The 72089-nt window shown below is 40.1% G+C and overlaps 1 protein-coding gene across 1 annotated transcript; it reads left to right on the forward strand.

Annotated features, from left to right (window-relative positions):
* The first annotated feature begins 21647 nt into the window (after positions 1-21647).
* On the forward strand, positions 21648-25919 carry LOC148016653 (peroxidase 46-like). Its single transcript, XM_087664150.1, has 4 exons — positions 21648-22003; positions 22107-22295; positions 22685-22850; positions 25106-25919. Exons 1-4 carry the CDS (start codon positions 21767-21769, stop codon positions 25522-25524), a joined length of 1011 nt encoding a protein of 336 aa, XP_087520276.1. The 5' UTR covers positions 21648-21766; the 3' UTR covers positions 25525-25919.
* The last annotated feature ends 46170 nt before the right edge of the window (positions 25920-72089 follow it).

Below are 72089 nucleotides of genomic sequence, written 5' to 3' on the forward strand. Positions count from 1 at the left end.
ATGGAGAGAAAAGAATATATGTTTGTAGCTATGTGTCTTCATGGAAGTTATTATATCCGTGGTCATACTCTATCTTAAATGAAATAGGCAAGGAAAGAGTTAAATGCTCCATTTGTACTGCATTTAGCATGCCCAATCCTTTCGGAGGAAAACCCTACCCTTCTCCGGTTCGATTTCCTAATTCTAACCTACGCTAAATGCAACAAAAATGGAAGGCAGAAAACTGAAATAAATTCTCCATGTTTTCCAATCATCAAATAACCAAAATATCCCAAAATACTTACTTGTTTTGAAGATCAAAAACACCCAAATTTCCTACCTATCTCAAGCTCCATTTCGGGGATGAATCCCCTACTTTGATGCTCGATATGAGGCGCGCAAGTTCTCAAGCTTGAATCCGTTGGTCCTGGCAACGGAACCAAAATGTAGTGGGAACTCACGCTCAACCGCCAAGACCCACGGACCTCTTATTGCTTCAAGGGTTTCAAGTGAGCTCTAATGGCTATCTCTCACCTAGACGATCCTACGAGTGTAGTGAGCTTACCTTGATGCCGATGTGAGTAGCCTCCTCCCTCGCACACCTCGGTAGCTCCACGATTCTTGATGCTAGCTCAAGCATCCTCAAGCCTCCTCCATATCCAAGCTCCATCCTCCATAGCCGCGCGCGCGAGAAAAAAGAAGAGAAGAGGAGATGGTGAAGAGCTTCACCCTCTTGATCCCTCACTCCCACACACTCACTCCCTCACACTCTCACACTCCCTCTCTCAAGAGCACACACAAGTAAGAAGAAGAAGAGAGCTCTTGTTAGCCACACACCAAAGAATGAGCTTCCATTCACTTTTTGAACTTTATATACAAGCCCTAAAATCCCATGGGCACCCATCCCCTTTTTTACATGACCGGCCATTGTGGCAAGGTCCTTTTTCCATTTCTCTCTTCTAGCCTTATGCGTCTAGCCTATACCCGTCTAATATTTTACAATTGGCACAGGAGGGAGCCTGGCGCTCTTTTACAAGAGTTTTTCAAGTTCTTTGAGGTGCCTTTCATTTAAAATTGCACCTTTGGTCTCGGCTTAGCTTTTAGAAGTCGCCTGCGTATCTTTGCTCTTCTTCCATGCTTTTTTCACTTTTTCCTTTATTTTCCGCCATTTTCCGCCATCTCGACTTGGGGTTAAGAGAAATTTTACGTGAGGTGAATTCGTCACTCCAGCAACTAGGTTACAAAGAAGGAATGTCAAAGTCAACATTCAATAGAATTTGGAATAAAGAGTATCCGCACATGGCATTGAGCAAGTCTAGTCAATTTTCCAAGTGCACCATTTGTAGCTCTTTAAAATCTCAACTCGAAGCCACAAAGGATATCTAGAAGAGACAAAGAATATCCACAAATAGACAACTTCATATAATCCAGCAACCGAGTTGTAGGAACCTCTACTACACATGGTGTAGGTGCTCAGAGGTTCAACCAAAAAAATATGTGTGCATCATTCATGATAAACTGGATCAAAAGAAGACTGCAATCCCTAGATTGACTCAAGTTCCAAAAGAGTTGGATTCAGCATGGCAACTCCAAGTATCACTTATTGGAGCAATCACTCATAATCATGGAGAAGGTCACTATGGGCACTTTGTGCTAAATGGTTTATGGCCTTCTGATCCTAATCTCACAATTGGATCTCTTGCATTTTGTTAGCGTAACTTAGAGAGAGCAGATAGCCATGAGCTTGGGGATCTAGCGATTAGTGGTCTAACAAGGGGTAAAAATTCATTGTTTAATGCTTTGAATTGTAGAAATGCACTAGATTACCATATAGCTCATGATGGGAAACAACAACTGCAACCACCCAATAAACATCCTTATAGTGCTAAGTTGTATATAAATGGCTGCTCATCAAATGGAGAGGATATGGCGATTGATATCAACAAAGATCAACAACAACAACAAAGTACTTCCTCTACCTAGGAGCACTCATTTCGTAAGCTCCCAGAAATTTTGTTACTACAAATGGACAATTGTACATCCGAGAATAAGAATAAATATGTATTCACATATCTCTCACTTCTTGTTGCAAGGGGGGTTTTCAAAACTGTGCATCTTGGTTTTTTGATGGTGGGTCATACACATGAGGATGTAGATGCAATGTTTGGTCGATATTTAGCAGCCTTGAAAACAGATTCAGTATACACATTCCCACATTTGATGGAGGTACTATGAACATCTATATCATCAATGCCAGCCCCATTTTTAATTCCATGAGTTCCCAACTTTAAGAATTTTGTAAATGGATACCTTTGTGATGGACTCAATGCCCTTGTTGGCCACTCAATGCCACTCCAATTTTGCTTTTTAATGCAAGAAACTAGTCCAGTCATGCAATATAAAGTGCATCCAAAAATAGCTGATTGGATGCCTAAGGATGGGTAATAGAGTTATGGAAGAAGGATGCTCAATGTAGATCACTAGTTTTCCGAGTGGATGTCCTAAATTGTTGGCAATGGCTAGTTTTTTTAGGGATCACGAGTTAGTTATACCATGAATAAAGGTTCATATGAGGTTTTGGGAGAACACAAGAAAGGGTCATGATATCCCTTTGTACTTCAAATGCTATCGACTATTGGGATAATGTTATTAAAGAGATTGAGAACCCTGTTAGTCAAGCAAAGAAAAATTTTGCATCATATGCAGACTTTTGGCCAAGGATATGTCAAATAGATGTTTTTAGCATCACATCAAAAAATGGAGACTCCAAAAAAGATGAAAAATAGTTAGGATTTGAGCAATGGAATGAACATTATTGTGGATCATGTTCTTTAAAACCAAAGGAAGAATTCAAGCCGTATATTGATGTGTAGCATGGAGACTTCCTCCTACTACATCCAAATGACAGCAACATCTATCCCATTTGGCTTGCGGTTTGCTGAGTCAAATGTTGAGGTGGATAGGACATCACCAACTACCAAAAAGTTTTCATCTATTATTGGGCATCATGTGCAAAAAGGAAGGGTATGACTGATGCAAAGGTTTATCATGATTACTTCTCAACCATATTACCCCTTCCTGGACTCATAAAACTAGACAAACTTACTATTACAAATGTTACCCTTGGAAATTTTAATTTTTCCATAACATGGGATTTTTCCCATTTTACATAAAACACTCTTAGTTACTGTTGTAATGCATTTTGTAATATGAGGTGTTACATGTTTACTTCTAGCAATTAAGTGGACTTGTCACTGTGGATATCTAGTCGTATGCAAATGAAAAAAATCTCTTTTACATACAAATCCTGCATGTATCAGAATCCAGATGTTGAGATGAAGGAAACCAAGTTGCACATCTAACATCACCCCATATCCTTTTATCGTCTAGGCCTTAGTAACTATTTCATAGATCTATATTGAAAAAATGACTCATGAGCATTGTGTAACATGCTCCTTGGGCATCTAGGCTCTACATCATGTTGGCAACTAGAGAATAAGAGATATGATCAATCTGTAAGTGATCTGAATGCTTTTGATAATCTATCTTTAATTATTTTCTCTTATGATGTCTATTTGTAAGTGTGGGTCTATGCATGTCAATGCTTGCATTTTCAAAACCTTCGTCTCTAATTCTTCCATAATACCTCAAAGTCTCCTTGCCATACTTTTAAACACGTCCTTTGTTGTATGCAGATCAATCCATGGTGCAATAAAATCATAGGTTTTTTTTGCTATCTGAGCACCAAAATCAAATATATCTTTCGACTCTTACGCTCTATTTGCTTGTGACCTACTTGGACTTGGGAAATATTAGCATTGAAATCATTGTAATAGCTTCCCTTCTTACCTACATTTAGTGATTAAAACTTACAAGTAAATCTCTTACTATTTTTTTCATTTCAAAGGACAAGAAAATGTTATAAGTATTCCTTTTTCATGTACTATTATCATTTATGCTTGTTCAATGTAAGGCACTAAAGTGTTACTATATATATTTATTTATTTATTTATATATATATAATTTTGTAAATATCATAATAGTTTGCTGCTTTGTATAATTTGAAATAAAAACCTTGTATCAATAGCTTTGAGTTGTGTGGTTACAAGTTCTATTTATATGTGAGAAATGAGTCATGTATACAAGTGTTGCATTTGTATAACTTGCACATATCTAGTTAGTAGACTTATGAATAAATCCACATTAATTTAAGGTTTGATTTAAATTTCATTCAGGGATGGGAAGGCCAAGGAAGGACAAGCGCCAACGATTGCTTGAGCAGTTAGGCATCACACTTCCAATTGTGCAGCCTATAGAAAATGAGAATGGAGATGCCTGTATTTTAAATGGAGAGAAAAGAATATATGTTTGTAGCTATGTGTCTTCATGGAAGTTATTATATCCGTGGTCATACTCTATCTTAAATGAAATAGGCAAGGAAAGAGTTAAATGCTCCATTTGTACTGCATTTAGCATGCCCAATCCTTTCGGAGGAAAACCCTACCCTTCTCCGGTTCGATTTCCTAATTCTAACCTACGCTAAATGCAACAAAAATGGAAGGCAGAAAACTGAAATAAATTCTCCATGTTTTCCAATCATCAAATAACCAAAATATCCCAAAATACTTACTTGTTTTGAAGATCAAAAACACCCAAATTTCCTACCTATCTCAAGCTCCATTTCGGGGATGAATCCCCTACTTTGATGCTCGATATGAGGCGCGCAAGTTCTCAAGCTTGAATCCGTTGGTCCTGGCAACGGAACCAAAATGTAGTGGGAGCTCACGCTCAACCGCCAAGACCCACGGACCGCTTATTGCTTCAAGGGTTTCAAGTGAGCTCTAATGGCTATCTCTCACCTAGACGATCCTACGAGTGTAGTGAGCTTACCTTGATGCCGATGTGAGTAGCCTCCTCCCTCGCACACCTCGGTAGCTCCACGATTCTTGATGCTAGCTCAAGCATCCTCAAGCCTCCTCCATATCCAAGCTCCATCCTCCATAGCCGCGCGCGCGAGAAAAAAGAAGAGAAGAGGAGATGGTGAAGAGCTTCACCCTCTTGATCCCTCACTCCCACACACTCACTCCCTCACACTCTCACACTCCCTCTCTCAAGAGCACACACAAGTAAGAAGAAGAAGAGAGCTCTTGTTAGCCACACACCAAAGAATGAGCTTCCATTCACTTTTTGAACTTTATATACAAGCCCTAAAATCCCATGGGCACCCATCCCCTTTTTTACATGACCGGCCATTGTGGCAAGGTCCTTTTTCCATTTCTCTCTTCTAGCCTTATGCGTCTAGCCTATACCCGTCTAATATTTTACAATTGGCACAGGAGGGAGCCTGGCGCTCTTTTACAAGAGTTTTTCAAGTTCTTTGAGGTGCCTTTCATTTAAAATTGCACCTTTGGTCTCGGCTTAGCTTTTAGAAGTCGCCTGCGTATCTTTGCTCTTCTTCCATGCTTTTTTCACTTTTTCCTTTATTTTCCGCCATTTTCCGCCATCTCGACTTGGGGTTAAGAGACATTTTACGTGAGGTGAATTCGTCACTCCAGCAACTAGGTTACAAAGAAGGAATGTCAAAGTCAACATTCAATAGAATTTGGAATAAAGAGTATCCGCACATGGCATTGAGCAAGTCTAGTCAATTTTCCAAGTGCACCATTTGTAGCTCTTTAAAATCTCAACTCGAAGCCACAAAGGATATCTAGAAGAGACAAAGAATATCCACAAATAGACAACTTCATATAATCCAGCAACCGAGTTGTAGGAACCTCTACTACACATGGTGTAGGTGCTCAGAGGTTCAACCAAAAAAATATGTGTGCATCATTCATGATAAACTGGATCAAAAGAAGACTGCAATCCCTAGATTGACTCAAGTTCCAAAAGAGTTGGATTCAGCATGGCAACTCCAAGTATCACTTATTGGAGCAATCACTCATAATCATGGAGAAGGTCACTATGGGCACTTTGTGCTAAATGGTTTATGGCCTTCTGATCCTAATCTCACAATTGGATCTCTTGCATTTTGTTAGCGTAACTTAGAGAGAGCAGATAGCCATGAGCTTGGGGATCTAGCGATTAGTGGTCTAACAAGGGGTAAAAATTCCTTGTTTAATGCTTTGAATTGTAGAAATGCACTAGATTACCATATAGCTCATGATGGGAAACGACAACTGCAACCACCCAATAAACATCCTTATAGTGCTAAGTTGTATATAAATGGCTCCTCATCAAATGGAGAGGATATGGCGATTGATATCAACAAAGATCAACAACAACAACAAAGTACTTCCTCTACCTAGGAGCACTCATTTCGTAAGCTCCCAGAAATTTTGTTACTACAAATGGACAATTGTACATCCGAGAATAAGAATAAATATGTATTCACATATCTCTCACTTCTTGTTGCAAGGGGGGTTTTCAAAACTGTGCATCTTGGTTTTTTGATGGTGGGTCATACACATGAGGATGTAGATGCAGTGTTTGGTCGATATTTAGCAGCCTTGAAAACAGATTCAGTATACACATTCCCACATTTGATGGAGGTACTATGAACATCTATATCATCAATGCCAGCCCCATTTTTAATTCCATGAGTTCCCAACTTTAAGAATTTTGTAAATGGATACCTTTGTGATGGACTCGATGCCCTTGTTGGCCACTCAATGCCACTCCAATTTTGCTTTTTAATGCAAGAAACTAGTCCAGTCATGCAATATAAAGTGCATCCAAAAATAGCTGATTGGATTCCTAAGGATGGGTAATAGAGTTATGGAAGAAGGATGCTCAATGTAGATCACTAGTTTTCCGAGTGGATGTCCTAAATTGTTGGCAATGGCTAGTTTTTTTAGGGATCACGAGTTAGTTATACCATGAATAAAGGTTCATATGAGGTTTTGGGAGAACACAAGAAAGGGTCATGATATCCCTTTGTACTTCAAATGCTATCGACTATTGGGATAATGTTATTAAAGAGATTGAGAACCTTGTTAGTCAAGCAAAGAAAAATTTTGCATCATATGCAGACTTTTGGCCAAGGATATGTCAAATAGATGTTTTTAGCATCACATCAAAAAATGGAGACTCCAAAAAAGATGAAAAATAGTTAGGATTTGAGCAATGGAATGAACATTATTGTGGATCATGTTCTTTAAAACCAAAGGAAGAATTCAAGCCGTATATTGATGTGTAGCATGGAGACTTCCTCCTACTACATCCAAATGACAGCAACATCTATCCCATTTGGCTTGCGGTTTGCTGAGTCAAATGTCGAGGTGGATAGGACATCACCAACTACCAAAAAGTTTTCATCTATTATTGGGCATCATGTGCAAAAAGGAAGGGTATGACTGATGCAAAGGTTTATCATGATTACTTCTCAACCATATTACCCCTTCCTGGACTCATAAAACTAGACAAACTTACTATTACAAATGTTACCCTTGGAAATTTTAATTTTTCCATAACATGGGATTTTTCCCATTTTACATAAAACACTCTTAGTTACTGTTGTAATGCATTTTGTAATATGAGGTGTTACATGTTTACTTCTAGCAATTAAGTGGACTTGTCACTGTGGATATCTAGTCGTATGCAAATGAAAAAAATCTCTTTTACATACAAATCCTGCATGTATCAGAATCCAGATGTTGAGATGAAGGAAACCAAGTTGCACATCTAACATCACCCCATATCCTTTTATCGTCTAGGCCTTAGTAACTATTTCATAGATCTATATTGAAAAAAATGACTCATGAGCATTGTGTAACATGCTCCTTGGGCATCTAGGCTCTACATCATGTTGGCAACTAGAGAATAAGAGATATGATCAATCTGTAAGTGATCTGAATGCTTTTGATAATCTATCTTTAATTATTTTCTCTTATGATGTCTATTTATAAGTGTGGGTCTATGCATGTCAATGCTTGCATTTTCAAAACCTTCATCTCTAATTCTTCCATAATACCTCAAAGTCTCCTTGCCATACTTTTAAACACGTCCTTTGTTGTATGCAGATCAATCCATGGTGCAATAAAATCATAGGTTTTTTTTTTGCTATCTGAGCACCAAAATCAAAGATATCTTTCGACTCTTACGCTCTATTTGCTTGTGACCTACTTGGACTTGGGAAATATTAGCATTGAAATCATTGTAATAGCTTCCCTTCTTACCTACATTTAGTGATTAAAACTTACAAGTAAATCTCTTACTATTTTTTTCATTTCAAAGGACAAGAAAATGTTATAAGTATTCCTTTTTCATGTACTATTATCATTTATGCTTGTTCAATGTAAGGCACTAAAGTGTTACTATATATATATATTTATTTATTTATATATATATAATTTTGTAAATATCATAATAGTTTGCTGCTTTGTATAATTTGAAATAAAAACCTTGTATCAATAGCTTTGAGTTGTGTGGTTACAAGTTCTATTTATATGTGAGAAATGAGTCATGTATACAAGTGTTGCATTTGTATAACTTGCACATATCTAGTTAGTAGACTTATGAATAAATCCACATTAATTTAAGGTTTGATTTAAATTTCATTCAGGGATGGGAAGGCCAAGGAAGGACAAGCGCCAACGATTGCTTGAGCAGTTAGGCATCACACTTCCAATTGTGCAGCCTATAGAAAATGAGAATGGAGATGCCTGTATTTTAAATGGAGAGAAAAGAATATATGTTTGTAGCTATGTGTCTTCATGGAAGTTATTATATCCGTGGTCATACTCTATCTTAAATGAAATAGGCAAGGAAAGAGTTAAATGCTCCATTTGTACTGCATTTAGCATGCCCAATCCTTTCGGAGGAAAACCCTACCCTTCTCCGGTTCGATTTCCTAATTCTAACCTACGCTAAATGCAACAAAAATGGAAGGCAGAAAACTGAAATAAATTCTCCATGTTTTCCAATCATCAAATAACCAAAATATCCCAAAATACTTACTTGTTTTGAAGATCAAAAACACCCAAATTTCCTACCTATCTCAAGCTCCATTTCGGGGATGAATCCCCTACTTTGATGCTCGATATGAGGCGCGCAAGTTCTCAAGCTTGAATCCGTTGGTCCTGGCAACGGAACCAAAATGTAGTGGGAGCTCACGCTCAACCGCCAAGACCCACGGACCGCTTATTGCTTCAAGGGTTTCAAGTGAGCTCTAATGGCTATCTCTCACCTAGACGATCCTACGAGTGTAGTGAGCTTACCTTGATGCCGATGTGAGTAGCCTCCTCCCTCGCACACCTCGGTAGCTCCACGATTCTTGATGCTAGCTCAAGCATCCTCAAGCCTCCTCCATATCCAAGCTCCATCCTCCATAGCCGCGCGCGCGAGAAAAAAGAAGAGAAGAGGAGATGGTGAAGAGCTTCACCCTCTTGATCCCTCACTCCCACACACTCACTCCCTCACACTCTCACACTCCCTCTCTCAAGAGCACACACAAGTAAGAAGAAGAAGAGAGCTCTTGTTAGCCACACACCAAAGAATGAGCTTCCATTCACTTTTTGAACTTTATATACAAGCCCTAAAATCCCATGGGCACCCATCCCCTTTTTTACATGACCGGCCATTGTGGCAAGGTCCTTTTTCCATTTCTCTCTTCTAGCCTTATGCGTCTAGCCTATACCCGTCTAATATTTTACAATTGGCACAGGAGGGAGCCTGGCGCTCTTTTACAAGAGTTTTTCAAGTTCTTTGAGGTGCCTTTCATTTAAAATTGCACCTTTGGTCTCGGCTTAGCTTTTAGAAGTCGCCTGCGTATCTTTGCTCTTCTTCCATGCTTTTTTCACTTTTTCCTTTATTTTCCGCCATCTCGACTTGGGGTTAAGAGACATTTTACGTGAGGTGAATTCGTCACTCCAGCAACTAGGTTACAAAGAAGGAATGTCAAAGTCAACATTCAATAGAATTTGGAATAAAGAGTATCCGCACATGGCATTGAGCAAGTCTAGTCAATTTTCCAAGTGCACCATTTGTAGCTCTTTAAAATCTCAACTCGAAGCCACAAAGGATATCTAGAAGAGACAAAGAATATCCACAAATAGACAACTTCATATAATCCAGCAACCGAGTTGTAGGAACCTCTACTACACATGGTGTAGGTGCTCAGAGGTTCAACCAAAAAAATATGTGTGCATCATTCATGATAAACTGGATCAAAAGAAGACTGCAATCCCTAGATTGACTCAAGTTCCAAAAGAGTTGGATTCAGCATGGCAACTCCAAGTATCACTTATTGGAGCAATCACTCATAATCATAATCATGGAGAAGGTCACTATGGGCACTTTGTGCTAAATGGTTTATGGCCTTCTAATCCTAATCTCACAATTGGATCTCTTGCATTTTGTTTGCATAACTTAGAGAGAGCAGATAGCCATGAGCTTGGGGATCTAGCGATTAGTGGTCTAACAAGGGGTAAAAATTCCTTGTTTAATGCTTTGAATTGTAGAAATGCACTAGATTACCATATAGCTCATGATGGCAAACGACAACTGCAACCACCCAATAAACATCCTTATAGTGCTAAGTTGTATATAAATGGCTGCTCATCAAATGGAGAGGATATGGCGATTGATATCAACAAAGATCAACAACAACAACAAAGTACTTCCTCTACCTAGGAGCACTCATTTCGTAAGCTCCCAGAAATTTTGTTACTACAAATGGACAATTGTACATCCGAGAATAAGAGTAAATATGTATTCACATATCTCTCACTTCTTGTTGCAAGGGGGGTTTCAAAACTGTGCATCTTGGTTTTTTGATGGTGGGTCATACACATGAGGATGTAGATGCAATGTTTGGTCGATATTTAGCAGCCTTGAAAACAGATTCAGTATACACATTCCCACATTTGATGGAGGTACTATGAACATCTATATCATCAATGCCAGCCCCATTTTTAATTCCATGAGTTCCCAACTTTAAGAATTTTGTAAATGGATACCTTTGTGATGGACTCGATGCCCTTGTTGGCCACTCAATGCCACTCCAATTTTGCTTTTTAATGCAAGAAACTAGTCCAGTCATGCAATATAAAGTGCATCCAAAAATAGCTGATTGGATTCCTAAGGATGGGTAATAGAGTTATGGAAGAAGGATGCTCAATGTAGATCACTAGTTTTCCGAGTGGATGTCCTAAATTGTTGGCAATGGCTAGTTTTTTTAGGGATCACGAGTTAGTTATACCATGAATAAAGGTTCATATGAGGTTTTGGGAGAACACAAGAAAGGGTCATGATATCCCTTTGTACTTCAAATGCTATCGACTATTGGGATAATGTTATTAAAGCGATTGAGAACCCTGTTAGTCAAGCAAAGAAAAATTTTGCATCATATGCAGACTTTTGGCCAAGGATATGTCAAATAGATGTTTTTAGCATCACATCAAAAAATGGAGACTCCAAAAAAGATGAAAAATAGTTAGGATTTGAGCAATGGAATGAACATTATTGTGGATCATGTTCTTTAAAACCAAAGGAAGAATTCAAGCCGTATATTGATGTGTAGCATGGAGACTTCCTCCTACTACATCCAAATGACAGCAACATCTATCCCATTTGGCTTGCGGTTTGCTGAGTCAAATGTTGAGGTGGATAGGACATCACCAACTACCAAAAAGTTTTCATCTATTATTGGGCATCATGTGCAAAAAGGAAGGGTATGACTGATGCAAAGGTTTATCATGATTACTTCTCAACCATATTACCCCTTCCTGGACTCATAAAACTAGACAAACTTACTATTACAAATGTTACCCTTGGAAATTTTAATTTTTCCATAACATGGGATTTTTCCCATTTTACATAAAACACTCTTAGTTACTGTTGTAATGCATTTAGTAATATGAGGTGTTACATGTTTACTTCTAGCAATTAAGTGGACTTGTCACTGTGGATATCTAGTCGTATGCAAATGAAAAAAATCTCTTTTACATACAAATCCTGCATGTATCAGAATCCAGATGTTGAGATGAAGGAAACCAAGTTGCACATCTAACATCACCCCATATCCTTTTATCGTCTAGGCCTTAGTAACTATTTCATAGATCTATATTGAAAAAATGACTCATGAGCATTGTGTAACATGCTCCTTGGGCATCTAGGCTCTACATCATGTTGGCAACTAGAGAATAAGAGATATGATCAATCTGTAAGTGATCTGAATGCTTTTGATAATCTATCTTTAATTATTTTCTCTTATGATGTCTATTTATAAGTGTGGGTCTATGCATGTCAATGCTTGCATTTTCAAAACCTTCATCTCTAATTCTTCCATAATACCTCAAAGTCTCCTTGCCATACTTTTAAACACGTCCTTTGTTGTATGCAGATCAATCCATGGTGCAATAAAATCATAGGTTTTTTTTTTGCTATCTGAGCACCAAAATCAAAGATATCTTTCGACTCTTACGCTCTATTTGCTTGTGACCTACTTGGACTTGGGAAATATTAGCATTGAAATCATTGTAATAGCTTCCCTTCTTACCTACATTTAGTGATTAAAACTTACAAGTAAATCTCTTACTATTTTTTTCATTTCAAAGGACAAGAAAATGTTATAAGTATTCCTTTTTCATGTACTATTATCATTTATGCTTGTTCAATGTAAGGCACTAAAGTGTTACTATATATATATATATATTTATTTATATATATATAATTTTGTAAATATCATAATAGTTTGCTGCTTTGTATAATTTGAAATAAAAACCTTGTATCAATAGCTTTGAGTTGTGTGGTTACAAGTTCTATTTATATGTAAGAAATGAGTCATGTATACAAGTGTTGCATTTGTATAACTTGCACATATCTAGTTAGTAGACTTATGAATAAATCCACATTAATTTAAGGTTTGATTTAAATTTCATTCAGGGATGGGAAGGCCAAGGAAGGACAAGCGCCAACGATTGCTTGAGCAGTTAGGCATCACACTTCCAATTGTGCAGCCTATAGAAAATGAGAATGGAGATGCCTGTATTTTAAATGGAGAGAAAAGAATATATGTTTGTAGCTATGTGTCTTCATGGAAGTTATTATATCCGTGGTCATACTCTATCTTAAATGAAATAGGCATGGAAAGAGTTAAATGCTCCATTTGTACTGCATTTAGCATGCCCAATCCTTTCGGAGGAAAACCCTACCCTTCTCCGGTTCGATTTCCTAATTCTAACCTACACTAAATGCAACAAAAATCGAAGGCAGAAAACTGAAATAAATTCTCCATGTTTTCCAATCATCAAATAACCAAAATATCCCAAAATACTTACTTGTTTTGAAGATCAAAAACACCCAAATTTCCTACCTATCTCAAGCTCCATTTCGGGGATGAATCCCCTACTTCGATGCTCGATATGAGGCGCGCAAGTTCTCAAGCTTGAATCTGTTGGTCCTGGCAACGGAACCAAAATGTAGTGGGAGCTCACGCTCAACCGCCAAGACCCACGGACCGCTTATTGCTTCAAGCGTTTCAAGTGAGCTCTAATGGCTATCTCTCACCTAGACGATCCTACGAGTGTAGTGAGCTTACCTTGATGCCGATGTGAGTAGCCTCCTCCCTCGCACACCTCGGTAGCTCCACGATTCTTGATGCTAGCTCAAGCATCCTCAAGCCTCCTCCATCTCCAAGCTCCATCCTCCATAGCCGCGCACGCGAGAATAAAGAAGAGAAGACGAGATGGTGAAGAGCTTCACCCTCTTGATCCCTCACTCCCACACACTCACTCCCTCACACTCTCACACTCCCTCTCTCAAGAGCACACACAAGTAAGAAGAAGAAGAGAGCTCTTGTTAGCCACACACCAAAGAATGAGCTTCCATTCACTTTTTGAACTTTATATACAAGCCCTAAAATCCCATGGGCACCCATCCCCTTTTTTACATGACCGGCCATTGTGGCAAGGTCCTTTTTCCATTTCTCTCTTCTAGCCTTATGCGTCTAGCCTATACCCATCTAATATTCTACAATTGGCACAGGAGGGAGCCTGGCGCTCTTTTACAAGAGTTTTTCAAGTTCTTTGAGGCGCCTTTCATTTAAAATTGCACCTTTGGTCTCGGCTTAGCTTTTAGAAGTCGCCTGCGTATCTTTGCTCTTCTTCCATGCTTTTTTCGCTTTTTCCTTCATTTTTCGCCATTTTCCGCCATCTCGACTTGGGGTTAACAGACATTTTACGTGAGGTGAATTCGTCACTACAGCAACTAGGTTACAAAGAAGGAATGTCAAAGTCAACATTCAATAGAATTTGGAATAAAGAGTATCCGCACATGGCATTGAGCAAGTCTAGTCAATTTTCCAAGTGCACCATTTGTAGCTCTTTAAAATCCCAACTCGAAGCCACAAAGGATATCTAGAAGAGACAAAGAATATCCACAAATAGACAACTTCATATAATCCAGCAACCGAGTTGTAGGAACCTCTACTACACATGGTGTAGGTACTCAGAGGTTCAACCAAAAAAATATGTGTGCATCATTCATGATAAAATGGATCAAAAGAAGACTGCAATCCCTAGATTGACTCAAGTTCCAAAAGAGTTGGATTCAGCATGGCAACTCCAAGTATCACTTATTGGAGCAATCACTCATAATCATGGAGAAGGTCACTATGGGCACTTTGTGCTAAATGGTTTATGGCCTTCTGATCCTAATCTCACAATTGGATCTCTTGCATTTTGTTTGCATAACTTAGAGAGAGCAGATAGCCATGAGCTTGGGGATCTAGCGATTAGTGGTCTAACAAGGGGTAAAAATTCCTTGTTTAATGCTTTGAATTGTAGAAATGCACTAGATTACCATATAGCTCATGATGGCAAACGACAACTGCAACCACCCAATAAACATCCTTATAGTGCTAAGTTGTATATAAATGGCTGCTCATCAAATGGAGAGGATATGGCGATTGATATCAACAAAGATCAACAACAACAACAAAGTACTTCCTCTACCTAGGAGCACTCATTTCGTAAGCTCCCAGAAATTTTGTTACTACAAATGGACAATTGTACATCCGAGAATAAGAATAAATATGTATTCACATATCTCTCACTTCTTGTTGCAAGGGGGGGTTTCAAAACTGTGCATCTTGGTTTTTTTATGGTGGGTCATACACATGAGGATGTAGATGCAATGTTTGGTCGATATTTAGCAGCCTTGAAAACAGATTCAGTATACACATTCCCACATTTGATGGAGGTACTATGAACATCTATATCATCAATGCCAGCCCCATTTTTAATTCCATGAGTTCCCAACTTTAAGAATTTTGTAAATGGATACCTTTGTGATGGACTCGATGCCCTTGTTGGCCACTCAATGCCACTCCAATTTTGCTTTTTAATGCAAGAAACTAGTCCAGTCATGCAATATAAAGTGCATCCAAAAATAGTTGATTGGATGCCTAAGGATGGGTAATAGAGTTATGGAAGAAGGATGCTCAATGTAGATCACTAGTTTTCCGAGTGGATGTCCTAAATTGTTGGCAATGGCTAGTTTTTTTAGGGATCACGAGTTAGTTATACCATGAATAAAGGTTCATATGAGGTTTTGGGAGAACACAAGAAAGGGTCATGATATCCCTTTGTACTTCAAATGCTATCGACTATTGGGATAATGTTATTAAAGAGATTGAGAACCCTGTTAGTCAAGCAAAGAAAAATTTTGCATCATATGCAGACTTTTGGCCAAGGATATGTCAAATAGATGTTTTTAGCATCACATCAAGAAATGGAGACTCCAAAAAAGATGAAAAATAGTTAGGATTTGAGCAATGGAATGAACATTATTGTGGATCATGTTCTTTAAAACCAAAGGAAGAATTCAAGCCGTATATTGATGTGTAGCATGGAGACTTCCTCCTACTACATCCAAATGACAGCAACATCTATCCCATTTGGCTTGCGGTTTGCTGAGTCAAATGTTGAGGTGGATAGTACATCACCAACTACCAAAAAGTTTTCATCTATTATTGGGCATCATGTGCAAAAAGGAAGGGTATGACTGATGCAAAGGTTTATCATGATTACTTCTCAACCATATTACCCCTTCCTGGACTCATAAAACTAGACAAACTTACTATTACAAATGTTAACCTTGGAAATTTTAATTTTTCCATAACATGGGATTTTTCCCATTTTACATAAAACACTCTTAGTTATTGTTGTACTGCATTTTGTAATATGAGGTGTTACATGTTTACTTCTAGCAATTAAGTGGACTTGTCACTGTGGATATCTAGTCGTATGCAAATGAAAAAAATCTCTTTTACATACAAATCCTGCATGTATCAGAATCCAGATGTTGAGATGAAGGAAACCAAGTTGCACATCTAACATCACCCCATATCCTTTTATCGTCTAGGCCTTAGTAACTATTTCATAGATCTATATTGAAAAAATGACTCATGAGCATTGTGTAACATGCTCCTTGGGCATCTAGGCTCTACATCATGTTGGCAACTAGAGAATAAGAGATATGATCAATCTGTAAGTGATCTGAATGCTTTTGATAATCTATCTTTAATTATTTTCTCTTATGATGTCTATTTGTAAGTGTGGGTCTATGCATGTCAATGCTTGCATTTTCAAAACCTTCGTCTCTAATTCTTCCATAATACCTCAAAGTCTCCTTGCCATACTTTTAAACACGTCCTTTGTTGTATGCAGATCAATCCATGGTGCAATAAAATCATAGGTTTTTTTTGCTATCTGAGCACCAAAATCAAATATATCTTTCGACTCTTACGCTCTATTTGCTTGTGACCTACTTGGACTTGGGAAATATTAGCATTGAAATCATTGTAATAGCTTCCCTTCTTACCTACATTTAGTGATTAAAACTTACAAGTAAATCTCTTACTATTTTTTTCATTTCAAAGGACAAGAAAATGTTATAAGTATTCATTTTTCATGTACTATTATCATTTATACTTGTTCAATGTAAGGCACTAAAGTGTTACTTTATATATATATATATATATATATATATATATAATTTTGTAAATATCATAATAGTTTGCTGCTTTGTATAATTTGAAATAAAAACCTTGTATCAATAGCTTTGAGTTGTGTGGTTACAAGTTCTATTTATATGTAAGAAATGAGTCATGTATACAAGTATTGCATTTGTATAACTTGCACATATCTAGTTAGTAGACTTATGAATAAATCCACATTAATTTAAGGTTTGATTTAAATTTCATTCAGGGATGGGAAGGCCAAGGAAGGACAAGCGCCAACGATTGCTTGAGCAGTTAGGCATCACACTTCCAATGGTGCAGCCTATAGAAAATGAGAATGGAGATGCCTATATTTTAAATGGAGAGAAAAGAATATATGTTTATAGCTATGTGTCTTCATGGAAGTTATTATATCCGTGGTCATACTCTATCTTAAATTAAGTAGGCAAGGAAAGAGTTAAATGCTCCATTTGTACTGCATTTAGCATGCCCAATCCTTTCGGAGGAAAAGGGAGTACAACTATTCAAAAACAAGCATTGGCTATACATAATGCATCAAAGTCACATAAGCTAGTGGTTCAATGTAAGAAATTCATGTGGCTGGTGAACAAGTGAAGCACATGGAAAAAACATATGGAGCTTCTGGTTGATAATGAGAAATGTAGAATTATTAGTGTTATTCAGATCATATATAGGGTTTCTTTAAAAGACATGTCTCTAGAAGAATTCAAAGATGAATGCAAGTTTTACATGTAAATGAAAACTCCGAGTATGCCCCTCACTTGTGAGTATTCAACATACATTTATCCAACTTCAAAAAAAGATTTTCTCTTAGCCATGTATATGGTTTATTGGGAAAAACTAAAGGAGGAGATAAGATGTAGTTCATTCTTTTCTATCCTTGTGGATGAAAGTACTGATAGGAGGTTCGAAAAGCACCTCATTCTCTACATTACATACTTAAAAAATGGTGGTGCAGGCTCTTGTGCAACCTCCTTTGTAAAGTTGATTGGTGTTGATGATGGCAAGGCTCTAAGCATGTATGAAGGCATCTTAAAAGTGTTGCCACATCTAGATCTTCCACTTTGTAAATTGCTATGGGTTCCAATGGTGCTACAACTATGATTGGAAAAAGATTTGGATTACTTGCAAAGCTTTGTAAGGAAGTGCCACATTTGTTGGGGTTACATTGTATTGCCCATAGAGAGGCTCTTGTGATAAAAGATACTTGTGATTGCTTTGTTGAATTCAGTTGTGTTGATAGCTTTGCAAACAAAGTTCGGGAATGGATTGGAAACTCATGTCTTAGAAGAGCTGAAGTGAATAAACTAATGTTTGCCTTCTTACCTAGAGATTCCTCCTTATTTTAATTAAACAAAAAGTTTACATTAAAAAGTTTAATCTGAGAGAGAGAGAGAGAGAGAGAGAAATATACAAAGAGCAAAAAAGAAAGAAGAGGAGAGGGAGGGAACAAAGAGAAAGAGAATTATAGAGAGAGAAAATATAAAATTTAAGAGATAGAGAGAGGAAAAGAAAAAAGAAAAAAAGAGGAGAGAGGGGGGACAGAGATAGAGAGAAGAAAATGAGAGAGAGAAAATAAGAAGAAGAAGAGAGAGAGAAGAAGAATAAGAAGAGAAAGGAAAAGAGGAAGAGAGATGTGAAAAAAGAAGAAAAGTCTTTTTAAATTTTAAATATTTTTTGAGAGAGAGAGAGGAAGGGAGAGAGAAGGAGAGGGGGAAGAGAGAGAGAGAGAGAATATAAAATTTAAAAGAGAGAAGAAGAGAAGAAAAATATAAAATTTAAAAGAGAGAGAGGGAGAAAAGAAAAAAAGGAAAATTAGGAGAAAGGGGAAAAGAAGAAAAGGGGACGGAGAGAGAGAGAGAGAGGAGAAGAGAGAGAATGTAAACATAAAAAGAGAATTATATATAAGGAAAAGATAAAATTTACATACTTTAAGAGAGACTGAGGGGAGGGGAAGAAAGTGAAAGAAGAAGAAGAAGAAGAGAGAGAGAGAACATGTAGAGAGAATTATAGAGAGAGAAAAGATAAAATTTAAAAAGAGAGAGAATAAAAAATAGAGGAGAAAGAGAGAAAGAAAAGAGAGGGGAGAGAGAGAGAGAAAATAAAAAATTTAAAAAGAGAATGAAGAGAGAGAGAAAAAAATAAAAAAAGGAAAAAGAGGAGAGGGAGAGAGAAAGAAAAGAGAGGAGAGAGGGGGGAGAATAAAAGGAGAGAGAGAGAGAGAGAGAAGAAAAGCGCGGAGAGAAAAAAAGGAGAGAGAGAGAGAACCAGGAGAGGAAAAAATAAACTAAAATAGAAGGCAAAGAAAGAGAGAGAGAGAGAGAGAGAGAGAGAGAGAGAGAGAGAGAGAGAGAATTAGACATAGGGAATTTTAGGGGGAGAGAGAGAGAGAGAGAAAGAGAGAGAAAAGAGAAGAGAGAAAGAGAAAGAGAGAAAAAAGAGAAGAGAGAAAGATGAGAAATGGATTGTTGAGTGAAGTTGCTATGCGATAGCACGGCAACTTCGCTTGCTACTTCGAGGCAACGAAGCTGCCGCGAAGCGGCCTAGCGTTTTGTCTCTCTCTATAATTCTCTCTGTGTTCAAATTCTCTCTCTTCTTCTTCTTATTTTCTCTCTCTCATTTTCTTCTCTCTGTCTCTGTCCCCCCTCTCTCCTCTTTTTTTCTTTTTTCTTTTCCTCTCTCTATCTCTTAAATTTTATATTTTCTCTCTATAATTCTCTTTCTCTTTGTTCCCTCCCTCTCCTCTTCTTTCTTTTTTGCTCTTTGTATATTTCTCTCTCTCTCTCTCTCTCTCTCCCTCCCTCATTTTAATTAAACAAAAAGTTTACATTAAAAAGTTTAATCACACAGAGAGAGAGAGAGAGAGAGAGAACCGAGGCCCTATGCATGAGAGAGAGGGGTGATGGGGAGAAGAAAAATTAAAAAAAGACTATTCTCTTTCCTCTTTCTCCCCCTTCTCTCTCCGTCTTCTTCTTTTTATCCTTTTTCTTCTTCTTCTTCTCTCTCTCTCTCTCTCTCTCTCTCTCTCTCTCTCTTATTCTATTTCCTTCTCAAAGTGTGTGAAAAACTATGTTCGAAAAATTTTAAATTAAAAAAAGCTTTTAAAATATTTAATTAAAAAAGTTTAATCTAACATAGAGAGAGAGAGAGAGAGAGGAAACCTAGGCCCTACACATGAGAGAGAGGGGGGAGGGGGAGGAATTCAATTAAAAAGGGAAGGGGGTTTTAATTAAAAAAAGGGAGGTGAGGAAATGAGGCTTTAATGAAAAAAGGGAAGAGGAAGAGAAAATGAGATATTACACGTGAGAAAGAGAGCAGGGGAGGGGGTTTTGATTAAAGAAAAGAGGTTTGGAAAAGGGGGTAGGTTCGGGAAGTCCTCTAGAGGTTCGAGGCTTTCCGAACCTATAGCTAAAATAATATAGTAGTAAAACATGCTCATGTTTATGTCTCTTTCTCCTCCAAAGAATATGGAAGAAGTAGATTGGGATTTAATTTTTGAGGTTTGGAAAAATATGAAGATAAGCAACAACACTAACTTTTTGTAATTAGACTTTAACATTTTGGTGGTGGCAACTGCCTTATTATATCAAATCAAATGTATCTATTCTCTCCTTTTGGTCATACTTGTAAGAAACTTCAAGAAGATTTTGGTCTCAATACTTGCTCTCTTTTTGTAAGCTGATCATAAGCATTTGTGCCATGATGCTAAGGATAATACTTGCTCCTTTTTCACATGCTTGAGCTTTTGAATGCATAGTGTGCGATGTTTTTATTTGGCATTTATTTTTCATTGTATAAGACATTAAAACTTGTTTTTGCTTCAATGTAATCTTTGACAGTTAATTCAATTTTTGTTATGTTTAATTGCACATATAATCCAATTGTAAACCTAGTTTGCTCTATCTTTATTATGTTAGATTGGTTGTTTTCTTCCATACTCCTTAAATATAGATGTTTGATCCAACTTTTCTTAAAACATGCTATGGAAATATCTTTAGTTTCAATTAAGATATGTTATTTACTTTTGATTCTTCAAAACATGCTAGCTGATTATATGGCTATACACTTTAATTTCAAACTACTTTTTAAAAAAGATGTTGGCTTTCAATATGGTTGTCTACATGCTCTAATATTTAAATACATGTTGTGAAATGCTTTTACTTGGCATGGATTCTTAATTATATAAATAGTAGAGAGAATTCTATGTGAAGTATGCTTCAAAAAACATAGTTATGTTATGAAAGTTAATCTTAATTTTTACCTATCTTTCAAGAGGGACAAGCTCGAAAAGATGTAGTGCCCTTCACATTTGAGGGCTCCGCTTGGGGTCCATCGATCTAGGCTGGTGTGAGCAAGCACATGCGATACTATGGATGGACCGCGGGGGAAGGGCGGGCTCATTAAAGGGTTTGCATGTCGCTCACATGCATCAGATAAAAGGGAGGCCCAAGCGTTTGTACTACTACTCATAGGACCCACAGACCAAGGCCGCGAGGCCAATCTGTTGTTGGATGATGAAGTTTCGAAGAGAGGAGAAAGCCAGCAGCCACGCGTCGCTGATGGTAACGTTCATCAGTAAAACCCTGGTTTGGGCTACGTAGTTATGGCAGTTACTACTACCTCAGTCTAAAAATCACAAGAGACAGCAAGGGAGAGGGAAAGCGAGAGAGAGAGAGAGAGAGCGACATCACACACCCGCTATTCGGTTCTTAAAAGACACAGTGACATATCTCCTCTCTCTCTCTCTCTCTCTCTCTCTCTCTCGCTCCTGCATACCGTGCCTTGCATGCAGTGGTCAGGCAAATGACTAGTGGTACCTTGCTTGCTGCTGCCGCCATAGCTACACTGCTTATCTTGTGTTGCTGTGGTACTCGTAGCACATTGTTATTTGCGTATGGGCAGCCGTCCATGGGTTTCTACAGCTCGTCTTGCTCTCAAGCAGAGTCCATCGTCTCAGCGTCAGTGCGGGCGGCTGCCTCCGTGGACGCCTCCGTCCCACCCAAGCTGCTGAGGCTGCTCTTCCACGACTGCTTTGTAGAGGTAGGTCGAATGCTAGCAGGCACAGAGAAACGTGCTTAATTAATTGATTTGCAGCTGTATCAGCGTGGGATCTTTAACTTAATGCGGGCTTGCTGTTAATAAGGGCTGCGACGCGTCTATCCTTTTGGATTCGACGCCCACGAATATGGCTGAGAAGGCGGACCCGGCCAACGCCAATCTGCAGGGGCTGGGGGTCATCAATGGCATCAAGAGGACCTTGGAGCTGGTGTGCTCTGGAGTGGTGTCCTGTGCCGACATCGTGGCCCTCGCTGCCAGAGACGCCGTGGTCGTGGTGAGTGAATACAAGAAGTCTCAATCAAATTCCCACTGTCTGTCTGTCCGTCATTTCTCTCACATTGCGGCTCTTATGACGACATCATGAGCTTATGTGGCGAGGGGAGGACTGTCTGTGTCCCTGTCCCAGACCACACCTAGCTAACTATACTAGTTCTCCCTAGAAGAGGCTCATGCCGTTGAGCAAGAAAAACTAGAGGGAAAAGCAATGGAAGAAACTTCTTTTGAGTACTAGTGTCCTTAAGGGAGCCCCTTAACCCATTTCTTCTGATGAGTATCATGTACTGCCAACGCCAAACATACGTGTAAATGTGATTCCAAGTCCCTAACCCATTTTTTCTGATTATTATGTGCTGCCAAACTTGATTGATGGGCGATGGCCCTCAGATGGGCGGGCCTCGCGTCGAGATCCCCACGGGCAGGAAGGACTCCCTGACGTCTTCTGCAGCCAACGTGCGCCCCAACCTTCCGGACACCCCTTTCAATTTGGATCAGCTCCTCAGCTTCTTCGGCAAGAAAGGCCTCGACCTCCAAGACCTCGTAGTGCTGTCAGGTGCATCTTCTTCATTCTTCTCTCGGAAACTTCACCGTTTGCCAACAGTGTTCTTACTTGTCATGGTTGTGGCCGCACGTACTTCCTGATTGAGCTGACTCTCTTTCCTTTTACGATAATGTTCCTTCCTATCATCCTTATGGTGTACATACGTCGTCGGGCCATATGTTTAGGACTAGCTTTCAGCATAATTTCTAGCGAGGTGGATCTCATCTGCAGGCTGCAACCTTGTTTACTGAAATCATGCAACCACAATTTTGTACGCTTCCTTCGAATCCATTAATCGATCTCATGCGGCCACAAAGGTCTTGTACGTTAAGTAGACAGACAGATGACGGCATAGGGCATAGATTAGTTGCAGATTGGGACCGATTTAGTGACAGGCGCAGGGCACCAGTTGTTATTAAACAACCATACAATCATACAGAACAACATACTGAAACCAATAAAAGATGAACGGGGTAAAGGGGCCAGAGGAGTGTTATCAAAGGGGACAAAAGTCAACCTTGAATTCCTCAATGAAGCAAAGAGAGCATCTCTGGAGCTTTTGACAGTCTGCAAAAATGTGCATCTACAACGGTATCTCACAAAATGAATCTTGTATTGGGGGTTTGGGGGGGTAGCATGTTTACCACAGTAGAGAAGTGGCAGAAGCACAACATACAGGAAACAGCCTTAATTTGAGGATCAGTTAGGTGGTGGGATTTAACCTGCATCAACTTGGAAGGAGCATCTGCCCAGTGCCACGTTCGAATAACCGGCATATCCCTTACAATTTTCTTGCATTTTTCATGGGATATCACCTCACTATGAGCCCTACAAAAATCCGAACATCATCTCACAAGCTAAAGGACTGTATATGAGCTCATTTTTCTCGAAGTATTACTATATTAAAGTGATGGGCCCCTTTAGTTCTTTATGGAGAACAAGCGAATTGAGTATCTCTTTTGTATATCTGGATTCTGATCTTCCTCTGTGCTTTTGACTGTATTGGGTAATTGATGTGATCGTACAAGTCATCCATTAGCAGCTTGCATAAAGCTAGAAAGCTCATGGGCCCGCACACAGCAATTCCTTATCATGACATGCACAGGCAGCGGTGCCCGCACACAGCAATTCCTTATCATGACATGCACATAATGCACAGGCAGCGGTGTTTTATGGTAAATCTTTTCCCAGGCATGTGGCTGGTTTCTATGTAGGCCCACGATAACCACAAAAGTATCATGAGCAGTTACGATGTTAAAGAGGGCGGTTATCATACGTTGTGCTTTTGAGGGAATTCAAGTGTTTAACAAGACAAGCAGACAAAAGAGGGGTAGCATACTAGCATATCTATTTTTGAGGGTTGACGAACGTCTTTATACCAGTTTATAACTGTTCTTGATATGAATAGAGAGAGACTGCAGAACCCTCTTTCATCGTCCAAAGTCATGACGGCTAGGTCTGTATAAAAAGGCAAGAAACGATTTGTCTCGGACTCGCAACAGCCTAGAGCATGTCTTGGGTGTAGCAGTACAGTACGCAACGTGCGATGTCTGTGATACAAAGTAGAAATTATATACAGTGCCCTCAGAGTCAAAAGTAGATTCAATAGAGTCTGTTGTAGTCTAGTAACCAGTTGGTTGGTGAAGATTCTTTTAGAACGCTGCCATAGCAGCTCTACCAGCAAAAGTCTGTGGCCACACACAAGTTCATAGTAGGTGTGACCCCTCGGTACAGTACACATTTTTGGATATAAAAGTTAAAAAGGGAGCAGACACTTAAAAAGCATTTTTAGACACAGAGAGAGAGAGAGTGAGTCTTTTTAGCCTTAGTATTTACTATTTCCGGTGATACTTCTTGTGCTGACTGCCATCTCTCTGAGCCACACTCATTAAGTTGACTACATTGACCATGCCCAGGTCAATTGACCTAGGAGCAAGCTGGCTCTTAGTCCCGAGCGGAGGGTTCAAATGCTAAGCTTCTCTCTGAGCAGCTATTCTTTACCTCCATGACAATGAGATATTTATTGTTTGGGTCCATGACGTGCACACATCTGTTGTAATTACCTTGAAAACCTTCTTTGTAGGAAAGGCAAGATAACATGATGTGGAGGTGATAATGCTATAATTACATTGAATGAGTAATCTTTCTTCTTTTTTGGCTTTTATTGGTGATTTCTCTTTCTGGGTCCTTTAAAAAAAGAAAGAAGAAGAAGTAGAATGTTGCTGAGGATGGTGAGTTATGGTGGTGGAAATGCGGATGATGCGCAGGCGCTCACACGGTCGGGGTGGCGCACTGCAGCGCATTCAACGACCGGTTCACGTTCGGGAGCAACGGGAGCGTGGTGAGCATGGACCCGAGCCTGGACCGGGCGTACGCGGCGCAGCTGGTGGCGCGCTGCCCGGCCAGCCCCAGCCCCTCCACGCTCATCGTCAATGACCTCACCACCCCCACCACCTTCGACAACGCCTACTACGGCGACGTGCTGCTGGGGCGGGGCCTCTTCCACTCCGACGCCGCCCTCCTCTCCGACCCCCGCACCCGCTCCCTCCTCACCCGCTTCTCCCACGACCAGCCCGTCTTCTTCTCCGCCTGGGCCGCCTCCTTCCTCAAGCTCTCCCTCGTCGACGTCAAGACCAGCCCTTCCCAAGGCCAAGTCCGCAAGCGCTGCAACCTCCCCAATAGCTAGCCACCTACCTATCTTAACCCTACCTTCTTCCCGCTACATACCCCCTCCTCCGGCAACTGTTTTCTTCTCCATTCATTATCATTGTTCATTGTTATAGCATATGTTTTTCAAAATCGCTATCATTCATTCATTCCTATTCCAAGCATGTGCACTAGTGCAGCGTCGTTGCAATTGAAACCAAAGTTCACTCCTGTAATTGCAAGGAAGGGTAATATGCAAATTCAGTCAACTAGGAGAAATTCAGGAGCATGTTACAATATGAAAATCAAGCACTAATGGTCGCCTTCTGACGTCTATCATGTCGCTAGCCATACTACTGATTATCTGGTTGTAGCGAATTTGACAAAGCAATCATTGATCATGTGTGAATATATATATAAAGCATGGTTTATTTACAGTTGTGTTAAATCCCTTGTAAACGAGCCAAGCATGGTTTATGTGCTTTTAAGATAATGTGCATGCATGTCTTGATGTAGAAGATCCCCTCTTAATTCAAGAACCTTCCCACTTATATTTCTTCTCATTGTCAAATATGTGTATTTGTAGATACAATCATTAAAATAATTTTATACTTAACTCACATGATAGTGACTATACTCTAACCTTTAAGTCTATTGATAGATACCTTCATTTGAAGATGAGCTAGATTGGGTGAATGTCCTTGCAACCCTAGACTTTACCTTAACAATTATTTAAGTTGTGCTAGCGCTATACTTGGTAATTGAGGTTAGATTAAGCTAAAGCTCTGGATGAAGTGGCAAAGTATAGTACATATTAGTTGAAAAGAAGCCAATACCAAGAGTGAACTAGAGAGCATTTCTATCTTGTTAGTAAGATCTATGCTCAATGTAGGCATGAAAGTGTTATATTAGTTGGTAGAAATAGGCATTAGGACCAAAAATGCTTCAAAAAATGCACTTTTGTTAATCACGGGATTAAGAAAAGGGCCAAAGAGAGTTTGCAATGTGCGTAAGAATATGGTACTCTTGTCTTCTCTTTTTTGCAGATAGTGGAGTCCACTTTGTGATTCTCTTCTCTTTTTTAGTCAAAATCTCCAAAGTCTGATATGTTTTGGTAGTCTCGAAGTCTTTATTTACTTATAAAATCTGACAAATGACATAATAAAGTTGCTGTGAAGTTAATGATGATTTTTTGGAAAGTGGAAAACTTTTTGGCACCTAACATATTTTCATTAGTCTTCTTAATATTTCTCAGTAAGCTTCTTTCTTTACTTTTTAGTTCATTCATATTTCTCGATGAGCTTCATTCTTTGCGAATTTAGTTTAAGTATGGCATTAGAAGGTGCTCTTTCTCGTTTAGTAAAATCTTGCATTGTTTAAAGCCATAGAGTTGATGAAAATTGGGAGCCAAAGATCTTTAGTATAAACGATTAGGTTGCCATGTTGTCCTCTTGCAAGGACTCACAAGGTGAAAAGAAAAAAACGAGAGGATATTAAACATCATTGGAAGGGACATATCACTTCTTTCAAAATTATGCATAAAGGGTGGTTTATCAAATAGCAACATGTTTACATGGCGAAGGATATGCACTTGCCTTCAAACGAGCGTGTTTCGCAGCAAACACATTGTAAGACTTGAGTTGATAACGTATGTAATTTTTTTTCATTTAAGCAAGTACTAATAATGAATTCTTGGTTGTAGATATATTTCTGTCAACAAGTATTGAATGGCAACCTAGGGAAAGCTTAAGTGGAATCTTCCATGCGATTCATAAGGTGTTTGCAGACATTATCTATGCTGATCAGATTGTGGGTTCTTTTATTATATATGTTTTGTGGCTTTGTGGAGGGGAGATGGAATCAACCAGTGTGATTACCCTATCCAAAATCAGCCCAATACATTGCTCCCTTATCCACCACATATATATGAGTTAGGGTAATCTTAGCACTACGAGAAAAAATGCAACAAGTTGGTAAACTAAAAAAGGGTCCCTAAAAAAATCAACAATATGAAAGAGACTTACACTCACTCCATCTATCTTGAGTTTCTCTAGTGAGTATATCTGATGTAATGAAAAAAAATATGGTAGTTTGTGATGGAATCAAAAGCTTTGAAAGAGATTACTATATTTGAATCAGATTACAAAAACAATTCCATTGATAACAATGGATCAACAATACATATAATTTTAGAGATTTATTAGCTAAGAGATGCAATCAATGTCCTAAAGCTAATAGCAAAAATAAAGGCGTGTTATTTGCATTCAATAGCACAATCATTCTATATACTAAAATTTTTTAGAGTCAAAATGCCTTACCTTATGCAACAATAATTTTAAAATAGCAAACAAGCTCAAAAAAAGCTTAAAAATTTTCTAATTTTTTTTACAGAGCCTAATAATCTTATGGAAAATTTTTAGAATTTTTTTAATGGATTTAAGGTCTCACAAAAAATAAGACATTATAGGGGGAGGGGTATACTTTGCACGCACATGTTTACTCCTCCACGATACAGAGCGAGGAGGACCCCTACGGAGATTTCGTTGTGCCACTCTCGTGCCATATCAGGTCATCCACGATACGGAGCAAGAAGTATAGTACCAGACATTATGCTTTGCCATGCTCGCGCCGTATGAGCTGCTCCACAATACAACACAAATAGGACCCTGCGAAAATTTGGCTTTGCTGCTCTCGCGTCGTATCAACTTATCCTCTCCTTGTCGCATCGACCATACCAGCGATTTTTTTTTCTCTTCCTGTCATTTTCTCAGGCACAACAATGATGACAAGGACAAAGCAGACAACTACCAAGGTTCCAATCTCCCCTAGAGTACTTGATTAGCCAACAAATCAATCTAGATCCTCTTCTGCTCAAGGAAGTGAGCCTTCCAAGCCAAGGAGAAAGAATATATATTGCATTTTATTATAGCTTGATTTACAAAGGCATCTTTTTGTGGATTAAGGGGAAGCATCTTGTTATGCTTTGTAATCCAATGTGGCATTGAGGGGGGGGGGGGGGGGAGGGGGAAGGGGACGAGGTATTGAGAGTGCATACATGTGAATCTCCCTAATGCTATAGAGGATAAGAGGAGGTGAGTGTGAATGGTCTTGAGGAAAAGGGGAAACCCTAACCCAAAAGAAGTATAAAGAAATCACAAAAAAATGCCATCATGATATGGCGCGAATGGGAGGGTTGCATGATGACCCAAACCTCCCCTATTCGTGCCATATCATGATGGCCTATTTTTTGTGATTTTTTAATACTTTTTTGGGGTCAGGGTTTCCCCTTCCCCTCAAGGCCGCAAAAAAATAGACCATCATGATATGGCGTGGATAGGGGGGTTGGGTGATCTATTCACGGCATATCATGATGGCATTTTTTTTGTGCTTTTTTGGAGTTAGGGTTTTCCCTTCCCCTCAAGACCATTCACACTCAGCTTCCCTTATCTCTTACAACATATAAGGATGATCATCTTCTCCTTTTTTTCTTAAAATAGCTTTAAAATAACAAATGAGCTAAAAAAATTATTAAAAACTTTTCAAAAAAATTTAAGTGTCTAATGCTTTTATGAAATTTTTTGGAAATTTTTTAATAGGTGTAAGGTCTTATTAAAATTGACAAAGCTCTCTTTTCAACAAGAGGAAGAGGAAGATTCAACACCCAAAGAGGAAAAGGAAGACACCAAACAAACAAGCCTAGTCACAACAATAATAAGCTACATCAAGAAGGAAATCAATTTTCTTATGGAAGAGGAGACCATTCCTCTAGAGATAGAGGAAGGGGTAGAGGTAGATGTTATCATAACTCCTACTCACAATGGTACAAATATTACTCCTAATGGTATTGCAAGAAAAGGAGACCTACATGTCTAGCTCAATATAGGACTGAAAAAGACACTTGGAGATGTTCTCTTGGTATCCTCATTGACCAAGAATCTACTTTCAGTTGGAGCCATGATTGAAAAATACTCGAAAGTAGAGTTTGAAGGCCATTAATGCCTCATAAAGACACAAGGAATCACTACAAAGATTGGCCAAAGGAAAGGAGCATGAGAAACTCTTCTAACATAATGAACCACCTTAAGCATTTGCAACCATAAAAGATGAAAGAATAGCCCCCGTTTCTCCTATTGAATTATGGCATAAAAGGTATGGACACTTGGACTTTAGAAGGATATGCATGTTGAGTCTTAAGATATGGTTTTGGGTAGACCATCACTACAAAGGATTGGCATAGTTTTTGAAGCATGTTGCATTGGAAAGCAATCAATAAAGAAGACCCATTGGAGAATTGGAGGAAGGAGAGCATCATGTAGCCTTAAGGAGGTCTACAAGGTAGAGATGGTAGGCACACCAAAGACTAACATATCAAATATGTAAAATTTCAGATTTTGAGCAATGCAATCTTGCTCTTGTAACCTCAATTTTATAGCATGATGAATCTACAACATACAAGGATGCATGTGGTAAAAAGGAATTGAAGGATGTTATGGATAAATAAATTTCTACATTGCATAAGAATGATACTTGGGATTTATGTTAATTGCCACACCCAACAAGAAAGATATATGATGTAAATGGATGTACAAGATAAAATTTAGCAAGGATAGACAAATTGATAGACATAAAGCTAGATTGGTTGCTAAAGGATTTGCTTAAGAATATGGTATTGATTATGAAGAGACTTATGCACCTCTAGCCAAGATGAGATCTATCAAGTGGTTGTCTCTTTGGCTGCTCTTCACAAATGGAAGCTATGGTAGATGGATGTAAACAATGCATTTCTCAATATGGACATCTTGAGGAAGATGTCTATATGAAACAACCAGAAGGCTATGCTGTAGTATGTAAAGAGCATTTGATATGCAAGTTGAAAAAGAGCTGCATATGGATTCAACCAAGCTCCAAGAGCTTGATATGGAAGAATAAATGACCATCTCAAATATTAAGGATTTCAAAAGAGTAATGGTGACCATGCTCTTTATTCCAAGATGAAAGGATTTGATATTGTACTTGTTTTGCTTTATACATATGATCTAATTTTGACAAGAAATAATGATGCTTTGGTGAAGGATGCAAAGTTCAAACTCTCCCATTATTTTTAAATGAAAGACCTTGGATACTTACATTACATTCTTGAATTGAAATTTTTAGGATAAAGTGAGGAGATATATTCATTTTTCAATAGAAGTATCTTCAATCTATTCTTGAAAATTTTGGTACGGGTAGCTTCAAAGCTATCTCTACAGCTATGGAATCAATATTAAGGATGAAAATAATGCTTCTTTTGATACTAATGTATACATACAACTCATTCGTTCCATCATCTATTTGACTATTACAAGGTTTGATATTTGTTATGCAATCAATTCACTTGCTTAGTTTATGTAGAGTCCAAGGATGTCTCATTAGATAGTAGCCAAAAGAGTACTTAGATACTTGAAAGGTACTCAACATTGGGATAGTTTATACGTAGGTGATAAGCTAAATCTACAAGGATTTACTGACTCGAATTATGCATCAAATTTGGTTGATATGAAAAGCATGTGGTAATGCTTTCTTTCTTGGAAATGGAGCAATCTCTTGTACTCCAAGGAGCAAAATACAATTGGTCTCTCATCTATAGATGTTGAATACAAGGCCCTAACTACAACAGTTTGTGAAGCTATATAGCTGAAGAGATGCTTGTAAGAACTTGGGTTCTATGGATCCTCTAATCCCACGCCTATCCTATGTGATAACATTTTAGCTGAATCTTTATTAAAGAATCTAGTCATGCATCAAAGGAACAAGCATATTGAAGTGAGCAAGCACTTTATTAGGAAAAAAGTGCACAATGGTGATATAGTGTTGCATCATTGTAATAATAAGTGAATGTGAATGAAATCTTTATTCAAGCTCTAGGCAAAGAGCTCTTCTACAAACATAGAGTAGGACTTGGCATGATGGAGCTTCCCTTAAGGAAAGGAATTTGAGAGTAAGAGAAGGCTCATCACAGATGGCTTCAAAGTCTTCTGATCATTACTTAGAACTATAGATTTTTAAAATCATGTTTACATTTGCATATTGTACTCAAAGATTTTGCTAAATTTGAGGGAAGGTATTAAAGTATGCACACCCACACCATCTCTTCATTAAGATGAGATTAAGATGTGAACAATGCTTTTGGGATAGCAAGGATGATATTACAATGGCAATATGATATAAAATCATGTACCTAAGGTTATATAATTAACCTATGAAAGAAATTTTTGATACTACTAACATGTGGACACAAATGGTGGAAAAGTCTCTCTCAATCAAAGAGAATATTTTGGTTTTTGGTTACTACCTTTGTAGAAAGTAGTCTTGTAGGCCTATTATCTCTCAATCCAGCCAAAAACTTGTAGAGGAGTAAACATATTAAATGTTAATCTTTGTGGGTACTATGATATGCTTAGAGGAATGTTCTTGATCTGATTTCTACATTATTTTATACAACCACAAGTTTGGCTACTTGCCTAATTGTTGAAATTCAAGACTACACTAATCTATTTGGGGAGCTGAATATCTAGAGCTACATGCATGATCTCATGTTAGAGTACAAAGAAGAATTGTTGCTCAATTTATGGATCATCCACCTACCAAAGGGCATCTTGAGATAAACTCATGGAGGAAAGTTATATAAGCTATACTAAGCAACTAAACTCCACTCCCAACTGTAGATAGTGTAGTCACAACACAATCCAATCATATGTAGACAATACACACCATAGAGTGTACTATTGAGTATAGATGAGTGTAGCCCACACTCTGTACATTGTGCCTTTCTCCTTTGTACTAGTTTTGGGTTCCATCACTTCCATTAGGTAGTCATAACTGCCCTTTTGTTATGAATAAAGAGTTTGATGGTATTATCAATCTTGTATTCTATATCCATTATGGGTTTGACTAAGACTTGTATTGGTCTCTTGCTCTCATCTCATCACATTTCACTAGTCTCAAAAAGTGGTTTTGTATTTGGAAAAGCACTTTTGTTTGTTGGAAAACAGAACTTTGTCTTTTTTTTTTTTCATAGTTATGTTATAAGTACTTTACCAATTTATTGAGGCCCATTTCTACTCCTATTCCTCATCCCCTTTTCACAGCCCTTTCTGGGAATGAGGTTCATTTGTGACTAAAAGAGGTGGTTGTGTAAGGTCTTGTGTGTGAAGGGTATGGTATTTGATTTAGTTTTGAAGAGCCTTCGTCATAAGGTGTAACAAAGAAAGATGCATATTGTGTGGCATTTTTAAGGATCTTCCAACAAAGCACAATGCATCAAATTGTAACAAAAGTGAAATGTATGTGCTTGAGGCTACTTGTTGATGCGAGGAAGATGGTGTTTGATGTATCAACTATTGATATGGATGCTTTGCATCTCATACACTTAGTGAGTCATGAGAGGAAGCAAATGATTGTATTAGAAATGAACAAAATCTATAATTTGAGCTTGGCGATACAAAGCAAGGGGGGAGGGGGAATGGCTCACAAGATACTGCCTTGATCATTCAAAGCTTCTTCTTTATTCCTTTCATCAGTCTAAAGCTACTATTCATGACCTTCAAAGCTTAAGCTTAAACCTTTTCTTTGATGGAACTTAAAGGCTTGTTCCCATGAGCCATTACTACCTTTAAACTTTTCATTTACCTACCTTCAAACACACACCACGATCTTGTTAGCATGCATTTCCTTTTAAGATATCATGCAAAGATGGAGGCATTGATTCAAGGTGTTGATTAGGAAGGCTTGTATGAAGGCATAAAGTTAGAGTTATACTTGGTTCTTGGTGTTATTTGAAATATGTCTTTTGGCTCCTCACTTGTTCCTTTTGAAGTTTGTCATAGAAGAAGATATTGGAGTAGCAAGGACAAATTCAAAAGAGGCTCATCATACTACCACAAGACCTTTTAAAATTGATCATGAGGCCCTTATGGGCTTGTAGAAAAGAGTTTTTATATTGTATCTAGTGTGTTTGGAGTTATGGGTGAAGAGTGTTCATGTGGTCAATAATCCTTTTTAAGTTTTGTATGGTTTATTGTGTTGTATGTTTCTACCAATACTGTAATTCCTTCCAACTTTCTTGAGGGCATCATTGATATTCTATCTTATCTCAAAACTTCTAAAGTTATATTATTGTTCATGACACTATATTTGGTTTTGTCATTATCACCACAGTTGTTGCAGATGTAATCATATGAGGCTACCCTTGTACTAAGGTTATATTAATACTGGTCTCATATGGGTGGACACTCATCTTAGAACTACCAACTTGCGTGGAGAGTGTGAGGATTCTAGATGAACTACTTGATACTGCACATGGTGTTGAGGATGTAATAGAAGATGATTTTACCCTCTAAATGGTTTTTGTGTTGTGTTGCTATATTGTAAATGTCTACCCATATCATTAAATTGCAAAATAGAAACACAGGAGTATTAGAAAAACAATGAATTACAAATTTAAGCACATAAATCTTAAGAAGAATTTTAGATACTTTAAAACTTAGCCTCTCATGTATCACACCTCTTGATGTGAAATATGATGACCCAAATAGCTCCATTTGGATTAGTCAGGCCTCTCTTTGTTGTGGGATGAAGATCCTATGCTCCACCCTACTTTATGCTTTTGCCCACTCCACCATGTGCAATGACCGAGATTTGTACAAGACCTAATACTTGTTTTGCACTCCTCTTGTTCTCTATTACTCTCACTTTAACTAGGATTGTCTTGATAGAAATTCTTTTTCGCATCCTTTCTTGTGCTTGGTAGCCTATCAATCTCATATGCATAGTATTAGGATACTTCTGATACAGAATAGTGATGGTTTCTTGTAGCTTAGCCAACGACTTGGTTGGCGAAGGATTGAAAGTAATCCTTATAGGTTGGTAGTGTGTATTACATAATGCATGAAGCTCATTACCTGCTTTTCCACATGGGCCTTGGAAAACCCCACGTGTTTAGTCAAATGGTAGTGTAAACATAGGCCAATGCATACACCTAGCCTAACCTATGCATACACATGACATACGTATATACCTACAGACATGCATATTATGCATGCCATACACTTGTGTCTACACATACACATATGCACAAGCCTATGCATAGCGTATGTGTATGAACATATGCTATGCATAAGTTACACGTACACACATGCATGACATACACATACACCTACACATATGTATACACATACACTTATGTGTACACACATATATACATGTATACTATACATTGACCTATGCATAGCCCATGTGTATGCATAGGCATATGCATATGTAGCATAGGCTATGCATAGGTATATACCTATGCATAAACATACATATATGCATACACTTAGGCATACTTCTACGCATAAACACATGCTATGCATAGGCCTTTGCTATGTGTATGCATAGGCCTAGCCTAGTGCACATGTAGGCCTATGGATATGCGTGACATACACATATATCTACGTATTCTCATATGCATGTCATATGCATGCATGTGCATATTCATAAGCTTATGCATAGTGTGTGCATATAGATATAGGCTATATATATATGCATATGTATATACATAAGCTATGCATATGCATATGCATGTACCTATACATATGTATACAACAGATGCACCTATGCATACATATACACATAGTCTATACATATCATATGTATGGTGTACATATACACTTGTGCATACACATATGCATATGCCTACGTATACACATATGTATATGCATAGGCTATGCATATATGCATACACATAGGCTATATATATGTATACACATACACATGACATGCATATACCTATGTATATGCATATACATATAGTTATGCATACATATAAACATGGTGGGTTAAGAGCCAATGGCCAATAGCTAGGCAAGCACCCCTTGTATAGGTACACAATGTACAATCATATATAAGTGAAGATAACAAAGAGTAATAATATCATTCATTTTCTACCCACATAGATCTATTGTGTTCTTCTCTCTCTCAATGGTCTTGCACTCCATAGCTTCTACCTTGCATCCGATCATTGCTTCCCTCTCAAGTAGTACTAGAGCAGCGTTTGATATTCATGGAAGCTTGTGCTTGGACCAAGGAGAATGAGGAGTAAAGCTTTGTTGCAAAAGATCAAGGATTTGAACTTCTCCAACATTGATACTTACTGCTTGTACATTGATAGAGGTACTATTATCATCACCAATATCTAGATCAAAGTCAAGCAGGTGCTTGAGCCATGGATAATGGCATGTGTTAGAATTGGATTATGGATTTTGGAGCATCATTTCATGTTACTCCAAATAGGGAGTGGTTCTCTACTTATGATGTTGGAAAAAGAGGATGTGTCCATCTTGAAAATAAATATGCATGCAATATTGTTGGAATTGGGGATATACACTTGTCATTCCCAAATGGTTCTTCTTTTGTCTTGTGGAATGTACAACATGTTCCACACTTGACAAGAAGTTTGATTAGTATAAGGTAGCTTTATGATTATGGTTATAGAGTGATCTTTGGTAATCATCTATGGAAGATTTACATGGGATCTCTTGTTGTGGTCAAAGGGCCAAAATTTGAAACTGTGTATCCTTTGCATATTTCATGTGTTAAAGATCATGTTGCAGCAATCACTGAATAACCATCTATCTCTTTATGACATTGTTGTTTGGGGCACATGCTAGTCATTGGAATTAAATATTTGTGTCATTTGAACTATCTTCCTTATATAAATGTTTTTGATCTTGGCTTTTGTGAGCATTATCTCTTTGGAAAGCTAACCAAAATGTCACATAAGAGAGGTAGCGAGAGTAGAAGATTAGAATGTCTTAATTTGGTTCATAGTGATTTGTGTGGGCCAATGTCCATGGATTCTTTAAGAGGAGCATCATACTTTTACATTTTTATAGATGATGCCACAAGGAAGGTTTGGGCTTATCCTCTTTGCAAGAAGAGTGGTGTGTTGGATGCAATTCAAATGTTCTTGGCATTTGCAGAGAATCAATTAGGCAAGAAGCTTAAGTGCTTAAGGATTGATTATGTTGGAGTATACCTTGCATGTCTTTATGAAATTTTGTGCAAGTTGTGGTATCAAGAGAGAGTTGACAACTCTTGAGAATCTAGCTCAAAATTGTGTGGTTGAGACGATGAACATGACCATCCAGGAAAGGGTCTATAGTTTGCTCTCTAATACTTGTTTCATTGATGGATTTTGGGTTGAAATTGTAAAGATAGCAATGGATTTGATCAACAAATCTCCTAACAAGCCATTAGATAGCAAGATACCATAGGAATTACAATTTGGCAAGAGACCTAATTATGATCACTTACATGTTTTTGACTATGAGGCATTTATGCATATACCTAGAGATGAGCAAAGTAAGCTCGATCCTAAGTCTAAGAAATGTATTTTTTTGGCTAACAACCTATCGAAATGGTTGAGATCCTTATAGTAGTATTTCAAGAAGATGGAAAGCTAGCACATGAGTAGATTATATGACCTATTCAATATGATGTAGGGCTTGAATAATATCAAATGCTAAGGTGGGAGTGCCATGAAATGGTGGATAGGCTCATCTCTTATAGGATAGATAGGTGGGACAACCAAAGGCTCCCCTAAGCTAGTTTTACGTAGGTCTATGAGGGTTTCTATATCATTGGATAGGTATAATTCGCCTCTAGACTATGTCATGGTCATATATTATGGTGAGCCATCTTGTTATGTAGATGCTATGACTAAGGATGATGATCATAGCTATGCAATCAAAGATGGATTCTTTGGAAAATAATTCTACGAGGGGTAGTTCCCTTGCCTAAGGGAAATTATGCACTGCCATGCAACTGGGTCTATAAGTTAAAGGTGACTTGTCTTGTTTTACATATGCTATGACTAGGGATGATAGTCATAAGTGGAAGAGGGATATGATATCAAAGATGGATTCTTTGGAAAAGGACTCAATGGGTGTTAATTCCTTTGCCTAAGGGCAAAGGTACACTACCATGCAAGTGGGTCTATAAGTTGAATGTACCTCTATCTCATGCATTGCCTAAGTACAAGGAAAGATTGATGGCCAAAGGATTCAAGTAGAAGAAGGGAATTGACTTTGATGTGATGTTCCCATCAGGAGTCAAGATGGTCACCCTTTGTATGGTCCTTGCTTTGGTTGCTAGAGAGGATGTAGAGTTAGTTTAGATGGATGTAAAGACTGCTTTCTTACATGGGGACAATAGTCAACATAGGAGATGATTGGTAGCATATATTGAAGAATAAGGCATTATTCCCGTTGAAATCTCTTCAAGCAAGGTAAATGACTTGTCTAATGTTCTTTTCATTCCTAGCATTACTAAGGACCTACTTTCAGTTGTTGTTGACCAAAGATATGAAGTTATATTCAATCCAAATGGATATTTTATACAAGAGTTTAAAGAGGATGGCAAACTAGTTGCATGAGAGAAGATTGGAAGGTTGCTCAAAATGAAGACATTCACCCCATTGTATCTATAGCTATCAATGCTATGTCCTTCTCTTTTCTCTTCTTTGTCTTCTTTGTCATACCAGTACCTCCTTGCCCTTCATTTCTACACTTCGTGTTCATGAACTAATTAATCATTAACCGCATAGGTGAAAACAATCTAAGGCACAATTGTTTTTTTTTGTCTATAATATAATGAAAGCTTTAGGTGTAGGATCCAACATGGCAAACTAAGGCACAATTTTATTTTTTGTATGTAATATAATGAAAGCTTTAGGTGCAGGATCCAACATGGCAAACTTCAATGGGCACGAATGGTCAACACATGGCAACTCTATACATATTTTATTGTCGAATATGAGATTGTGGCATTGATTCTTGTGACTTTTTGAAGGTATGTAATCAAGCTTTTAGTAATGTGGTGATTAATATTTTATAGTAGGCATATGGTGTGGACTTGACAATTAACCAATGTGGTGACCAATGTTTTATAGTAAGTATATGGTGTGGACCTGTCAATTGAAAACATTTATTGTGTTGATTTTGCAAGCATATGTAGATTTGACATTGCCAAGGCATTGATAACAATCCATCAAAATTTTAACACGGCATCGGATGGGAAACATCAAGGGGTGAGTTGGAAGCATAGAAAGGTCTGTAATTGGGTCCAAGTTTCGGTTGGGGTCACGGGGCACAAATTGGTTGGACTAACTTTGCACGATGGCAAAGCTTTATCGTACTTAGACTTGACACAAGGGTATGTTAGCATCATAGATTTAGCAACAGAGCATATCAACAGACTTAACTACCAATTGAACTATTGAGACAAGAAATTAATCACAAGAAAACAAAATGTTCATATATTCCATCAAGAGTTTACAAGGTCTAATAATAGACATCGGAACATAGAGTACATCCCTAAAGGTAACCATTCACAAGAAATACATGAGAATGGACTAGACTTACTTGGCTGCCCTCGTAGCATTCCATTGTATTGAAGAATGGTGATTATTAGAGTTTAGGAAAGGTGAGGACCCAAACAATAGGTTGAAGGAGAAAGGAAAGAGGAAGAAGGTAGGGTGACGAGTCAAGAGGAAAGGAAGGAGCGAGAGGAGTCCTAGAGGAGAATACAACACTTCTCTCTGATCCTTTTATAGATTCCAGTGCCGGTGTTGTCATGAAGTCCTTTTTGCATTATCCATGGCTAAGGAGTCCTAGAGGAGAATACAACACTTCTCTCTGATCCTTTTATAGATTCCAGTGCCGGTGTTGTCATGAAGTCCTTTTTGCATTATCAATGGCTAATCTGTCGCCTTGTATTACTATGTGACTGCCGTCAAAATTGATGGCCTCTCATCCCACGATTTAAATTTTGGGTCACCGATTAGGCCATCAGGACACATGGCACATAAGGACGACTTAAACCCACACGAGTCGCTCTTTAATGGCGCGGGCGCCTTCATCTTCCAGAGTGGGCATATCTTGTGTAGGGTTTGGTGGTATGGGTGCTGCCAGCTGGATTGGCACTGGGATTCGGTGGAGCCAATTGCGGCGGACCGGGCAAAATGGGCAAAAGCGGATGGGGAGGTGGCCAATTTCGGGTAAGACTTGGGTCGACAACATAGTGGAGGTGGTTGTGCTAATGCCAAAGGTCCATGCAGAGGCTGTGGAATTTGAAGAGCATAGAGTTCGACTGCTAGAATCTCCAAGTAGTAGGCATCGAGTCGTATAGCTATGCTGGAGACGATCACGCTCCACCCTTGCCACTACTAGCCGGCTGTGTCAAGTGCTCAACTCATTCATCTTGTCAGCTAGCAACATCTTGAAGAGAATAGATGCTCATCATGTGCTTGGATTCCAGGACCTCTGATTACATTAGTCTCTCTTTTAGTTGCTCCACTTTAGTATGTAGCTTGATATTATTCTCCAGCTCTTTTTTCTCTATGTGTTTACTGGTTGCTTTTGCCTCTGTGTGCCCTTCTTCTGGACCGTGCCATTAATAGTGGATGTTCAGGCTCGGGTGTGGATTGCTGATGGGGTTGGGTCAAAAGAGATGACACCGTACAAGCACTTGACCTCGGCATTCACATTAGCTAGCAGTTTTGGCGATGATAATTTTGGCATTGGAGACCTCCTACCAAATAGTTTAGGTAGCATAGACCCGTGTTGGGAAAGAACTCCATCGAAATTAGGATCTCCTTAGTAGAGGTTGTCTGTGGGGATAGGGTGGCCGTTGGGACTGCCTAGATGGCAGTCGTAGTGCTAATTTTAGTGGACTAGATAGCGGCTTACAATTCTTTCTGTCTGGGGCACTTTTGAGCTCGAGAAGATTGCTTGGGTAGAGCAATTATGCAAGACTTGAAGTCTAGCTTGCTCTGGTCAAAGCATAAGGGGCTTGTTTTTGAGATGGTGTGAAGGGTAGCCTAGATAGTCCCTTGGATGGTAGGCATGTCTTTTGCAGCTATTTGCTAGGGATATTTCGCAAAAGTACATGCTGCCTTCTCTTGTATAGCATTTGGTTGTCCTTCTATGAGACAACTCGTATAGAAGTCTCTAGGGATAAAGGGGAGGGTTGGTCATATCGACAGTGCAAAGGAAGTGAGTAAGATCCACTATGGTGGGGGGAAAAAATAGGAGGCTGAAGTGTTGGCCACACATGACCTGCAACGATTTGGTATTGAAGGAGCATTAGGCTATGTGCTTGCACTCTATTTGGAGGCGCTCCAAAAAAAAATGCGTGCCCACGCAATGGCTAGGATGTCGAGTAAGAAGAATAGGAAGCCTAGCTTGTATGAGATGTTGATGGCCTTGGCCTACGAATACAAAGCTTTAGGAAAACAATTTCGTACTTTTAGCTTTGAGTTGTGGTGATCGACAATGGTGCTAAGGCAATATTCACCTTTGTACATCGAGCCAAAGATTGCCTCCATTTCTCTACTCGGATGTAGGCTGGGAATCTTTGTTGCACTGTGCACATTAGCTAGGCAAAGCTACGGATGCTAAGGAGTGAGCTCGTAGTCATGGCCGTTGATGTGGACATGAGGAACTTTGTGCAGCTGAAGCAATATAAACTCTACGTTAGGGTGCATTGGGGTTGCCTCCCATGGTAGAGCAAGGAAGGCATCAAGGCGTAGGCTATAAACCTTCGAGTTGACAACATTCTTATGATCTTGAGATAGAGTGGGAACCAACAATGACATAGAGATGTCAAATGTGAGAGTGCGTCAAAGGCACAAAGTGGTGAAAATCAAAATCACAATGAAGAGAAAGGCTATGGTGGATGCATGGTGGGTGGGGGTTTGAATGTGGTCAATGCATGTTTGCTACGTCACTAATAGATAGGGATATAAGGAATACTTTTTTTTGTGCCATTCTTGATACATCATACCATTGCATGTAATAAAAACTAGGTAATGATATGATGAGGGATAATTAATAAGGGCCATGCCACCATAAGTAGTGGTATCGAAATCACTTTCAATCTAGCTTTCGACGCGATCAGTGGAGATTCAGAATTGGATGGGAGCTTTGGGAGGGACATGTGAAATCTAATACTACTAGATCAGCAAGGTACTCCAGAGTAAGTGGAAAGGGATACACTAGTTTTGCTACAATCAAAATCCATTGATAGGTTGAGGAATAAGATTTTCTTGTAAATTAGTAAGGTAGAAAGAATTAGTGGCGGTTGTATGGAAGAGGCAAAATGGGCGGCTCCACCCCATCTTCAATTTTCCTAGAAGCTTGCCTATTCGAGTGTGGAAGACTAGGATGGCTTGTCCATGTTCGAAGAGCCGTTTCTTGGAGAGGTGATCTGCTTGGTGCTTTTGCTTGTATTGGACTTTGGATAGAAGATAGGAACTCCACATCTGGTCATCATCTAACTTTGATAGATTTTCTAATGGGAGGGATTTTTGAGAAATAAGGCGATCTTCAATAGCAATCTAGAGACAGGGGACTATAAATTCTAGAGGAGTAATTGCCTCAATGCCGAAGTCAAGCTTGCATGGAGTGAGGCATATTGCCACTTTGAAAAAAGTGTAGTAAGCCCAAAGTATTGTTGGGAGCTTGACATCTCAATCTTTTCAGTGATGCTCAACCAACTTTGTTATATCTTGCACGGGGTCTTGTTAGTGGACTTGGCCAAAGGCCATTGGCTTGCAGATAATGTAGAGAAGATTTCTTATGAATTCCTATGAAGGTGGAAGTCATATGCTTGATAACCTTATTTACAAAATGACTTCCTCAATCACTAACTAATTTAACTGGACAACCATAGTGAGTGAAGATGTCTTTGAAGAGACACTTTGCTACTACCTATGTGGAATTGTTTGGCTGTAACCATGCTTTGATCCACTAGGTGTAGTAGTCCCTTGCCATTAGAATATACCTATTTTTGGTGTAGGATGCCACATGTTTGATAGGGTTGACAAAGTCTAGTCTCCATGTTTAAAAGGGCTCTAGCAACAGTAAGATTGGGTGAAGGGATAATTGATTCTAGATAGAAGTTGGCCAAGTTGCTAGTAGGCATCACACTTTTGGACAAATCTATGGACATCTCCATACATAATAGGCCATCATAGTCTAGCTTGATGGATTTTCCAAATTGTAACATCTGATCCAAAGTGGCCTCCAACAATACCCCAATGAGCTTCTTCCATAACCACATCTTTCTCCATAGGGAGAATGACATGTTGCAACACTCTAAATATTGTTCTATGGTAGAACTGGTCTAAGATGGATTCAAAATGCTGACTCTAGAGAGATAGTTGTTTATGTTGCATCAAAATGTGATCCACACTTTCCCTAAGAATAGCAACCATTTCTCATACCATGTCTAGGGAGGATGGGGTGGGTCAAGTTTTGGATTAACATTTGAGCAATAGGTGGTAATCTTCACATACATGCTTCATATTGAGTACTACCAATGAAATCAAGAATGGCACACTGGAAACCTCCATGTGAATTGATCGGATAATGCCGATTGGCCATACTCTTTGTTAGTTTTCCATTGAGACCAAGAATGGGGTTCACTTCCTAGTTCATCAACCCAAAATATCTACAAGTAGCCACAATGGTGATGTTGACTTTGGATCCACTATCCAATAGAGCATTGTTGATCACTTGATTTCGAAATCAAAGAGAAATGACTAGGATGGTAGGATTTAAAAAAATGGTCTTGATGAGGTCCTATTGCACCTTCCAAACTTCCTCTTCTAGGGAGGATGTAGTTATAGGGCCACAACTTTAGGCTCTGGTAGAACAGGCTGATCTGGTTGGATCATCTTCAGTATAAGTGGTCCTTGAATATTAGGACTAGATTTAGTAGGTTTGCCAGGAAATGATAATGGAATTTGGACCCCATGAAGTTCGGGTATCCACTTTGGTCAGAACTGCCTATGCAGAAGATGAAGCCTCGATTAGGTAGCAAGTTGATTCCCTTTCATCCTCATAGGTTGTGCTAGACTAGGAGTTGATTGTGCAAATGCAACATCATGGCTAGTATTCCGCTAATCACTTTTGATTTGGAAGATGTTGGTTTCAAACTTGGAACCAATGGCAGTCTCTAATGTGGTACTAATGTCATTGCAATCCCTACCATATTTGTGGGTCTTGAGTCCACTACTAGAAGCAACTACAAAATTTTTAGCACTGCCAGTTCTTTTGCTACCCATGCAACTACCTAGTGGTGGACTTTCTCATGTTTAGCCAAGGAAATGCTTGTGGGCTTCTCCTATTTTCCTTTTAGCTTCTTTCTTGACTGGGTCATCACATTGACCTTCGGCTCAAGAAGCTCTTTGATTTCCACCGTATTGATAGATGGTGATAGAGTTTGGTCTTCATTTTGTTGTTTTTGAGCATCATACTATTGGGCTTCAAGACACTTGGATCTCCAATGACATTCTTGCATAGAAAAGAAACATTGGTTATTTGGGGGATGATAATATCCTCCTCTACCTCCTTGATGTCTTCCTCATCCTTCGCAACCTAGACGGGGAGATGGATAATCTTGTTGTGTATATGACATTTTCGGGGGTGTGATAGTAGATGGTCCAGGGTGATTCCAATTGGTCAGTTGTGCTCCTCTAGCACCTTGCCAAGACCCAATATTTTCCATTTGATTGCAAGAATTATATTGGCAAACTTAGTATTTTGTTTAGCAGTATGGCAAGTGCCGCACCATCATTGATTTGGATCACATTGGGTAGCCAAGTGACCTAGATTACTATACTTGGTACACTAGAGGGTTTTGATAATAGGTTTTCGAGTGCCCTTTAAGGGTTTATGAGCCTTGTCCTTTCTCTCGAACTTAGTTGGCTTCTAGCATTCCCCTTCCTCAGATTCCTGGTCCTTGTTCTTTCTCTCGAACTTAGTTGGCTTCTAGCATTCCCCTTCCTCAGATTCCTGGTCCTCACTACTACTTTTTTCCTCTAGGTGTCAGAATTTGTTTCAGAGTCATTAGGTTCCATACAATGGGATTTGGTTTGGGCAATTTCCTTCCTTTTTTGACTTCTCCTTGGCTAGAAACATCTCAACATGGAAAGCACGTTGGTAGAAATAATCTAGGGCGTTAACGGATAGATCTTTCATAGCTAAGGCTTTTTAATATCCTTATTCAGGCCTTACATATATAGAGAACGCAACATTTCACCATTGGATTGGGCATTCAGGGATATCAATCTTTAGAGAGGTTTAGAATAAAGGAGAACATCTACATGGAGCTTCCTCATTATATTTTTCAACTACTCCTATAATGAAACTATATTTTCATCATTTTTCCTTAATTGGGAATTCATTGCTAAGTGAGCCGTGATTGAGAACAAGCCTCACTCACAACCTGATAATGAGATGCTAAGGAGTGCTGGATAGTGTTTTGACTTTGTTGATGCACAACAATTTTTTTTTTTGAAAAATGTTTCATGGACACTACACAACCCACACGTGAACCCAAACGACCAACAATGCCTCTAGTAGCTCAAGTATGCCTAAAAATCAAACACGAAGGAGAGCAATCACAAAAAAAAAAAACTTGAGTCTGAAACAAAACACCAACACTTCGTACCTCTTCAAGAATGATACAACTCCTTATGCTTCCAACTTTCGCATTTACACGAACTTGATTGCCATGCATGAACAATCATACCATTGTATGGGACCCTCCACTCACTTCTCTCTCAAGACATTAAGTTGAGTAACAAGGGAAGGGCCCTTTGCACTTCACTCTCACCTCCTTTTATAGGTTTCTAATACACACATTGTGCTTTCAAAAGGCTTTTTGATTGTTTTATAGAGCTTAAAAGTTTTGAATGTTTGAGAAAAAACATAAGCCTTTAAGCTTTTAATCCTTAAAAGCTTTTCCATAAAACTTTTTAGCTTTTTTATTTGTTTTTGTCACCACCTTCCACTTTCATTTATGATGCTTTTAGATAGGCCACCATATATGCACTTCACAATTTTTTTGTCTCTTCGTCATTAACATTATCATTTTCTTTTGACTAAATTGAAGACCTTGAGTAATCATCGTTCTAAAGGTATTACAAAATCACTTCATTGATCATCTTGCTATCATCATTGATCATTTGTCATGGGAATGGTGAGTTTGCGAGTGGTGATCAGCATGCTCCGAGAGTTTACTCTCCTCTTGCATCATATCCTACTACTTACAAGAAGGAATTGCTGTCTAGACATGTAGCTAGTTCATCTGGTGTGCTGAAGATGAAAGCAATTGCCATTTATATGACCAATTGAACATGAATGCAAATGGCAGGTTGACCAGGTTTGTGATGACCATCTTCTTTGTCAACATAATGTCGGGATCTAATTGGGCCCATTCCAGACCTTTCCTAGGAAAATATCAATTCACTCTTGTCTGGCCAAACTTATTGATTGTATAAGAGAGCGTCTTCTAATGATGATGATGAATTGTATCATTCATGAGTATGCTTTTTGAAACCCACATTATTGGGAGTATCTCCTAACAATAGTGGAAGTCAAATACGAAAGCTCTCATTGTCTTGAGTTTTTATGTATTTTCAATTGTACCAACTGTATTGCAAATGTCCGTCGATGCAAACATAGAATTAAGAAATGTTGTTCATTTTGCAAGCTCGAAATTCTTTAGCTCAATACCCAATTGCTTCCTCCAATGTAATCTGTCATAGTGGGGATAAACAAAAATTCTCATTCTTTGTGACTAAGCGAACATTAGTTAACTCCTTTGTCTTGACTAGGTTGACCTCAAGATGACCTCAAGATTGATGTCCTTGAATGTTCTTCTATAATCATGCCATTATATGCCTCTATACCAGAAGACACGAACAAGATTCTTCGAGCTTCAAGATTCATTTAAGCATGAGCTATGATTATTCCAACGGCCATTGAAATCTGTGCACCCTTTTTGACATTTCCAAAACTATAAACATGAGGACTTCATCACACTTTTCCTTCTCTTTAGTATGCCCATTATCTTGATAATCTTCCACATCCATTTCAGGAGGAGAAAGATAAGGAACATCCTCTCTCCTTTCATCACAACATCTTCATCATCATATTCTTCTTCCTTTGTTAGCCTTATACTCATTATCCTCCTCCAAAAGAGCTCTCCATAAATCATAAAATCCAACTTCATATATGGAAACCAATGTAAACCAACTTCATATATGGAAACCAATGTAACCAACTCCAACTTAAATCGAAGAAGTCTCTTCCAAGATCAAAAGTTTGGGCTCAAATTAACTTCCCCCTTTAGTCTTCAAAGACTGAGATTTTCCATATATACTTGGTTTCGTTTATGCAATGTGTCCTAGAAAACATGCTTTGAAATTGTATACCATGCTCAATCAACATGATTTGAGAAAGACATGCAACGTGGAATCCATGCTATGCAATCAAACAAGTGATGTTCCACATGAAAATATTGAATGCACTTGGAGAAATTGTGCCTAGCCTATTACATGTTCTTGTGCACCTTGCAAAATGCAAACATAGTTTCTTGATTATTTAAGATCCTTAGCCTCACCTCTCATCACTTAGCAAGAAATTTGTTCTCCGCTCCCCCCACTCAAAATCTCATTGTTTCTCAAGAATACATGTCCTTGGATTGAGAATTGAGTAAGTTGAAAGAGGCTTAAATGAAAGGCTCAATTAGATAAGGCTTTACATTAGCTTAGGTAAAGAAAATATTTTAAATCTTTTTGTGAGATAAAAGAAGTGAACTTGGTGGGAAGCACACCCCTTGCTTAGCATCTCCAATACGAGCTTCAAACCAAGCTTCTTGAGATTGAACTAGAAATCACCACATGTAGCTTGGGAGATTGAGATGGGGAATAGATGGTTTGATGAGTTGAGTAGAGAAGAGGATAAGAGGGAATGGTTGAGAGATTATGCCCACTAGCTAGCTCAATCGACTCTTATACCATTATAAGAAACATGAATCTAGAGCTAGATTGGCTATGGTGGACACAAGTCATAAACACGATGCATTATTGGAACGAGAGATTGTAACTCAAGTGAATTAGGCTCCAAGATTGGTTTGCTTGGACTCATAAACACAATGTGGAGTTGACACAAAATAAAAGTACTGTATATTGCATTGAAATGAGAGCCAAATACATATTTTTATAGCCTTTGGGTAGTTCCACTTTCCACACTATGCTTATGGGATTCTGAGCCTTTCTCCTAGAGAATACATCATGTTTTCTAATGGAAAAAAACATCATGGCTATGAGGATAACCTTCTGAGCTTGTGGATCCCATAGTCTGTAGCCCATCTCACCTACATCCCCATAACCAATAAAGATGCATTTTCTAGACTAAGGATCCAGTTTATGATGCTTGTTCTTGGTAATATGACAAAAAGCCTCACAACCAAAGATATGCAAATGAGCATATGAGGGGGCTTTTCCAAACCATACAGGCATCTCCATTCTCATTTTCTATAGGCTGCACAATTGGAAGTGTGATGCCTAACTGCTCAAGCAATCGTTGGCACTTGTCCTTTCTTGGCCTTCCCATCCCTGAATGAAATTTAAATCAAACCTTAAATTAATGTGGATTTATTCATAAGTCTACTAACTAGATATGTGCAAGTTATACAAATGCAACACTTGTATACTTGACTCATTTCTTACATATAAATAGAACTTGTAACCACACAACTCAAAGCTATTGATACAAGGTTTTTATTTCAAATTATACAAAGCAGCAAACTATTATGATATTTACAAAATTATATATATATATATATATATATATATATATATATATATATATATATATATATATATATATATATATATATATATATATATAAAGTGACACTTTAGTGCCTTACATTGAAGAAGCATAAATGATAATAGTACATGAAAAAGGAATACTTATAACATTTTCTTGTCCTTTGAAATGAAAAAAATAGTAAGAGATTTACTTGTAAGTTTTAATCACTAAATGTAGGTAAGAAGGGAAGCTATTACAATGATTTCAATGCTAATATTTCCCAAGTACAAGTAGGTCACAAGCAAATAGAGCGTAAGAGTCGAAAGATATCTTTGATTTTGGTGCTCAGATAGCAAAAAAAAAACCTATGATTTTATTGCACCATGGATTGATCTGCATACAACAAAGGACGTGTTTAAAAGTATGGCAAGGAGACTTTGAGGTATTATGGAAGAATTAGAGATGAAGGTTTTGAAAATGCAAGCATTGACATGCATAGACCCACACTTATAAATAGACATCATAAGAGAAAATAATTAAAGATAGATTATCAAAAGCATTCAGATCACTTACAGATTGATCATATCTCTTATTCTCTAGTTGCCAACATGATGTGGAGCCTAGATGCCCAAGGAGCATGTTACACAATGCTCATGAGTCATTTTTTTCAATATAGATCTATGAAATAGTTACTAAGGCCTAGACGATAAAAGGATATGGGGTGATGTTAGATGTGCAACTTGGTTTCCTTCATCTCAACATCTGGATTCTGATACATGTAGGATTTGTATGTAAAAGAGATTTTTTTCATTTGCATACGACTAGATATCCACAGTGACAAGTCCACTTAATTGCTAGAAGTAAACATGTAACACCTCATATTACAAAATGCATTACAACAGTAACTAAGAGTGTTTTATGTAAAATGGGAAAAATCCCATGTTATGGAAAAATTAAAATTTCCAAGGGTAACATTTGTAATAGTAAGTTTGTCTAGTTTTATGAGTCGAGGAAGGGGTAATATGGTTGAGAAGTAATCATGATAAACCTTTGCATCAGTCATACCCTTCCTTTTTGCACATGATGCCCAATAATAGATGAAAACTTTTTGGTAGTTGGTGATGTCCTATCCACCTCAACATTTGACTCAGCAAACCGCAAGCCAAATGGGATAGATGTTGCTGTCATTTGGATGTAGTAGGAGGAAGTCTCCATGCTACACATCAATATACGGCTTGAATTCTTCCTTTGGTTTTAAAGAACATGATCCACAATAATGTTCATTCCATTGCTCAAATCCTAACTATTTTTCATCTTTTTTGGAGTCTCCATTTTTTGATGTGATGCTAAAAACATCTATTTGACATATCCTTGGCCAAAAGTCTGCATATGATGCAAAATTTCTCTTTGCTTGACTAACAAGGTTCTCAATTTCTTTAATAACATTATCCCAATAGTCGATAGCATTTGAAGTACAAAGGGATATCATGACCCTTTCTTGTGTTCTCCCAAAACCTCATATGAACCTTTATTCATGGTATAACTAACTCGTGATCCCTAAAAAAACTAGCCATTGCCAACAATTTAGGACATCCACTCGGAAAACTAGTGATCTACATTGAGCATCCTTCTTCCATAACTCTATTACCCATCCTTAGGCATCCAATCAACTATTTTTGGATGCACTTTATATTGCATGACTGGACTAGTTTCTTGCATTAAAAAGCAAAATTGGAGTGGCATTGAGTGGCCAACAAGGGCATCGAGTCCATCACAAAGGTATCCATTTACAAAATTCTTAAAGTTGGGAACTCATGGAATTAAAAATGGGGCTGTCATTGATGATATAGATGTTCATAGTACCTCCATCAAATGTGGGAATGTGTATACTGAATCTGTTTTCAAGGCAGCTAAATATCGACCAAACATTGCATCTACATCCTCATGTGTATGACCCACCATAAAAAAACCAAGATGCACAGTTTTGAAATCCCCCCTTGCAACAAGAAGTGAGAGATATGTGAATACATATTTATTCTTATTCTCGGATGTACAATTGTCCATTTGTAGTAACAAAATTTCTGGGAGCTTACGAAATGAGTGCTCCTAGGTAGAGAAGTACTTTGTTGTTGTTGTTGATCTTTGTTGATATCAATCGCCATATCCTCTCCATTTGATGAGCAGCCATTTATATACAACTTAGCACTATAAGGATGTTTATTGGGTGGTTGCAGTTGTCGTTTGCCATCATGAGCTATATGGTAATCTAGTGCATTTCTACAATTCAAAGCATTAAACAAGGAATTTTTACCCCTTGTTAGACCACTAATCGCTAGATCCCCAAGCTCATGGCTATCTGCTCTCTCTAAGTTATGCAAACAAAATGCAAGAGATCCAATTGTGAGATTAGGATCAGAAGGCCATAAACCATTTAGCACAAAGTGCCCATAGTGACCTTCTCCATGATTATGAGTGATTGCTCCAATAAGTGATACTTGGAGTTGCCATGTGAATCCAACTCTTTTGGAACTTGAGTCAATCTAGGGATTGTAGTCTTCTTTTGATCCATTTTATCATGAATGATGCACACATATTTTTTTGGTTGAACCTCTGAGTACCTACACCATGTGTAGTAGAGGTTCCTACAACTCGGTTGCTGGATTATATGAAGTTGTCTATTTGTGGATATTCTTTGTCTCTTCTGGATATCCTTTGTGGCTTCGAGTTGAGATTTTAAAGAGCTACAAATGGTGCACTTGGAAAATTGACTAGACTTGCTCAATGCCATGTGCGGATACTCTTTATTCCAAATTCTATTGAATGTTGACTTTGACATTCCTTCTTTGTAACCTAGTTGCTGTAGTGACGAATTCATCTCACGTAAAATGTCTGTTAACCCCAAGTCGAGATGGCGGAAAATGAAGGAAAAAGCGAAAAAAGCATGGAAGAAGAGCAAAGATACGCAGGCGACTTCTAAAAGCTAAGCCGAGACCAAAGGTGCAATTTTAAATGAAAGGCGCCTCAAAGAACTTGAAAAACTCTTGTAAAAGAGCGCCGGGCTTCCTCCTTTGCCAATTGTAAAATATTAGACGGGTATAGGCTAGACGCATAAGGCTAGAAGAGAGAAATGGAAAAAGGACCTTGCCACAATGGCCGGTCATGTAAAAAAGGGGATGGGTGCCCATGGGATTTTAGGGCTTGTATATAAAGTTCAAAAAGTGAACGGAAGCTCATTCTTTGGTGTGTGGCTAACAAGAGCTCTCTTCTTCTTCTTACTTGTGTGTGCTCTTGAGAGAGGGAGTGTGAGAGTGTGAGGGAGTGAGTGTGTGGGAGTGAGGGATCAAGAGGGTGAAGCTCTTCACCATCTCCTCTTCTCTTCTTTTTTATCGCGCGCGCGGCTATGGAGGATGGAGCTTGGAGATGGAGGAGGCTTGAGGATGCTTGAGCTAGCATCAAGAATCGTGGAGCTACCGAGGTGTGCGAGGGAGGAGGCTACTCACATCGGCATCAAGGTAAGCTCACTACACTCGTAGGATCGTCTAGGTGAGAGATAGCCATTAGAGCTCACTTGAAACGCTTGAAGCAATAAGCGGTCCGTGGGTCTTGGCGGTTGAGCGTGAGCTCCCACTACATTTTGGTTCCGTTGCCAGGACCAACGGATTCAAGCTTGAGAACTTGCGCGCCTCATATCGAGCATCGAAGTAGGGGATTCATCCCCGAAATGGAGCTTGAGATAGGTAGGAAATTTGGGTGTTTTTGATCTTCAAAACAAGTAAGTATTTTGGGATATTTTGGTTATTTGATGATTGGAAAACATGGAGAATTTATTTCAGTTTTCTGCCTTCGATTTTTGTTGCATTTAGCGTAGGTTAGAATTAGGAAATCGAACCGGAGAAGGGTAGGGTTTTCCTCCGAAAGGATTGGGCATGCTAAATGTAGTACAAATGGAGCATTTAACTCTTTCCTTGCCTATTTCATTTAAGATAGAGTATGACCACGGATATAATAACTTCCATGAAGACACATAGCTACAAACATATATTCTTTTCTCTCCATTTAAAATACATGCATCTCCATTCTCATTTTCTATAGGCTGCACAATTGGAAGTGTGATGCCTAACTGCTCAAGCAATCGTTGGCGCTTGTCCTTCCTTGGCCTTCCCATCCCTGAATGAAATTTAAATCAAACCTTAAATTAATGTGGATTTATTCATAAGTCTACTAACTAGATATGTGCAAGTTATACAAATGCAACACTTGTATACTTGACTCATTTCTTACATATAAATAGAACTTGTAACCACACAACTCAAAGCTATTGATACAAGGTTTTTATTTCAAATTATACAAAGCAGAAAACTATTATGATATTTACAAAATTATATATATATATATATATATAAAGTAACACTTTAGTGCCTTACATTGAAGAAGCATAAATGATAATAGTACATGAAAAAGGAATACTTATAACATTTTCTTGTCCTTTGAAATGAAAAAAATAGTAAGAGATTTACTTGTAAGTTTTAATCACTAAATGTAGGTAAGAAGGGAAGCTATTACAATGATTTCAATGCTAATATTTCCCAAGTCCAAGTAGGTCACAAGCAAATAGAGCGTAAGAGTCGAAAGATATCTTTGATTTTGGTGCTCAGATAGCAAAAGAAACCTATGATTTTATTGCACCATGGATTGATCTGCATACAACAAAGGACGTGTTTAAAAGTATGGCAAGGAGACTTTGAGGTATTATGGAAGAATTAGAGACGAAGGTTTTGAAAATGCAAGCATTGACATGCATAGACCCACACTTATAAATAGACGTCATAAGAGAAAATAATTAAAGATAGATTATCAAAAGCATTCAGATCACTTACAGATTGATCATATCTCTTATTCTCTAGTTGCCAACATGATGTAGAGCCTAGATGCCCAAGGAGCATGTTACACAATGCTCATGAGTCATTTTTTTCAATATAGATCTATGAAATAGTTACTAAGGCCTAGACGATAAAAGGATATGGGGTGATGTTAGATGTGCAACTTGGTTTCCTTCATCTCAACATCTGGATTCTGATACATGCAGGATTTGTATGTAAAAGAGATTTTTTTCATTTGCATACGACTAGATATCCACAGTGACAAGTCCACTTAATTGCTAGAAGTAAACATGTAACACCTCATATTACAAAATGCATTACAACAGTAACTAAGAGTGTTTTATGTAAAATGGGAAAAATTCCATGTTATGGAAAAATTAAAATTTCCAAGGTTAACATTTGTAATAGTAAGTTTGTCTAGTTTTATGAGTCGAGGAAGGGGTAATATGGTTGAGAAGTAATCATGATAAACCTTTGCATCAGTCATACCCTTCCTTTTTGCACATGATGCCCAATAATAGATGAAAACTTTTTGGTAGTTGGTGATGTCCTATCCACCTCAACATTTGACTCAGCAAACCGCAAGCCAAATGGGATAGATGTTGCTGTCATTTGGATGTAGTAGGAGGAAGTCTCCATGCTACACATCAATATACGGCTTGAATTCTTCCTTTGGTTTTAAAGAACATGATCCACAATAATGTTCATTCCATTGCTCAAATCCTAACTATTTTTCATCTTTTTTGGAGTCTCCATTTTTTGATGTGATGCTAAAAACATCTATTTGACATATCCTTGGCCAAAAGTCTGCATATGATGCAAAATTTCTCTTTGCTTGACTAACATGGTTCTCAATCTCTTTAATAACATTATCCCAATAGTCGATAGCATTTGAAGTACAAAGGGATATCATGACCCTTTCATGTGTTCTCCCAAAACCTCATATGAACCTTTATTCATGGTATAACTAACTCGTGATCCCTAAGAAAACTAGCCATTGCCAACAATTTAGGACATCCACTCGGAAAACTAGTGATCTACATTGAGCATCCTTCTTCCATAACTCTATTACCCATCCTTAGGCATCCAATCAACTATTTTTGGATGCACTTTATATTGCATGAATGGACTAGTTTCTTGCATTAAAAAGCAAAATTGGAGTGGCATTGAGTGGCCAACAAGGGCATCGAGTCCATCACAAAGGTATCCATTTACAAAATTCTTAAAGTTGGGAACTCATGGAATTAAAAATGGGGCTGGCATTGATGATATAGATGTTCATAGTACCTCCATCAAATGTGGGAATGTGTATAGTGAATCTGTTTTCAAGGCTGCTAAATATCGACCAAACATTGCATCTACATCCTCATGTGTATGACCCACCATCAAAAAACCAAGATGCACAGTTTTGAAAACCCCCCTTGCAACAAGAAGTGAGAGATATGTGAATACATATTTATTCTTATTCTCGGATGTACAATTGTCCATTTGTAGTAACAAAATTTCTGGGAGCTTACGAAATGAGTGCTCCTAGGTAGAGGAAGTACTTTGTTGTTGTTGTTGATCTTTGTTGGTATCAATCGCCATATCCTCTCCATTTGATGAGCAGCCATTTATATACAACTTAGCACTATAAGGATGTTTATTGGGTGGTTGCAGTTGTCGTTTGCCATCATGAGCTATATGGTAATCTAGTGCATTTCTACAATTCAAAGCATTAAACAAGGAATTTTTACCCCTTGTTAGACCACTAATCGCTAGATCCCCAAGCTCATGGCTATCTGCTCTCTCTAAGTTATGCAAACAAAATGCAAGAGATCCAATTGTGAGATTAGGATCAGAAGGCCATAAACCATTTAGCACAAAGTGCCCATAGTGACCTTCTCCATGATTATGAGTGATTGCTCCAATAATTGATACTTGGAGTTGCCATGCTAAATCCAACTCTTTTGGAACTTGAGTCAATCTAGGGATTGCAGTCTTCTTTTGATCCATTTTATCATGAATGATGCACACATATTTTTTTGGTTGAACCTTTGAGCACCTACACCATGTGTAGTAGAGGTTCCTACAACTCAGTTGGTGGATTATATGAAGTTGTCTATTTGTGGATATTCTTTGTCTCTTCTGGATATCCTTTGTGGCTTCGAGTTGAGATTTTAAAGAGCTACAAATGGTGCACTTGGAAAATTGACTAGACTTGCTCAATGCCATGTGTGGATACTCTTTATTCCAAATTCTATTGAATGTTGACTTTGACATTCCTTCTTTGTAACCTAGTTGCTGTAGTGACGAATTCACCTCACGTAAAATGTCTGTTAACCCCAAGTCGAGATGGTGGAAAATGGCGGAAAATGAAGGAAAAAGCTAAAAAAGCATGGAAGAAGAGCAAAGATACGCAGGCGACTTCTAAAAGCTAAGCCGAGACCAAAGGTGCAATTTTAAATGAAAGGCGCCTCAAAGAACTTGAAAAAATCTTGTAAAAGAGCGCCAGGCTCCCTCCTGTGCCAATTGTAAAATATTAGACGGGTATAGGCTAGACGGATAAGGCTAGAAGAGAGAAATGGAAAAAGGACCTTGCCACAATGGCCGGTCATGTAAAAAAGGGGATGGGTGCCCATGGGATTTTAGGGCTTGTATATAAAGTTCAAAAAGTGAATGGAAGCTCATTCTTTGGTGTGTGGCTAACAAGAGCTCTCTTCTTCTTCTTACTTGTGTGTGCTCTTGAGAGAGGGAGTGTGAGAGTGTGAGGGAGTGAGTGTGTGGGAGTGAGGGATCAAGAGGGTGAAGCTCTTCACCATCTCCTCTTCTCTTCTTTTTTCTCGTGCGCGCGGCTATGGAGGATGGAGCTTGGAGATGGAGGAGGCTTGAGGATGCTTGAGCTAGCATCAAGAATCGTGGAGCTACCGAGGTGTGCAAGGGAGGAGGCTACTCACATCGGCATCAAGGTAAGCTCACTACACTCGTAGGATCGTCTAGGTGAGAGATAGCCATTAGAGCTCACTTGAAATGCTTGAAGCAATAAGCGGTCCGTGGGTCTTGGCGGTTGAGCGTGAGCTCCCACTACATTTTGGTTCCGTTGCCAGGAGCAACGGATTCAAGCTTGAGAACTTGCGCGCCTCATATCGAGCATCGAAGTAGGGGATTCATCCCCGAAATGGAGCTTGAGATAGGTAGGAAATTTGGGTGTTTTTGATCTTCAAAACAAGTAAGTATTTTGGGATATTTTGGTTATTTGATGATTGGAAAACATGGAGAATTTATTTCAGTTTTCTGCCTTCGATTTTTGTTGCATTTAGCATAGGTTAGAATTAGGAAATCGAACCGGAGAAGGGTAGGGTTTACTGTTTCAAAACATGGCAAAAACCATGTAAAAATTGGTAAAACGCTCGCTAGTGATGCCTAAGATCGGCAAGTGAGTGATTGGGAGCATCAACACCACACCCGAGAAGAGGTATAGGAGCCAAGAGGCCAAGGGAGAGCTCATTTGTGCCATTTCAGTGAGAGAGAGAGAGAGAGAGAGAGAGAGAGAGAGAGAGAGAGAGAGAGAGAGAGAGAGAGAGAGAGAGAGAGAGAGAGAGAGAGAGAGAGAGAGAGAGAGAGAGCTCCAGCCCGCATAGATTCGATCGCATCATCGACGCGCTTACCGGCCTGTTCAGGTATATGAATCTCTCCCTCTACTCCCCTAGATAGGATCTTGAAGTGCATGGCCATTGTGCTTGCTTAAATCTTGTGAATCAATCAAATTTGTGCTCGTGCTGTTTACGTGCGCCGCACTCGGCCCGTCCGAGTGGCCTTTTCTGGGCCGAGTCCCAGAATCGGCCCTCGGCCCTTGTCACTCGGCCCACTCCGCCCAAACCCTAGTTGGCCCTCGGACCCCGTTCGAGGCAAACCATTCGAGTCCACCCATTCGGCCCGTCCGAGTGAAACTTTCGACCACGTGGCACATTTAGCCTCGGCCCATCCGATTGACCCGTCCGAGTCTCAAATTCGGCCCTCGGCCACTTTCCACATTCGGCCCTCGGTCCGTCCGAATCACCTTGTCCGAATTTGCCATTCTGTCCGTCCAACTCAAAGCCGTTCGAGTCAAACCCTGAAATTCGGCCCTCGGCCTGTCCGAGTAACCTACTTGGACCCTGCAATTCGGACCAGTTGGTCTGAGTGCAAATTTTTATGAAATTTTTTAGAAATTTGACTTGACCCGGCTAAAATGTATCTGTACAAACTGTCAAAACCCTTCGGGCGCTCAGAACTTGATTCTGGCACACATAATAGGAAAAAATCGTAGCGCGCAGCCGCTTAGCAGCTAGAAGTAGGCAGTTGCGAGACCCAAGGACTTAGATGCGAACTGTTGAGCTGTAGAATCTGACTCACCGAAAATGAACAAGGCGACATACGAGAAAAACCCTAAACCCTGACAAAACGGCCAGAAAATTGATGTACAAGCCTATCAGGACCGAAACAAGCGAGAGTGCGTAAGACGCTTAGGAATTGCTTGCTGCACTCACATTGCATTTCCGCACTTGAAGTACACTTAAGAAAGTTGAAAGCCTGATTGAGCACAAGTGCAAGAGAAACGACACACGCACTGAGTGATCATAAATTGAGGTTTGTATTCAATAACTAAAGGAACTCACTCAGATAAACCACTCAAGGAACCCACCAATAGGAGAGGACCCAAGACATAGACAAACCATCAAAGCGCAGATTAGGACCAAGCAAGGGGCGCCAACGACGTGGATTTAACAAGTCTAGTGAACCTGATCGATAGCTTGGTGGAGCAAGACAACTCGACAATGGCAAAGGAAAGCTCGGACCGCAGGTCTAATGAGGAACTCGATTTGAACGTCTTCCCAGATGCTATTCAGCAGAGCTGGTAAGCAGTTATGACGCACACGCCTGGTATGAGCACCGCGATAGGACAACAGATGCTATCATCACAGATCTAGAAGAGGAGAGAAAGCTAGCCCGCAAAGCATTGCAAAGCATAGCCGAATACAATAGGGATCAGCAGGCTAGAAGCCAAAGGCAAAGTATGGAGTTGCGCGAGGTGCAGCGAGTGTTAACCTTAGCAGGTAGGAACTGAACAGATCATGAGAGAGCCCTAGAGGGGGACTTGACGTTGAGCGAGCTTCTCATGAAGCAACTACTAGATAACACGGCTGTAGAGCAAAGTGCCGCGGCACTAGCGACATTGCTGCTCGCAGGACTAGGGGCAAACCAAGGCTCAAAGAGCCAGTCCAAAATACCGATCGTTGCCAAGCAACTCGACCCCATGACGACCCATACAGCTTTGTTGAGCAGTTTGAGCAAGTCTGCAAAGCCAACGGCCTCAATGACCTAACTCAACGCTCGCAAGCATTCGGGCTTTGCCTAGGCTACAAGGGTAGGACGTGGTATACGAGCCTAGATGCTGTAGAGTGAGCCAACTTCAATGGCCTCAAGGATCTCTTCATTAAGAGATTCTCCAAGCCCGGATACTCCGATAACCTACTAGTACGCTTGATGAATATCAAGCAGAAAGAGAAGGAGGACATTCACGACTACGTAACCCATGTGAGGAGTCTCTTCAAGAGAATCCCTCTAGGCGAGCGACCAATTGAAAGAGCAGTTTCGACTGTATTCATCAGCGGAATTCGAGACGAGGAGTTATATAAGGCTTTGGCAGGCAATTCAAGCTTGCAGCGAGACACGATAGCTAGAGTGTTTGAGAAAGCCATCAGAGTCGATGATCAGCTGAAAGAGCGGAGCTCCAGGAGCTCGAACATAGAGGAGACTAACTCGTGAGGTTCAGAGAGAGCGTCAGCCTCTAGTGAGCGATCAATCCCATCATCCCAAGATAAGGGGAAGGACACCGAGATAGACCAAGGCTTGGCTGATGTCAAGATGGAATTAGCCAAGTTGCAAGACATGTTGAGACGACCAACGTGCTCGCACGTCCAATGCGTGTACTGTGGCAGAAACCACTTACCGGCCGAGTGTCAAGACCCTAGGTCAAGACCTTGTGCTAACTATGGTAGGTTTGGCCATGACGTCGCGCATTGTAGATTACCAAGAAGACTTCCGTACTCACAACCCTACGGCCAGCCTTACCTAGCGAATAGACCGCAACCATTCTTTGGAAGGGGAGCCCCATTGGCCCTTCCTACGCCTAATGATATGAAGCCAATTGTTCCTAGGATGGAAATAAATCCTACGGGCATCCCTAGACCGCCTGGTCCTTATGTGACCCATCCACCGAGCAATGCTCCAGTCCACTACGTGGAAGAGCCAAGTGAGGAAGAAACTTACATATACCCTTACATCTCGCATGACGACAAGGGTAACGCTGTCCTCATGGACTATCGACCCGTGCTGGTGATGGCGTTAGGAAGAGGACGAGGCAGAGGCCTAGGAGGGCAGACGCAGGATCCAATCATCTGCTGGACTTGTGGTCACCCCGGTCATGTCTCATCACACTACCCTGAAAGAGAGCAGCAAAACAGAGATAAGGCTGACCAAAGGTGCGCAGATTGCAGAATCACCCATCTCTTCGTAGATTGCCCAAAGCGAAAGCCATCTTCTAGCTCAGCCAACGTACCATCTGTCCCATTGGGGCTGTTTAGTGTCAAAAACCTGGATGGGGAGGCCACACCTATCCCATTGCGGGTCATGACCCGAGTCCAAATGAAGCACGCCGGCATCTCTCTACTAAGACCTAGCAATCTTGGCGCAGCCTCGATAGGGAAGAAAAGCCGCAGGCGGAAAAAGAAGAGATCGGAAGCTAAAGTCGCACTAAAAACCGAGAGTGCTACGACTCTGCCTGCTGGAAAGAAGGTTTCAGACGCAGAGGCAAAGACTTCAACCCCTAAGACAGTCGAAAAGAAAAGCACTAAGGTAGGGGAATACCCGCATCCGAAGCGACAGTTAGAGGCCATAGAAAAGGTGAAGGAATGGGTGAAGGAGGCTCAAGAGCATCTCAAGGATGCTGAGCCCATCATAGAGGACGAGATCGATGATCTCTCCAGTGTAAGCATGCCAATATCACCGCCTCAACCTAAGTCGACAGAAGCAACCGCACCACAAGTAGTGCTGCTAAGACCAAGTCTTGACGCTACAAAGTCGCAGATCAGTCACGGCCATTGGCCAGGACAATCCAGGTTAGGGGAGAGACGAGTATCCAACAATCTCCTGACCATGCTAGTGACTATCCATGTAGCACTTAGCCTAGGAGATCTACTTAGACAGCATCCTACCCTATGGCAAGATCTTAAGCAGTGGGTCGAAGGGTCACGAGAGCAGGTCACGGCAGACCCTCAAGACCATGACGCAGAAACGCAAATACCGAGTTTGACAGTGCACTCTGTGCCTAAATCCTTGCACGTCAATGCCTTATGGGAAGGTTTTGAGATGCACGCAGTCTTACCGGTCCTAGCCCTAGGCGACACAACAAGAAAGGGAATCGTAGGCACGGGAGCTAGGGTTAGTGTGCTTAGCCACACAGTGCTTCAGACTTGGGGAAATCCGCTTGTCGAAAGTGCTAGGTTTAATGTCACACTAGCAAACGGTATGAGAGTAAAGCCATTCGGGGTACTTAAGAATTGGCAAGTGAAGATTGTAGGTATCTAGTTCTCTGTTGACTTTATAGTCATGAAGGGAGTGGACTACGATATCCTATTAGGCCGACCTTGGATGCGCAATGCTAGGGTCATCGAAGATTGGGGTAACGGCTTGATCTTCCTTGGCAACAGAACAGATGCCATAGGATAGAGATGGATACTTGGAAGACCTCACCAGTCGACCTAGACGCCATCTCTGCTATGGTCAAGGGTAACACTCAGGTCAAGGAGTCCTATGGGCCCTTGACCAAGTATATCCCATGCCCAGAGGATGAGCGGGATTGGATGCACGTTCTTGCTACAATCGACCTGCCATTCTCAGATCATGAGGCGTATGAGCAAACCATCAAAACGATCGGCAAGCTTAGCGACACACTCTCCGTACCAGTCTGCATGATGGCAGGAACCCTTCAGGGAAAGCCTAAGCCTGTCAACTTCCAAGTCCCAACTAACAAAAGGGAACTCCAAGAGATGCTGGAATACTTGACAGACAAGCTAGCTGGCAATTCAGTTGCAAACTTCAAACCACTCCAGGATCTCTTAGGTGAATCCAAGTGGCAATGGACCAAAGTGCATGAATTAAACCTCATGTATAACTGGGCCCTACTCCCTGACCAACGACAAGAGGTGTACCAAGCCCTAGGAGATGACGAGCAGTCTGATGAAGGGGATTCTAACTACGAATATGAAGACTGCCAATCCTTCAGTGATGGAATTGAGGTGAGGTGATACCGTAGAATACGACACTGAAGGACAAGAAATAGAGCAAATACGAGCAGACTCCAAGCCGCAGAAAAGAAATATCTTTAGGACAGAGCAAATACGTCCACCAGGGGAGACTACCTCTTCTAGCAAAGACGGGGAGTTTGACTCTGAGTCGGAGGTTAGTTCGGACAGTGATCCAGAAATCCCTAGGCCGCCCACGACTAGACGCACGAAGGGGGACCTACCTGTCCACCTGAGGTGTAGACGGTTAAGGCAGGAAAAGGTAAAACAACCCAGGGATACGCGAACGGAAGAACAGTGAAAACCGTAGGACCTCCCTAAGCGCTTCACGAAATTCAAAAAAGGGGATAGGGTAGTAGTTCTGTTCGGTGCCAAACGTCAAGGACAGACCAACGAACCAATCGAGGGACCAGCCAAGGTCAAGGAGGTGAATCTGGCCCAGGAAGGGGAAACACCGCGACCAGTCTTCATTGCCGATGACTTGACTAAGGAAGAAGAAACTAGTCTTGTCGCTGTCTTGTGAGAGTACATAGACGTATTCACCTGGTCCTTGGAAGAGCTTAAGGGGGTAGATCCAAGTGTCGTGACTCACAACATACCCATGATGCCAGACGCAACGCCGGTCAAGCAACGACCGTACCCTATGAATCCAAAATACGCTCATGCTGTCAAAGAGAAAATTGACAAGCTGATGAGAGCGGGATTCATTTACGAAATTGAGCACACAGACTGGGTATCACCCATAGTCATCATGATGAAAAAGAATGGAAAAATCTGAGTGTGTGTCAATTAAAAGAAGGTGAACGCTGCTACGAAGAGGGACAACTATCCATTGCCGTACATCGAGCACATGCTTGAGAGGGTGGCAGGCAAGGAAGCCTACAATTTTCTGGATGGCTTCTCAGGGTACAACCAGGTGTAAGTGCATCTTGTAGATAGGCACAAGACCGCCTTCACCACTGAGTGGGGCGTCTTTGCTTACATAGTCATGCCCTTCAGGTTGACTAACGACCCTGCCATTTTTCAATGCCTCACGTGTACCATCTTTAAGGACATGCTTCGTAAGGAGTTAGAAGTCTTTGTCGATGACCTGTGTGTCCATTCGACCTGGATCGAACACTTAGACAAACTCTGCGTAGTCTTTGAATGGTGTCGCTTATATCGTCTCTCCTTGAACCCCTTAAAGTGCCAGTTTTGGGTAAAGCATGAATGCATCTTAGGACACGTGGTGTCGAAGAACGGCATTGCCACTGACTTCTCGAAAGTCAGAGTTATTGTTGATCTTCCATCCCTAATTAATTACAAGGGAGTTCAATGCTTCTTAGGCCATATGGGGTACTATTGGCGGTTTGTACTAAACTATGCATTGATCGCCAGACCATTGTACAAGCTGCTGATTGTCTTCGAGTGGACCGAGGCATGCCAACAAGCGTACGAAGAGTTAAAAAAGGCTCTAACCACGGCACCAATTCTACGAGCCCTAGATTGGACCATTACCTTCCATGTGCACATCGATGCTTCTAAGTTTGCCATGGGGGTAGTGTTGTGCCAACCTGGTGAGCACAACTTAGATTATCCGGTGAGCTTTACTAGCCGACAACTCACTGAGACGGAAATGAACTACTCGACAACAGAAAGAGAGGGATTAGCCATGGTGTTCGCTGTGAAGAAATTTTGGCATTATCTATTGGCCACACCCTTTATCTTTTTCGTGGACCATCAAGCCGTGCTCTATCTAGTAAAAAAACCTTGTGCTATAGGATGCATAGCTCGATGGCTCCTTCTACTCTTGGAATTCGATTTCTCCGTGGTTGTGTGGAAAGGAAAACAACACTACATGGCTGACCATATGCCATGCATTCCCACAAGAGAAGCCGCTGGACAAGACATCGTTGATGAATTACCCGACGTCCATCTATTCCACCTGTCCAGCGAGAGAGATTTATTTAAGGCTGATCTAACGCCGTATTGGATGGATGACATAGTCCAAGTGCTTGAGCATGGACTACCTGAGCGACCAATAGAAAAAGCCCGACTTAGGCGCTTAATCCTTAAGATCCAGTCCTATCAGCTGATTGCATGCCAACTCTATAGGCTGGGGCAAGACGGGTTGCTGCCTAGATGCATATGTGAGCATGAGATGCACGATGTGCTCTCAGAGGCACACAGCGGCATTGCGGAAGAACGCTTTAGCGGAGACACAACAGCACGGAAGGTGCTGCAGTCTCAACTATGGTGGCCCACGCTTTTCCGCGATGCCACCCGATTCGTCAAGCATTGTGACGAGTGCCAATGGACAAAAGTCCCGATTCGCAAGGATCAGATGGAGTTGACCCCAATTATTGCTCGACAACCCTTAGAAAAATGGGGAATCGACTTCATAGGACCCATCAGTCATGTGGCGCAGTACTCACAAGCCAAGTACATCATTGTGGCCACGGATTACCTCACGAAATGGATAGAGGCAAGAGCCACACGTAAAAACAATGCTAGGACGACTGCCAAGTTGTTATGGGAGCAAGTGATCTCGCGATTCGGCTACCCCATCGAACTGGTCAGTGACCAAGGCACGCACTTCATCAACGAAGTGATAGCGCATCTCTTGTCCACCTTTCTCATTATCCATCGCAAATCATCGCCATACTACCCTCAGGCGAACGGTCAGGCAGAATCCACGAATAAGATTCTCGTCAATGTCCTGACCAAAGTAGTCTCAGCCTCACGTAGCGACTGGGACAACAAGCTTATGGCAACTTTGTGGGCTTACCGTACAACTTATAAAACGGCTGTCGGTCAAACCCGGTTCAGGCTGACCTATGGAACATAAGCAATCCTACCCTTAGAATTCTTTGTTCCTAGCCTGAGAATAGCCGTTCAAGAACGATGGGAAGGGAAGGAGGTATGGATGCAATGCCTGGTCGAGCTTGAACGCCTATCAGAGACCTGTCTTCTAGCCACCCATGCACTTATATGTGAGAAGGCCCATTGCAAGAGTTGGTTTGACAAGCATGTCAAGCAGTGCGACTTTGAACAGGGCGACTTAGTGCTCCTCTACTCTGTTAAGGGACATAAACAGAAAATGAAATTTCGAGGCCTTGGACCCTTCAAAGTTCGTGTGATCAGCCGCACAAGCAATGTCGAACTCGAAACCTTAGATGGTGAGGGAATAGGCTTCTTCAATGGCAGTCATGTCAAGAAGTACTACCCCCCCACGCATCCTTTGCACGAGTCCCCTGATGTTAGAACCGCCTGTCAAAGTACGAGTGGCCACAATCACTGAGATTGATGAGGATGAGGACACTACAACAGAAATGAGGCATAGACGCGCAAAGTCGGGCGCGTCTATCAGTGCATCTATAAATGCGTGTAAACGTGCATGTAAATAGATGTGAATTTTGCGTCTATATATCCGTGCAAATAGACGCAAATATAGATGCGCTATCAGACACACAATTATTTAACCACCTAAAATTAGCAATTCACATAATTGAAAAACCAAAGTTAATAATTATTTAACCACCTGAAATTGATTCTTGAGCATGCATATGTGCGCATGATAAAAACCATAGAATTAAGAATACACATTGAATCATTGAATTAAAAAAATAGAGTTAATAATTACTTTTTCATTGCTCTCTAATGAATGGCAGTTCCTCCAGTTGACAAGCCTGATATAAGTAATTAGCGGCAAGCGACAGAAATCTTACAAATAGTAGCAAGCATTGCAATATGTATCTCGTAATTTCTCTATGTAATTGAAGATGATAAAAGATACTTTCTTTTTATTATGGAAAATTCAATGCTTGCTTTAAAATTGACTATTGATTCTTGAATATGCATGTGTGCGCATGATAAAAAGCATAGAATTAGGAATACACGTATAATGAATCAATAAGCAAATTAAGTATGTTACAGTGAATGATCCATCTCATCTTCAATGAGATCAGCCCTTGCTAAACTATCTACTTCTAGGTCTATGTTACCAAGAGGTAACGAAACAAATAAGTCTATCCCACTATCAGATGTGTTGCTATATTGCTCAATAACTTCATCAATATCATCGACAATCACATTATTGTCTTCTTCTACGTTTCCTTGAACATCATCGCAAGGTTCATCTTGTACTATATCACGCATATCATCCATTATGGTGTCATCATGCACATCATCATTATTTGTTGGATTGTCATATGCTATCTCCATGTCGGTAATATTACCATATATTGGTTTTGAACGATTAGATATAGGGATGACATACCACCATCGGTTATTGTTTACCATTGGATGATACACAACTTGTATTTGAAAAACAAAAGCAAAAAACTTAAGTACTTATTATATTGTGTATATATATGTATCACATAAATTTCTTGGCTCTTCTTTGAAAACGGGCCACAAATTATCTATATTTGCCATGCGGGTGTGTCTGTAGGGATCCTCCATTTTCCATCACTTGAACGATGACTAGCATGCCATGACATGAGCTTTCCAATAGACTTACACTTGAACATAAGTTTTATACGTGGAACAATCGAAAAATGTCGCAAAACCTTACGAGGCACATCCATTGACTTCATCTCCACTTCGTATCTTGATTCGCCACAAACAGGACACTCTCGTGCGAACTCATGAATCCCACGAAATAAGACACAATCATTGACACATGCATGGATCTTGACATAATTGAGGCCTCCCAGAGATGTCAAGTAATGTCTTGCTTGCTCTCTCTTAGCTGGCAATTTGTTTCCTTTTGGAAGCATTTGTGATAATAACCTACATATATTTTAAAAGTGAGTTAAAAAACCACCAACATATATTTCTGTCTGATTTCAAAATAAAGAGGTTAACAATTAATATTACGATTCATATATAAGCCAAACTAAATTGATACCTACTTCAATAACGCATCCAAACTGACATTACTCCACCCATAAATTGTTTGCAAGTTAAGTATCTTGAGGGACGCACGAAGAACGGAGTACGTACAACCTTCATACAACGGAGTAGATGATGCTACATATAGTGGATCATCTGGCTTCGTAGAGTGACCTTCTCCCTGAACCGGTTGTGAAAATAGATGGTGTACCATGTTGTCCAAAATCTCATCCTCTATGACTTGATGGGGCATTTCATGAGGGCTACTATCATGGTCGTCAGTCTCTACTCTTCTTGAAGACTTTGCCTCCTTGCGTCGACGTTTTGCAGCCTCTCGACGCTCGGGAGGGAGCATCTGAGGATGTGGACCCGCATCCTGCTCAACCACAAAAGGGAGTTTCATGTACGTTGATATATAATTCCCGTAACATAGACTAGCAATCTTAGTGGTAAAAAAAACAATGAATACCGGTGATTTTTCTTAGTCTCATTCTCCATACAAGCTGAGGTGTGACATTGCAATTCGACATGCTCGAAAAATACACCCTCGACAACGATCACACATGCATCTAATTTTTCGTCGTAGCCATGCATCTCGATTATGAAGACGCAATGTTTCATCCTCACTTGAGGATGTGCTCATTGACTCACCAGCTTGCACCGCACTAGGTGATGACGACGTCGACATGATTAAACCTAATTCATGACAACATCAAAATATTTGTCCATCATATATTTACATAAGATCTTAATTTTAAATACACAAAAATCATCATCTTAAAACTTATCTTAACTTATCAAAACTTAAGAAGAATTCACTATCAAAACTTATCTTAAAAACAAAAAATCATGATAAATCCTAAATGCGCATCTACATCCGCGTCTACCTACGTGTCTATACTCGCGTCTACATTCGCGTCTATACTCGCGTCTATCTGAACAACAGACGCACATGTACACGCGAAAATAGACGCACATGTCAAAATTCAAACCATATTTAAATCATTTCTTTTCAAACTGCGCCTTTCCTTTCCTGCGTTTTTTGCGGTTATGAAGCTTGAGTTTAGCCGACATGCAGTCTCTTCGTGCCTCACTTAGTCTCTTCATGCCTCACCTCCTCATGACTCACCTCTTCTTTCATTTCAAACACACAAGAAGGGAAAAAGGAAAGCCAAGGAGAGGAAGAAAGAGAGAACAAGAAAGAGGAGAACAAGAAGAAGCAGCAAGCAAGTAAACAAGCATCACGGGAGGGTAACTTACCAAGGAGAGGAAGAAGGAGAAGGAGAAGCGCCACCACCCACCACACCAAACACCCAAGGTGAGTCTCTCTCTCTCTCTCTCTCTCTCTCTCTCTCTGTGTTTCTCTCTTCCTCTCTCTGCTCTGTCTGTGTATTGCTCATTTGTGATTCCATTATAATGTATTGCATTATCTAAATCGTCAATGGCTGTCGTCGGTCTAAAATCGGCCGAACCGGCGCGTCTGCTAGCGCATCTACATCTCAGTGTAGACGTGGACATAGACGCGCAAAAATTGTCTCCTCTTAGTGCGTCTGAGAGAGCGTCTTACAGCGCGTGTGCTGGCGCGTGTGCTCTGCAATGCACACGCGATGATACACGCGCTGCACAGAAGTTTGACCTACAGTGTACACGCGATTTTAGACGCACATTGACCTGGGATACACATCTGGCAGTGCGTCTGTGATGCAGGTTAGATGCGTAAATAGACGCACATTGACCTGTGCGTTTGGCAGTGCGTCTGTGCTACAGGTTAGATGCGCAAATAGACGCACATTGACCTGGGATGCACGTCTGACAGTGCGTCTGTGCTGCATGTTAGATGCGCAAATAGACGCGCTGGGCAGAAGATGAACAGCAATGTTATGCCAAAGGCTTAGAAACTGCAATGTTATGTCAAAGGCTTAAAAACTGTAATGTTATACTTTTATACACATTAAAAACTGCAAGGTCCTATTGTGTGACATCATCTAGAGCAGAATCTTGTTGCGTGGTATTGATTAACTCGTAAACAGAAGTCTAGTTAGATCTAAAAGTGACAAATTAGGAAATGGTATACTTTTATACACATTTATACAAACATTACATTCTTTACATAAAGTGGGATTGAAACTTGTGTGTTCTACATGTGGATCTCGTGAATTAGAGCCCTCACCTAGGCATATAGGCCTCAATGTGCCCTCTAGTCTATGGATAGTCACCTCCACTCCTCATCCATGAGTTGCTTGTACTACACAATATCCTCCTATGTTTTTTGTATGCAAATAAATTTGTCTTTTTCGTGTGTTTTTTTTGCAGATATCGTATCCTAGTTCATCTACCAATGACCCAGATGTGGATCGTATAAATGATACATTGGCCTCCTTTGGCAGGGGGGTCAATGCATTTTTTGGAGGTTTTCCTAGTAGGGAAGACTTCATGGGAGAGATGACCAGACACCTTGGCCGCTCTCCCACAGCGGACGAGGTGTTCAGTGTCATGTCTGGGACGCCTCTAGCGTCTTTGCCTGGCACTACTTCCCAGACTCCACATGCAGGTACTCCACATACAGGTACTCCATATGCAGGTACTCCATATGTAGGTACTCCACATACATGTACTCCATATGCAGGTACTCCATTTGTAGGTACTCCACGTGCTCCATGTGCATCGGCTGAAGCACAAGCATCTGCAGAAGCACGTGCATCTGCAGAAGCTTGTGCGTCCAGCGAGGCAGAGGGCAGTCGATAGAGAGGAAGGAGGGAGAGTCGAGGGGGAGGACGAGGGTTGTGTGGGGGTTGCCTAGGAGGTGGCGAGCGATCACCCTCGCCAGTAGATCATGTAGAGGAGGTTGTACGCCATTACTATAGAGTTATAGACGCCGGTGGCATCTTTCATGATGGTGAGGGAAGGGATGTAATGGCGCACATGAGGAGCGTCGTGCATGCAACATATAAAGATTGTTTCATTGCCTTCAAAAATTAGAAAAGCGACTCGTGGCAGGAGGTGTTGAGGGCACTCCATAGGAGGTACCCAAATCCTGAGGGTCAGCGATTCTCGGATGATTGGGGACGTACAAAAGTGAGGGATATGCTTCACAACAAAAGATCCCACCTCATGACACGGGCCAGGGACTCACTGCGGAGGCTGGAGGAGGAGCATGGAGCCTACAGCCAACCACCTATGTGCCACCGCGTAGAGTGGAAGAAAGCCAAGAAGAAAGCAGCTGAGAAAGTGAAGAGTCGCCAGCACATAGAGGCGCGACGGATCCAAATGAAAACAATGGGATCGTCGCATTACGGATCGGGCGGCAGAGAGTCGTGGGAGGCAGAGTTTGTAAGTATATTTTTATTTCTAGTTTTTTAAAATGTATATTTCTTTAAATTCTTTATATATTTTAGTCTAATATATTGTGACATCTAATTGTTTGTATATGTCTAAATGTTTTGCAGACTACCATCGTTGGTAGGACACCTACCTCTAGAGAGGTAGGTTACCATCGAGGCCATAACCATGCAACGACATGGCTTCACTTTTATGAGGAGGGTCTCATCACTGAGGACCAATACAACCGGGCCATGAGGATTCGACAGCCAGAGGAGGTATGTTTTTCTTACTTTCCTATTAAAAGTATAACTAATTAGAACTTTTTCTCCACCTTGTCTATGTAAGCAACCCTGATCTTTTGTGTGTGTAGGCGAACCCGGATGTGGAGCACAGCGAGGAGGGGGATAGCGACGCTAGTAGCCATGGTGGTACTAGCGAGGATGTTTCCTCTTCAGATTCGTAGAGGAGCACTATACCTCCTCATGAGGCCTTCTTTTCTTGTATATGTATGATATCTCTTTGAGCCTACTGCTTGCGGCCAGGCTTTAGGTCACAAGCACTCAAAACTTCCCTTGTAAATGCTTTGATATATAATGAATACATGGACTTTTACTTTCAATTCTCGTGCCCGTAAGATACATTGTCTTTTTTCCAAATACACAATCTGATGTATGGGAGGGGGGAAAAAAAACCCAGAGAGCATGTGGTTCCACATGCTCTCTGTTTTTTTTTTCCAGTTCTATTTTGCGCGTCTATCAGCGCGTCTAAATTGCAGGTAATTCGCGTTTATTCGCGTCTCTATAATGCAGACTACACGTGCTCATACACGCGCTGTAAAATAAAATTAAATATCTTTAAAAAAAAAGACATTTTTTGTTTTCCATTCGCATCTATCAGTGCTTGTAAAAGCGCATCTAAAAGCGTGTCTATATGCGCGTGTATATGTGCATCTATTGCGCGTCTATTTGTGCGTGTAAACTCATCAATACATGCGATTATAGACGCGGAATGATAGACGCGCAAATAGACGGGAGGATAGACGCGCCCGTAAGTTTTTCTCTGTATTCAAAAATCACGTCTAAATGTGTGTGTATGAGGATTTTTGTTGTAGTGGGAAGCCATAGAGCCCGTATACCTCCATATAACGGTCACTGCAAAACAAACCTGCGCTTTCAACGCTTTGATCGATGAGGGAGCAGACTTCAATGTCCTAACTCACGATCATTGGACCAAACTTGGCAGACCACCACTTCAGCCCATGAATGCTAAATTAAGCCCATATGGGGCCCATTCCTACACACTCCTCGGCAAGTGGAAAGTAGCCGTTTCTATCGAGTCTGAGACTGCTGCAATGATTTTTTACGTGTTGCCAAATGCTAAAGACGCAGGCACGGAGTCACTGCTAGGGCACACTTTCAAAAAGCAGACTCACTGCAATGTTGATTATGAGTCGCAATGCATCCACCTCGCAATAGGCAACGTTTGCATTATCACAGCTTTCAGCAAGGGCTGCACGACTTCATCACCGTCCGCAAAGCCACCGATAGAATTCTCCATAACCAAATCTAAGGAGGGGGGTAGTGCATAGCCGCCACCTCCCAAAATTCAGGAATCACAGCCCACAGTAGCAAAACATAAGGCTCAATAGCCTAGATTTCAATGGAAGCCTAAGCAGCTGCAACCGCCGCCTAGGAGTCGACGCTCCTCTCCTCATAAGACCAAAAACTCTAAACCTAGGAGGCCAAGACGCAGTCATAGAAAGCGCCGCATGATCAAACAAAGATGGGTCTCTAAAGCCCTCTTACGTGTGCAAGGCTACTACGAGGGAAATACCTGGCTGTGGATCCCTAAGGCCCACACGGCCAAAGGCACCATTCATACACCGCCCTCAAGCGTGATCAAACCGCGTTTCATAAATCCTCAAAACCACAAGCCGCAGTGCTCTCCTGAACCACAACCATCCGCCTCATCCACGCCTAGGCCCAAGAGAGTCCCACAAGCCTACCGGCCCAAACCGCAGGCTCCGTCACAAGAGTCATCACCCGCCGAAGTCAATTTGCCTCCCCAACTCCAACCTGAATGCAGCAGCCCGTCTGTCGTGGGTGGCTGCTCCTAATCTACTCAACATCCAAGCGGCCCAACCACAAACTCGTGAATCCTCCCAACCGCCCATCTTCGTTGTCAAAAGCTCTTGTTCTGTCAAACCTTAACCACCTGTCGGCCTTTAGCCCTCCTATGAATGTAAATCCTTTTTAGTGCTAGCCGGATCGCCTTTCTTGAGGCAGTGGTACGCTCTTAGGTTGCAATGGGAAGTTGAAGGATGTCGCATAATGACCAACGCTGAGCAACGCCGCGCCATCAAAACAGTAGAATATGATCCCACTTACATCGCGCCCACCTCGTATAGAGTGTTAACCACTCTTCGGGGCCGACCCATGGAAGAACACATCAAAGGACACCCCTACCTCGATCGCTTGTTGACCGAGGAAGAGTTACACATTGCTAGCCATGTCGACT

The sequence above is a fragment of the Lygodium microphyllum genome, chromosome 23 (genome assembly GCF_053477565.2).
Source record: "Lygodium microphyllum isolate KBCC chromosome 23, Lygodium_microphyllum_v1.1.10, whole genome shotgun sequence".
Lineage (NCBI taxonomy): Eukaryota > Viridiplantae > Streptophyta > Polypodiopsida > Schizaeales > Lygodiaceae > Lygodium > Lygodium microphyllum.

Bases quoted from the DNA above. Each gene is read 5' to 3' on its own strand.
- LOC148016653 (XM_087664150.1), top strand. From the start codon at position 21,767: ATGACTAGTGGTACCTTGCTTGCTGCTGCCGCCATAGCTACACTGCTT. The intron at 22,004-22,106 runs GTAGGTCGAATG...GCTGTTAATAAG, and splicing joins TCCACGACTGCTTTGTAGAG to GGCTGCGACGCGTCTATCCT. The intron at 22,851-25,105 runs GTGCATCTTCTT...GATGATGCGCAG, and splicing joins AGACCTCGTAGTGCTGTCAG to GCGCTCACACGGTCGGGGTG.